This window comes from Schistocerca piceifrons, chromosome 6 (genome assembly GCF_021461385.2).
Source record: "Schistocerca piceifrons isolate TAMUIC-IGC-003096 chromosome 6, iqSchPice1.1, whole genome shotgun sequence".
Lineage (NCBI taxonomy): Eukaryota > Metazoa > Arthropoda > Insecta > Orthoptera > Acrididae > Schistocerca > Schistocerca piceifrons.
The window spans coordinates 238,821,429-238,893,517 of record NC_060143.1 but is presented as its reverse complement, the minus strand read 5'-3'; the positions used below and the strand labels follow the sequence as shown (position 1 = coordinate 238,893,517).

General features: G+C 43.3%; 1 protein-coding gene and 1 non-coding gene across 2 annotated transcripts; one reads left to right on the top strand and one right to left on the bottom strand.

The window, feature by feature from the left end:
• Positions 1–24,571: 24,571 nt before the first annotated feature.
• Positions 24,572–69,182, bottom strand: LOC124803117 (endoglucanase A-like). The gene is made up of 8 exons (XM_047264281.1): positions 69,041–69,182; positions 68,592–68,759; positions 62,366–62,644; positions 50,738–50,915; positions 43,769–43,931; positions 32,794–32,958; positions 27,289–27,428; positions 24,572–24,834 (listed from the first exon to the last, which is right to left on the bottom strand). Exons 1-8 carry the CDS (start codon positions 69,090–69,092, stop codon positions 24,621–24,623), a joined length of 1,359 nt encoding a protein of 452 aa, XP_047120237.1. The 5' UTR covers positions 69,093–69,182; the 3' UTR covers positions 24,572–24,620.
• On the top strand, positions 43,325–43,399 carry Trnas-cga. The gene has a single exon. It is a non-coding gene; the product is annotated as a tRNA-Ser (tRNA).
• Positions 69,183–72,089: the final 2,907 nt, after the last annotated feature.

Below are 72,089 nucleotides of genomic sequence, written 5' to 3'. Positions count from 1 at the left end.
TCCCCTTCCGTCTCTCTCTGCCCATCTCTGCCCCCTCTCTGTGCCCATCTCCTGCACTCCCTCTCTCTGCCTCCATATCATCCACACCTTCCCTCTGCCCATCCTCTACTCACCCCTCTCTCTCTGTCCAAGTCATCTTCTCTACCTTCTCTGTCTGTCCCCTCCTTCTCCTTTCTGTTCATTTCCTCCTCCACCTCTCTCTGTGACCTACTTCCGAATCCTCTGTGAATCTTCTCCTCCTCCTCTCTCTGTCCATATCCTCCCCCATCTTACTCTATCCAACCTCCCCACTATCTATCTCAATGTGCCCCTGCCATGCTCATCAATATGTGTAGCCCCTCCAATACAATTCAATAAAGCAGGTCAATACTACTCCCACAACAAGATTGTCATGCAGGGCAGGCTACATGTCGAGGGGCTTCAAAATCATTAATTTGCCCCTGATTCAGAGGCCAACATGCAAAGCAGATAAGTTAAGTAGACTAATACTACACCAACACATCATACCTGTCATGCAAGTCTGTCCACATGTTGGAGAACTGAAAAAAACCTTTCTTGCCCTGATAGGCAGGCAGTATTGCAAAGCAAGTTGATTTGAGTGGCCAATACTGTTATTTTGCATAGGGCAGCCTATACACCAGAGGCTGGAAGAAACACGTTTACGCCTGTGTCTCCACTCTTATGGGAGCTAGGACGCTATAAATCCTACAGTGCTCATTCACATAAGGCCCGATGTTTCTGTGACAAATGTGTCTGTAATCTGTTGTGGGTTTGGTAAGAGATCTCACACGTATATATATATATATATATATATATATATATATATATATATATATATATATATATATATATAACAGACTAGCCTCTTCCCCATGTCTTCAGTCGTTTGTGTGTTCAACAGATTTACTGCATACATATCCTGCTTCCCCCTTTCTGTTTACATTACTTCCCATCACTCTCTCTCCCACCCTCTCTCTCTCTCTCTGTCTCTCTCTCTCTCTTTCTCACATATCTTGTCCTGCCTTCTCTCTTCCCCGCTTAATCCATTCCCCCCCCCCCTTATCTCTCCAAATCTCCTCTGCCCTATCTCTCAGACAATTTGTTTCTCCCTCTCCCTCTATCACTATAATCCTCCCCCTCTCTCTGTCCATAACCACCTCATCCCTCTCCATGTACATCTCCTCCTCATTCTCTCTCTTTCCATCTGTTCCTTCTCTCTATGTTCAACTCCTCCTATCCTCTCTCCCTGTTCATTTGCTCTACCTCCCCTCTCTTTGTCCATCCTCTCTACTTTCCATACCCATCCCCTCCTTCATATCCCTCTGTCCAGACCATCTTCCTTGCACTGTCTCCTCCTTCCCCACTCCCATTCCTCAACTCTCTGCCTACCCCAGCTCCTCCCTCACTTATCCTATCCCTTCAATACACTCTGTCTATTCCTCTCTTCTGCCATCACTCTCAGTATCTGTCCATCTCCTTCTGCCCCCATTCTCCCTATCTGTCCATAACCTCATGACCTCCCCATACCTATCCTCATCACATGTATGCCCATCTCTTCCAACCCCTGGTTCGCTGTCCATCTGCTGCTTCACCATGTATTTCCATCTGCCCATCTCCGTACATCTATTTCCCATACCTCTTACAATTCCCTTCTCCTCTCGTGATTTTTGCCCATCTCTTCCTCCCCTCTCTGTCCATAATCTCCTTCATCCATTTCAACATTCCCACTACCATGTAGACGTGCATGTGTTGGCATTACATATTAGGCTGTTACTTCAAGTTACAGCCAAGGCAAGGAGGAGGAGATGGATAGAGAGAGAAAGCGAAGAATATTGACTGGGACAGAGGGGAGGAAGAGATGGATCAACAGATGTGGCACGTGGATATGGGCATAGAAGAGAGTGCCTTTGTTTCTTGCTACTTGATGTGTAGCATGCCATACAAAGCAAATTAATTACACAGGGTTATATTACATCCGTATAACATGTCAGTCATGCAGGGAAGCCTATATGGAAGTGGTTGAGGAAACAAACTTTTCCACCACTCCTGTCAGACTATGAGGCCTGCTGTTTCTGTACGAATTATTTTTAAATCAGTGCAGGGATTTGGGAGGAGATCACAGACATACACATACTATCTCCTTTGTATACAAACTGGCCAAATTCTTACATATATACCCATGTACATATATTCACATATGTTGCACATATCGCTTCCCTCCTCTGCCTTCTCACTGTACATCTCCTTCCCCTCTCAGTCCATCTTCTGCACCTCAGACTGTCCATTTCCCCCTTCCTTCTCTGTCCAATTCCTCCTCCACCCTCTCTATGTGCCTATCCTCATCTGCCTCCAGTCTCTGGCTATCTCTCCTTCCCACAACACACTCTTTCCATCTCCTACCATCTCCTTTTTCTCTGACCATCTCCTCCCACCCTCATCTCTCGTTCCATTTCCTCCTGCCCCTCTTTCCTCTCCTTGCTCTGCCTACATCCTAGTCTCCCATCTCTCCCATTCATCCTGCCCCACTCTCAGCCCATCCCCTCGTGCATCCTCTCTCTCTCCATCTCCACCTCCCCTCTTTCTTTGTCCATCTCCTCTTCCCTCCCTTCTTTGACCATCTACTCCTCACCATCTCTCTCTTTCCATATCCTCCTCCCCCTTCTCTTTCTGTCTTATCCTCCCCATGTCCCTGATAATCTCCTCCTCTCCCTCTCTCTTTCTAACTTCGTCCGCCCCATTTCTTCGCCCATGTTAGCTTGCCATCCTCCTCACATCACCCTATTCATCTCTACCTACCCCTCGCCCTGCCCCTGTCACTACCCATCGCCTTCTTCACCACCTACTCCTCCTCCTCACATCAGCATATTCATCTCGTCCTATCCCTCTCCTTGCACCTGTCTCTAACCGTCTCCTCCTGCCCCACTCCCTCTCCCTGTTCACTTCTCCACTCTCTCATTATCCATCTGATACTCCCTATTCCTCTGCTCCTCTCTCTCTCATCGATCTCCTCCTCCATCTTCCTTTACGTGGTCTAAGCAGGTCTGGTCTTTGCTTGTAGTTTATCTCAGATTTTAAAACTCTTTGGGAAGATGTAAACAGATGTTTGTGAAAATGCTAAGTTATGATTTACCCGTTACTTTGCTGTGTGTACCAGAAAATGAAATCGCCAACAGAAATGTAAGTAAACGTATTAATATATTACGTAATCACGCTATTCGCATAACGTACAACTGTAATAGGTTTATCCTTCTACACAGGTTTATTTTTCGATTCTTAACCCCACTGGCACACACAGCTAATATACGTAACCTATCAGCTGAAGTATAAGTAACTGTATAATGTACCTGATGATGGCAGCATGCTGCCGAAATGCATTGTGCTGATAAAATATTAGTAAAAAGTGACTGCAGCAGTATAAATTATTCCACATAACTATAAGTCTATTTCAACTCTATGTCTCTTCGAGTTTCCGAGAGCCTAGCATGTTTTAAAAGAGAAGTTTTGATAGCGACAGGAGGATAGTAGATCGCAAATTATGAGTTTTTAACTGTTTCGGTGTCACATGTTGAATGGGTGGCAAATAACTAAAACTTGGTGTTAAACAGAACTTAATTTTTCTGCAACCAGTATCGACTTAATAGTATCATGTGGCAGGTTTTGCAGTTCCAAGTGATGTAAAGCACGTACCCATGATAGCAAAGTATGATAAATACAGTATCATTCAAAATGTTGCGCAAAAAGGAAAGAACTGATTGAGGTGTTGAAATACAACTTCCGAATAGGAACTTATTCTCTTAGAAGTAACACTGGCACACTCGTGCAGTGCCTGATGCATTTGTTAGACTGCACTTGAAATTTCTAAATGGGATGTTGCCACTTTTACGGTTTTGAACACTTTCTCCAATGTACAACATTTCTGAGTATCTTTGCTGGACTTAAGGAACGTGACCTCTGATTTTCCGTGTTGTTTCTCATATTCCAAACGTTGTACTGGTTCAGGATTACATGTAGTGTCATACGATGATATGTCCAAGGTGTTCGTACTTCAACTCCTCTGCCATTTCCTTCAGTTTTTGAGCAACATATGAATCATCATGAAAATAGTTTGTCAGAAACGATGGCAAGTTGACCTAGTTTTGTAGGTTTACTCGAAAAATTACCTGAAAGGCACGTAGCTCAACATAAGGATTTTGAAGATAATTATTCCCAATGTTAGCAATAATCGCAAATAAGGAACCAATTCGAAAGACTCTTCTCCATAATCTAGATACGAGTTCTGCCTGTTTCAGAGCTATTTTTGCTGTAGCCCTAATTATATCTTCCACTCCATACCGTTCCCTGATCCATTTTTTTCCTATCCTAGTAATTCCCAACATATTCCCCATTACTGGCTGCGTATACCGCAGTTATCGAATAGTTTCTCGTTACATGATCATGTCTCACTGTTATTAAGTCAAAAGTGGCAACAGACCAATTTTTAACCGTACTTTTCACACGACAGTAAAACCTTCGTTTAGGACATCTATTTTTCATTTTCAAAAACACTTCAGGTTATTTTTACTCTCATCCGTTTCTTTTGTTACTCGTGCAGTCATTCTCTTGCCTAAATACAAAAACTCACCTAATGCTTCTAGGAATTAATTGTTCATTTTTACTATTTATGGTCAGTAATTTGATACATATTACTTTTCCCACGTTGCGATGTTGCTCTGTTGCCTTCAGTAGATCCCACCATTACTTACTGTGTCATCAGGGTGACAGATATTCCTTTCTATTTTTCTCAATTTAAGCACAGAAAATTTCCTCTATGGCTGCTGGGAATAGTTTTGTTGGTACGTAATCTCCCTATCTGACTCCTCTTTCAATTCCTCAACTGTCACTCCCCTGCTGAGGTCTAATAGAAGCTCTAGCACTGACACATTCGTTGTTCAATGTACTGACGTGCAAGGTGAATCCTAACTGTACAGACAAAATTTCGAAGTATTTGAAGGGATGTTTTCCGAGAATTTTCATATGAGAGAGTCGTGGTCTCCTGTGGCTGGTTACTGAATAACAGGAAAACAATAGACCGGTCGCTAAGGTCCGGTCTCATGGCCAGCTTGGACAACGGACATCTATTGACTTCTTCTGTGAGCTTGTGAACAGCATAGAATAGTAGGCTTCTACCGACAGTTAAACGGACCTGGTTACCAGGATTATCGCAGCCGCGCCAGCAGTATATAAAACTCGAGGGCTTCTCGAGCGCTTAATACAGTCGATGGTGCGACACTGTACGCTCTTCCGTGCTCTTAGTCGTCGATATTTTCGTCGATACCTGAGTTGAACAGTTCTGCATTTGTCGCGTACAGCACTATACACAGACAGAACACACAGGGCAAAAGTGTGCGTATTTCGTCTGAGATTATTGAATCACTTTATGTTTTGTGACTGTATTGTATCTTTTTCGCTGCTGCGAAGGAATTTGCACAGGAAAAAAGATAACTTAGCTAAGAAATCTTGTAAACCACAATTCTCAGAAAATAGTCCCGAGCAACATTCGAAATTCTGTCGTTGGAGTTCAGGTTTCCCATGTGAACTGAATCGGTTGTACACTACTGGCCATTAAAATTGCTACACCAAGACGAAATGCAGATGATAAACAGTTATTCATTGGACAAATATATTATACTAGAACTGACATGTGGTTACATTTTTAAGCAATTTGGGTGCATAGATCCTGAGGAATCACTACCCAGAACAACCACCTCTGGCCGTAATAACGACCTTGATACGCCTGGGCATTGAGTCAAACAGAGCTTGGATGGCGTGTAAAGGTACAGCCGCCCATGCAGCTTCAACACGATACCACAGTTCATCAAGAATAGTGGCTGGCGTATTGTGACGAGCCAGTTGCTCGGCCACCATTGACCTGACGATTTCAATTGGTGTGAGATCTGGAGAATGTGCTGGCCAGGGCAGCAGTCGAACATTTTCTGTACCCAAAAAGGCCCGTACAGGACCTGCAACATGCGGTCGTGCATTATCCCGCTGAAATGTACGGTTTCGCAGGGTACCGTCAATGCGGACAAGAGGTGACCGAGACGTATAACCAATGGCACCCCATACCATCACGCAGGGCGATACGCCAGTATGGCGATGACGAATACACGCTTCCAATGCGCGTTCACCACGGTGTCGCTAAACACGGATGCGGCCATCATGATGCTGTAAACAAAACTGGGATTCATCCGAAAAAATGACGTTTTGCCGTTCGTTCACCCAGGTTCATCGTTGACTACACCATCGCAGGCGCTCCTATCTGTGATGCAACGCCAAGGGTAACCGCAGCCATGGTATCCGAGCTGATAGTGCTGTTCGTGCAGATGGTTGTTGTCTTGCAATCGTCCCCATCTGTTGACTCAGGGATCGAGACGTGGCTGCACGATCTGCTACAGCCATGCGGATAAGATGCCTGTCATCTCGACTGCTAGTGATACGAGGCCGCTGGGATCCAGCACGGCGTTCCGTATTTCCATCCTGAACCCACCGATTCCATATTCTGCTAACAGTCATTGGATCTCTACCAACGCGAGCAGCAATGTCGCGATACGATAAACCGCAATCGCGATAGGCTACAATCGCGACCTTTATCAAAGTCGGTAACGTGATGGTACGCTTTTCACCTCCTTACATGAGGCATCACAACAACGTTCCACAAGGCAACGCTGGTCAACTGCCGTTTGTGTATGAGAAATGGATTGGAAACTTTCCTCATGTGAGCACGCTGTAGGTGTCGGCACCGGCGCCAGCCTTGTGTGAATGCTCTGAAAAGCTAATCATTTGCATATCACAGCATCTTCTTCCTGTCGGTTAAATTTCGAGTCTGTAGCACGTCATCTTTGTGGTGTAAGAATTTTAATGCCCAGTAGTGTATGTCACAGCTCAGTAGGCAGTTCTGGGAGTTGCAGCTGCGGAGCTCATCTTGTGAGCGGGTACGCTATTAAGCCGTGCGGGGTTGCGGTGACGTGGGTTGTCGTGTGTAGACTGCTTTCAGCGAACTGGCGGCGATAGCTTGCGGTCGAGTGGCCGCACACGCCCCCGCCTCCAGATACGCCTCTGCTGCAATCAACAGCAATCACCATAAATGTTTGCGGAATAATATCGGCCGCGCCGCGTGCCGGCGTTGCAGGCCTGCGAGCTCCTCCTCGCCGTGGCGACGCTGCCGCCTGTCACCGCCGCTGAAATACGGCGCCATTACCTGGCCGCATCCCGCTAATGCCCCCGTTATATATACCTGCGACGTTTCATCACCGCCGCTTGTCCGCGGTCGCGCTTAACACGCCGTAACGATTTGTGCCAGGCACGGTCCTAGACTCTGGGATCTATTAAAATTTTCCAGCTCTCTCGATCACTCAGGAAAATCAGTGGCCACTACTGGAGAAAACTGCCGCAGCCACTAGATAAAATACGATTTACATGTACTCAATGACTAAATAAATACGTCTACATTTAAAATAAATCAAGTTCAAAAGCCTGATAGCTGCTAAGTTGAATCACTTTAGTTTTCTCCAAGTTTCCATGACAAATGTACCACGTTACTCGCACAAATTATATGAGAAAATGATCATAAAGTGCCAAACGACCCTTTTTTGTTGGGTTAATCCTCGGAGTAGTGAAGCAACAAATCTCTTACCAAAAGCAGGTCTCCTGGTCCAGGCCGTATACCAATTAGGTTCCTTTCGGACAATGCTGGTGCATTAGCTTCATACTTAACAATCATATACAACCGTTCGCTCGACGAAAGATCCGTACCCAAAGACTGGAAAGTTGCACAGGTCACACAAATATTCAAGAAAGGTAGCAGGAGTAATCCACTAAATTACAGGCCCATATCGTTAACGTAGATATGCAGCAGGATTTTAGAACAGATATTGTGTCCGAACTTAATGAATTACCTAGACGAAAAAGGCCTGTTGAGACACAGTCAACATGGGCTTAGTGATGACTGGGTGTTTGTGATGTCCTTAGGTTAGTTAGGTTTAAGTAGTTCTAAGTTCTAAGGGACTGATGAGCATAGATGTTAAGTCGCATAGTGCACAGAGCCATTTAACATGGGCTTAGAAAACATCGTTCCTGTGAAACACAGCTAGCTCTTTATTCACGTGAAGTGCTGAGTGCTATTGACAAGGGATTTCAGATCGATTCCGTATTTCTGTATTTCCAGAAGGCTTTTGACACTGTGCCACACAAGCGGCTCGTAGTGAAATTGCGTACTTATTCTCAGTTATGTGACTGGATCTGTGATTTCCTGTCAGAGAGGTCACAGTTCGTTGTAATTGACGGAAAGTCAGCGACTAAAACAGAAGTGATTTCTGGCCTTCTTCATGGTAGTGTTATAGTCCCTTTGCTGTTCCTTATCTATGTAAACGATTGGGAGACAATCTGAGCAGCCCTCTTCGGTTGTTTGCAGACGACGCTGTCGTTTATCGACTAATAAATTCATCAGAAGATCAAAACAAACTGCAAAACGATTTAGAAAAAAATGTCTGAATGGTGCGAGAAGTGGAAGTTGACCCCAAATAACGAAAAGTGTGAGGTCATCCACATGAGTACTAAAACGAACTCGTTAAACTTTGGTTCAAAGAAATGGTTCAAATGCCTCTGAGCACTATGGGACTCAACTGCTGTGCTCATTAGTCCCCTAGAACTTAGAACTACTTAAACCTAACTAACCTAAGGACATCACACACACCCATGCCCGAGGCAGGATTCGAACCTGCGACCGTAGCAGCAGCCGGCTCCGGACTGGAGCGCCTAGAACCGCAGGGCCACCACGGCCGGCAAACTTTGGTTACACGATAAATCAGTCTAATCTAAAAGCCGCAAATTCAACTAAATTACGAACAATTTAAATTGGAAGGAACACACAGAAAATTTTGTGGAGAAGGCTAGCCAAAAACTGCGTTTTATTGGCAGGACACTTCGAAAATGTAACAGACCTACTAAGGAGACTGCCTACACTACGCTTGTCCGTTCTCTTTTAGAATACTGCTGCGCTGTGTGGGATCCTTACCGGGTAGGACTGACGGAGTACATCGAAAAAGTTCAAAGAAAGGCAGCACGTTTTGTATTATCGCGAAATATGGGAGAGAGTGTCATTGAAATGATACGGGATTTGGGCTGGAAATCGTTGAACGAAAGGCGTTTTTCGTTGCGACGGTATCTTCTCACGAAATTCCAATCTCCAACTTTCTCCTCCGAATGCGAAAATATTTTGTTGCACCGACCTACATAGGGCGGAACGATCACAACGATAAAATAAGGGAAATCAGAGCTCGTACGGAAAGATATAGGTGCTCATTCTTTCCGCGCGCTGTACGAGATTGGAATAATAGAGAATTGTGTAGGTGGTTCGATGAACCCTCTGCCAGGCACGTAAATGTGATTTGCAGAGTATCCATGTAGATGTAGATGTAGATGTAGATGTAGATGTAGATAATTACTATAAGATCTAATCTCCTTAAGAGAAACAGCTACAAATTACATTTTTATCATTTTTTAGAAGACTCCAGTTGATAGTGTATTACGGATGCCAGCAGTTTCTGCCATTAACCTGCTTGACAAAATTGGAGAGCATAACACTATGAACACCTAGAGCGAAACTTACCAGACTGATGGTACGGTAGATAGGAGTGAATATAAATAATTTTGAATTTTTTTTAAAAAAAGGCCAAGTGCATTTCAGCTCACAGAGACTGTTGAGTAGAAACAACAGCGTTAATCTTATTATTTCCTTATTTATAGGTCTTTGTGGTGAATGAGAAGTTATCGAACTGTGTTATCGATGTAGGACAATAATAATTTTTTTCCTTCAAAAAATGTTTTATTCAGTACAATAACTAAAAATATTACATGAATTGTGATATTCTACTCTGTTTTCCAAATAAATATTGTTATATCTCCAATTGTTATATCTCTAATTACTTCCTAGTAACAACAGATTGATGAACTAGGTTTGTTTGCCAATACATTAGGTCACATGTGTTAAAAAATGACTCCTCATTTGTTAAAATAAATGTCATTAATCGATCTTGTTTTTTTTGTGAAAACAAATATGATCAAAGTCTTTGCTTTCTTAATAACATGTTTTACATGCGTGCGATCTAAATTACTGTTTACTTTTTTCATATAATTTAATCACAGCATGAACTCCTGTGTTGGGAACAGTGCCCGGTGGTTCTTCATTTCTATCAAACACTTTGTTTGTTCATAGAAACACTGATTATTAGTTTTTCTGTTCATCCCACAAATTCCGAAAACACAACCAAACATTTTCGATTAGAAGAAACACTTTGGATTAATGAATTTGGACTGTAAATTTGCTTACAATAAAACAACACAATTTAGATTTGTTCTTACAAATAAAGTTCTATCATACAGTGAATAAAACATCATCTGACAGTGTGGCCAACTTTGAAATTTATAATTTCTCCGTTACTTTGGTTCACTACCAACCTCGACAATCAGATCTTCGAATTATATTCTCATTTGTACTGTGACACGATAGCACAGAACATTTTTGGGAGTTTCGTTCCTATTCACTCCACTGTCTTTATCACCACATTTTACGCTACTGCAGTACTTTCGTGCCTGTGGGGATTGTTAACTGAAATGTCACCCCTGTACGAGCATATTTTGAGTAGTTTCATCACAGAGTATAATTTTTCCGCCGGCCGAAGTGGCCGTGCGGTTAAAGGCGCTGCAGTCTGGAACCGCAAGACCGCTACGGTCGCAGGTTCGAATCCTGCCTCGGGCATGGATGTTTGTGATGTCTTTAGGTTAGTTAGGTTTAACTAGTTCTAAGTTCTAGGGGACTAATGACCTCAGCAGTTGAGTCCCATAGTTCTCAGAGCCATTTTGAACCATTTTTTTTTATAATTTTTCCTACAAATGGGAAATGGTGTGAGTATATGATGGGCAACGGGGTTACATAATGATACTGAGAGGTTTACATGAAGGTAGCAACATAGTCAGTTAATTGTATCCATATCGGGTCTCCAGCCGGAACACCTCGTCATCTGGACACAAATTTTCGGCTGTCCATCTTCAGGTGCGTAGGCCGTCGCACTGTCTCGCCAGAACCGAAGTCAAACACGCCGCGGCGGCTCCTTTATACACCGACCGTGTGTCCACCACGCGTGCGCGAAAATAACTGCCCTCTAGGAACAGGCACAACGGCGCACCGGTGGTGAAAGCTCGTGAAAACGATAAATCGATATGAAACTCTATTGCCAGTTTTTGAAAACCGAGTCAAGGACCGTTGTTTCTTAATGTCAAACAGAACAGGGTTACAACTCTGACTTAAAGGATGCCCCTTATCTCTCTTTATAATATTGTCAGATAGCCGGATTTCAATGGCTTCTTTCACTACTCAATCCCAATACCGCGTCGCAGGGGCAACCACCTGTGTCTCATCGTACAACATTTTATGTCCTTCCCTAAGACAATGTTTGCCCCCGCAGACTTTTCTGGCTGAAATAAACCTGTGTGGCGATGATGCTCCACGCAACGATCTTGGACCGTACGAACTGTTTGCCCAATATAGACCTTCCCGCAGTGGCAGGGAATGTTGTAGACTCCGGGCTTTCTCAAACCTAAATCACCCTCCACCGAACCTAACAGCGCTCTGGTCTTAGTTGGCGTTCGGAATACACTTTTAATATTAAATGTCTTTAAAATTCTACTTATTTTTCAAGATATGCTCCCCGCAAAAGGTAGGAATGCCACCGACTTGCTTGTATCTCCGTTGGTTCCCGCGAAGGTCCAAACTACAGAGCACGACGGATCTGATTGTCGGTATAACCGTTCTGCTTGAACATAGCTTTTAGATGGTCCGACTCTTCTGTCAAGCTATCTGCATCTGAGATGACGTAAGCTCTTTTTACCAATGTACGTAGGATCCTGTTGCGTTAGTGCGATGGATGACAACTTGATACATGAAGATATCGGTCCGTATGCATGGGCTTGCGATAAACACTGTGTCCTAATGTCTCATATCCCTCCTGCAGACCAATAAATCTAACAACGGAAGTTTTCCATCCTTTTCAACCTCCATCGTGAACTTAATATTGGGATTCAGGCAATTAAAATGATCTAGAAAACGATCTAGATCATCCCTCCCATGTGGCCATACCATAAAGGTATCGTCACGTATCACCAGAAGCAAGTTGGTTTTCAGAACACCTTCTTCATCGCCATGTCCTCATCTTCCATAAACAAACTGGCGACTGTGGGGGATAATGGACTCCCCATAGCCGTTCCGTCCGTTTGTTCAACGTATTTGTCTTTAAATAAAAAATACATCGACGTCAACACATGGCGACAAAGCTCAATTGTATCTTCGTCCAATTTTTCACCAAGCAATAGCATAGAGTCTTCAACTCTGCTGAACAGAGACACAACATCAAAACTAACAAGAAAATCCGTGGGACTGAGACACAAAGACTTCAAACGCTGAATAAAATCCTGAGAATTGGAGATATGGTGTTCGCATTTTCCGACATGGGGCCTGAGAATGGACGCTAAATACTTGCCTAAGTTGTAAGTAGGAGCGTTGCGTGGAGCATCATCGCCACACACGTTTATTTCAGCCAGAAAAGTCTGCGGTGGGGAACATTGTCTTACGGAAGGACATAAAATGCTCTACTATGAGACACTAGTGGTTGCCCCTGCGTCGCGGAATTGAGACTGTGTAGTGAAAGAAGCCACTGAAATTCGGCTATATGACGATACTATAAACAGAGATACGGAGTATCTTTTAAGTAAGAGTTGGAACCCTGTTCTGTTTGACATTAAGAGACAACGGTCCCTGTCTCTGTCTTCAAAAACTGTAAGTAGAGTTTGATATCGATTTATCGTTTTCACGAGCTTTCACCATCGGTGCGGCTTTGTGCCTGTTGCTAGAGTGCAGTTATTTTCGCGCACGCGTGGTGAACCCACGGTCAGTGTATAAAGGAGCCGCAGCGGCGTGTTTGACTTCAGTTCCGGCGAGATAGTGCGACGGCCTGCTCACCTGAAGATGGACCGCCAAAATATTGTGTCCAGATGACGAGATGTTCCGGCTGGAGACCCGATATGAATACAATGAATTATTAGGCCGGGAAAGTTTACGGAGCTAGTCAGTTAGTTATTCAAATGTTCGTCAGTTCGTGTCAATGATTCTCTTATATAAATGTATAACAACTAAGTTTACAGGATATGTACACATGATTAGTGTTAACATTAATGAACACATTATTATTTTTAGTTCTGCTCATCTACAACTACATCTACGTGGATACTCCGCTCATCACACTTAAGTGCCTGCAAGAGGGTTCATCGAACCATCTTCACAATAATTCTTTATTATTCCACTATCGAACAGCGCGGAGAAAACGAATACCTACATCTCACCGTGCGGTCTCTGATTTCTCTTATTTTATTGTGACGATCGTTTGTCTCCGTCTAGGTCAGCGTCAACAAAATATTTTTGCAATTGGAGGAGAAAGTTGGTGATCGAAGTTTCGTGAGAAGATTCTCCAGCAACGAAAAACACCATCTTTTGAATGATTTCCGTCATAAATCCGGTATCGTGTCCGTGACACTCTCTCCCCTATTTCTCGATAACGCAAAACGAGCTGCCCTCCTTTGGACTTTTTCGATGTCCTACTTAAAATCCTATGTGGCAATGATCCCATATAGAACAGCAATACTGTAGCAGAGGACGAACAAGCATAGCATAGGCAGCCTCTTTAGCAGATCTGTTGCATCTTTTTGCGTTCTGCCAATATAACATAGTCTTTGGTTTGCCTTCCCCACAACTTTATCTATGTAATCATTCCAGCTCATTCTTGTGAATGCTCCAGCTCATTCATTCATGATTATAATTTCTAAGAATGTAATCGAATTGATAGCCCATAAATTTGTGTCTTTTATCGTGTAATCAACATTTAACGGATTCCTTTTCTGTATTTATGTGGATGACCTTACACTTTTCCTACTGAGAGATAACTGCCACTTTTCGCACCATTTAGATATCGTGTCTAAGTCATTTTGCAATTGGATTTCATCTTCTAATGACTTTACTAAACGGTAACTGACACCATCATCAACAAACAATCTAAGAGGACTGCTCAGATTATCTCCTAAATCTTTTATGTTGATTATAGAAAGCAGAGGACCTATGATAATTCCTTGAGGAACACTAGATATCACTTCCGTTTTACTCAGTGATTTTTCTTCTGTTACTACGAGAGGAAATCACGGATTCAGTAGCACAACTGAAGCGCTGATTTACAGGCACACAGCTTAATTAGGAAGTCTCCTGTGAGGAACGACATCAAAAGCCTTCACGAAATTTAATGGCGCGCGGGATTAGCCAAGCGGTCTTAGGCGCTGCAGTCATGGACTGTGCGGCTGGTCCCGGCGGAGGTTCAAGTCCTCCCTCGGGCATGGGTGTGTGTGTTTGTCCTTAAGATAATTTAGGTTAAGTAGTGTGTAAGCTTAGGGACTGATGACCTTAGAGTTAAGTCCCATAAGATTTCACACACATTTGAACATTTTGAAATTTAGAAATATGGAATCAATCTGAGATCCCCTATTGATAGTACTCAATATTTCGTGCGAATAAAGAGCTGGTTGTATATCACAAGAACATATTTTATGAATTCGTGCAAACTGTTTGTCAGTATACTGTTACCTTCGAGGTAATTCACAACGTTCGAACACAGCGTACGTTCCAAAATCCTAATGCAAATACGACGTTAGTGATATGGGTTTGTAGTACAAGGGGTTACTCCTATTTTCTTTCTTGAATATTCGAGTGACCTGGGTAACTTTACATTCTTTTACTATGGATCTTTCGTCGAGCGAGCGGTTGTATAGGATTGCTAAGTATGGGACTATTCTATCAGCAAATTGTGAAATGAATCTTATCGATGCTTTTTTGACAGGAAGACTTCCTTTTCGGACAAAATCATGACGAACGTTTTGTGGGATGCCATCGCTGGGAGCTAACAACTGACGCTCGTAATGGCCAAACCGCCACATGAGTATATTATCAAAGTTTCCTGACGCTGTCAAGAGGAAAGGCCCGGAGAAACTGTCCACAGTGGCAATTTTTGCTCCTTGATCGAGACTCAGCTGAAACTTCACACGATCCAGTAACAGATGCTACATTTTTGGGCTACCAAATTTTGCCTCACGCTCCTCATTGTCCTGATACCCAATGACGTCTTCCTCTCTCTTTGAACGAAGAAACCATTGCGTAGCAGGCATTTCCAGAAACACGACGAAATTATTTCACAAGCAGAGTATTTCCTCAACAGCTAAAATGCAAATTTCTCCAACCAACGTCTCCGTCTACTCATCCAACTTTGAGAGAAATGTTAGCAGTGAAGGGTGCATATGTGAAAGACTAATAATTTCAGCTGGTTTATCAGTCCGATCTTGACATTTTGAGAGGTGTGAAGTGAAGAAATACACTAAGAAGAAATATGCTGCTTTGTGAGTAATGGTATATCGTCGTTATTTCGTAATAGATTGATTGAGAAGTGCACATTATACTTCCCCTCTTCTGGTGGACATATTATAATAATTTTTTTCAATATAACCATCTTGATCACTTAATATATTTGTTTATTATAATATAGTTATAAAATAGAAATCGTAAAACAACGCTAATTGTCGCTATTAATACTAGCCATAGTTTTATTTGCCTTCGCGTTCAATACGCGAGATGAACGTCGTCTTCCCTCCAGGGATTCCCATTTTAAAAAATGGTTCAAATGGCTCTGAGCACTATGGGACTTAACATCTGAGGTCATCAGTCCCCTAGAACATAGAACTTCTTATACCTAACTAACCTAAGGACATCACACACATCCATGCCCGAGTCAGGATTCGAACCAACGACCGTAACGGTCGCGCGCTTCCAGACTGAAGCGCCTAGAACCGCTCGGCCACACGGGCCGGCGTCCCATTTCAACTCACGAAGTATCTCCATAATATCTGTGTGCTCACCGAACTTACCGGTAACAAATATAATAACCCGCCTATGAACTGCTTCGATGTCTTCCTTTAATCTCACCTGGTGCGGATCCCAAACGTTCGAGTAATGCTCAAGAATGGGTGGCGCTAGTTTCTGTTTACAGTATCCTTTACAGATAAGCTACATTTACCTCGAATTCTCCTAGTAAACCGAGTCAACCACTCGCGTTCCCCACTATTGACCTAACTTGCTCGAGCCATTTCCTATCGCTTTGCAGCGCACAACTAGATATTTAGTCTATGTTACTGTGACAAGATGCATAACACTAACACTGTATTCCAAGATTACGCTCCTCATCCGTATTAACTTACATTTTCTGCATTTGCAGCAAGTACCCATCATCACACATTATAGAAATTTTGTGTAAGTTATCCTGTATCCTCTCACATTCACTGTATGACTACACTTTCTCATAGATTAAGCGTCGTCAGCAAACAGTTGCAGATTGCTGTTCATGCTATCCGCAGGGTCATTTATGTTTGCGCTCCGTCTGAAAAGCTGAGTCATTGCAATAAAAAAATTATGACCAGGTTTTAAGATAATTACTCGTCTTCCAGCGGCCAATACGTCATTAGTTATCGTCTCACAAAATAAATGAAAGCAGCAGCAGCGTAATTTCAGCGCTGAGGCCGCATCTATACGCTCCGTACTCGCTACTTCCAACGAACTTCGCGTGACGTCGCTTACCACCTTGGACAGTAGCGTGCTCTATAGCTGACGCGCGACTGCCGGAGCCCGTCTACTCGGCGGCATCGCCCACCTGTGCCACACCCATTGCTACGTCACAGACTAATTCACCGTCGTGATTTCAGTATCTGGTGCTTTATGATTGCTCCTACTATGTATCGGTTTGCGCCAATCCCATATGATTTCTGAAATGTTGTTCTGGGCCATTTCTGTAAGCTCTTATTGTAGACTTCAGTGCGACGACTGATTTTGATGCACCTCTCCACACTGCTCTTCCTGTGCTAGCCTCTTCGTCTCCTAAAATCTACTGCAATCCACATCCATTTAACATTTTAATCTGCTGACTATATTCATCTCTTGATCTCCCTCTACAATTTCTATCCCCCCCCCTCCACCCCGCACAGACGTATACACTTCCACCAAGTGCTCAATTGGTGGTCTATTGATTTGCCAAAACGTGTCCTATGAATCCATCCCTTCTTTTAGTCAGGGTATCCCCAAATTTCTTTCCTCCTCAATTCTGCTGACTATATTCATCTCTTGATCTCCCTCTACAATTTCTATCCCCCCCCCCCCCCTCCACCCCGCACAGACGTATACACTTCCACCAAGTGCTCAATTGGTGGTCTATTGATTTGCCAAAACGTGTCCTATGAATCCATCCCTTCTTTTAGTCAGGGTATCCCCAAATTTCTTTCCTCCTCAATTCTGTTAGGTACTTCATTATTTATGCCACCTGCCACCTACTCTCCAACATTCTTCTATAGAACCTTTTTTAAAAGCTATTTTTCTGTTCTCCGATTTGCTTATCGTCCATGTTTCACTTCCATGAAACTCTAACTCCAGACAAATACTTTCAGAATAGACTTGATAGCGCTTAAATTTATATTCCATGTCAACAAATATCTCTTCTTCTCAAACGCCCTTCTTGTGATTTAGAGAGGACATTTTCTATCCTATCTCAGCCCTCGTCATCCCAAATAGTAAAATTCATCTACTACTTTTAGTTCCTTATTTCCTTCTCCAACACCGTCAGCATCATCTGATTTAATTCGACTACAATCCATTACCCTTATTTTGATTTTGTTGATATTCTTCTTATATCCTTCTTTGAGGACAGTGTCAAATCAGTTCGTCTACACTTGCAAGTCCTTTGCTGCCTTTGACAGCAACACAGTGTCATCGGCTAACTCCAGTGTTTTTATTTCTTCTCCCTGAACTCCAATTCCTTTTCCAAATTTTTCTTCTGTTCCTTTCCTGTTTGGGGAACATGCAGATGAATATAATCGAGGGTAGGATAGAACCATGTCTCACACTTTCCCTATTCACTCCTTGCCATTCATGCCCTTCGACTCTTATAACAACAGTCTGGTTTCTGTGCAATATGTATATAACCTTCTCCTCCCTGTATTTTACCCTTTCCGCCTTCAGCTATGCTAAAAATGTACTCCACTTGATATTGTTATAAGCTTTCTCTAAGTCTACCAATGCTAAAAACGTAGATTTGTCTTAATTTATCCTATCTTCTAAGATAAGTCGTAGTGTTAGTATTGCCTCACGTGTTCCTACATTCCACCAGAACTCAAGCTGAATTTTACCTGCGAGATAATGAAGTACATTGTCGAAACTAGTAGTGGAACAGTAAAGTTTTATAGTATCTTTTTTGGTGGTGTATCTTCTTCTTTTGTTTCACTCTCTTTGGAATAGGATGTATCAGTAATTTCTTGCCTCCAGTATTTGTTCATTCTTTCTGATCTTTTTGGATTCACTGCTACATATCATTTGCTGTGATGTTGCTGCGTTGTGAATAAGTCGGCATTTTGGATCCTAGTGTTTTACAAAGTTTGTTGTTACGTGTCTTCTCTCTTTCTCTTCTCAGCGGTCACAGGCCCTGTAGACCACGCTCTGCATCAACGATCTGCTTCCACCGCCTTCTGTCTCTCGCAGCCTCTCTCCACCTTGCGGAAATTCCTAATGCTGCGATGTCCTTCTCTGTGTCATCTTTCCACCTTCTATGGGGTCGGCCCAATGGTCTTGTTGCCTGGAGAGTTCCTTCAAATGCTTTCTTGGTGATTCCGTTGTTTTCTGTTCGAGCCACATGTCCAGCCCATTGCAGTTTCCTACTTTTTGATTTCTGGATGATAGTGGGTTGCTTCATTAACTGATAAATTTCATTTTTCTTTCGAATCATCCATACACCATTCTCCAACACAGGTCCCCATATTTTTCTCATTACTTTTCTTTCGAAAACATTCAGTTTTTCTCTTTCATTCTTTATAAGCGTCCAGCTTTCTGAACCGTACAGTACTATGCGATAGATGATAGTGTTGTATATCTTCATCTTTGTGGTGATCGACAAGCTTTACTTTTGAGTGGGTTGCTTAGTGACCCTGAGGCTATTCTTTCATTTATATCCATTGTTATGATATTTTTACTGCTGAAACGTGATCCAAGGTATTTAAACTATAGAACTTATCTGAATTTAGAAAACTGGTCAGTTTCAAAGTAAGGATTTGGGTTTATGACTCATTTCCATATATTCGGTTTTCTCTTGGTTAATCAAAATCCCCATTTTGCTGGCACTGTGCCTGAGAGATCTGTACATTTCTTTCAGTTCTTCTTCAGTTTCACTCAGCAACGCTATATCATTTGCATAAGCTAGGAGTTTTACTTCACTGTGTTCGAATCGGAGACCATTGTATGGATGTAAATTACTCTCCCTAACAACTTTTTCTAATGCAAGGTTGAAGAGGACACATGAAAGAGCATCTCCCAATTGTAAGCCTGTTTTAATTGGTTAGGTGGGGATATGGATCCTCTGAACTTCACTGCTGCCTGGGAGCCATCCATGCACAGTTGTATCATCCTAATGATTTTACTGGGTACACTACATTCTCGTAATGTGTTGTAGAGGCTACTTCTGTGGATGCTGTAGTAGGCTCGCTGGAAGTCAATGGAGAGACAGTGGATGTTATTGTTAAATTCCCAGTATTTCTCAAAGATCTGCCGTATAGTATACAAATTATCAGTTATGGGACGGTTTGTTCGAAATCCAGCCTGGTAATCTTGAATAATGTTTTCTACGTAAGGTTCAAGTTTTTCCAGAACGATAATTGAGAGGATTTTGTATGTTACGTTCAGCAAACTGATTCCTCTGTAATTTATACATTCCATTCTGTTTCCTTTCTCGTGTATCGGACAAATTATTGCTGCTTTCCAATCTTCCGGCAGTGTTTCAGTTTCCCACATCATTGTGATGCTATAAATGTCTTTGTGTAGTTTGCTTCAGCCATTTTTAAAATCTCTGCTGATATCTGGTCCTCGCCTGCTGCCTTGTTGTTTTTGAGCTTTTGAATGGTGTGGATCAATTCCTGTTCTGTGATTCTAAATTCGGTATTATTAATGCTGTCACTCTCAGACATTGCGTAATTGAGGGTTATGTGCGGATAAGTGAAATTTAACATTTCTGAGAAATACTCTTTCCATCTTTCTAGGATATCTTCCAGCTGCGTTAGCATATTTTGATTTTTATCTTTTATGAATAGATTTTCATTTTGATAACCTCTCTTACTTTTCTTTGTATACTGAAACAACTTCTTTGAGTTTCCATTTCTGCTTTCCACTTCTATAGATTCTAGTTGTCCAGTCTCTCTGACACTTTTCGTTGAACCATTTCTGTTTCTTCGTTTTCTTTTTCTTGCCCAGTGTTTTTTCTGATGCATCTGTTACTACAGTCTTTATTCTTTCCCAAGACTTCTCGACACTATTTTCCTCCTCAGCTTCCTGCAATGCTGTCTGTGCAGGGACATTTATGAATGTTATATCGTACCACTGGTGTTTGATTGTAATGTAAGACATTCTTTCGTTAATGGGATGGAATTCCTTAACCCGATTAACAATCCTGTTCTTAGAAGCAAAACCAGTACCAAATTCATGATGTTTTTCATCCCTCCCATAAAAAATGACACAATTATCCTCCGTGTGTATCCCTTCTCCAAGTCACCTAACTTCCTGCAGAGCTACAATGTCTGTCTTGTATGTTTTTAGATCAGATATCAAAGTCGCTGCCGCATCTGGTTTGTTAAGACTACTGGCGTTCCATGTCCCAAATGTGAAGCAGTGTGTCTTGTTTCCATTTCGCGAATTCCTGTTCCATAGCCTTTGTCCGTTTCCTTTGAATCCATTATCCGAGGCAAATCGTTGATGTGAACCAGTAGGTATAGAATCCCCTGGCCGCTGTACGAGTGCTTCGTAGGTTAAGCTTGTTGATGGGATTGCCACCTCACAGCTTACAAGGTCGCTGTGTAATATTTTGGATTACCATTTCCTAGGCAGATTGCCTTTCCCAGGCTCTAAGCTCTGCCTGCCCCGTAGAGATGCCTTCTGCCTCTTCTACAATCGGAGTGGTATAAAAACATTATCTTTCGGCATCCGAGACGTTGACTTCCTCTTCACTGGTTTTGGACCACCCCGGGTATTCTATTTCCCCGGTACCCACCATATCTGGAGAGCATTCCCCTATCTGCCACCTGGGGAGGCGCCCGATGGGGGACCAGTAACCCCTCACGTGTCTTATGGTGCAATATTTTGAATGGGGTGGTATTATACTACTTTTGTTCTATTGTATGACTACGTAAGAGTGGTAAGTCACAACGGCAACCAATCGACACATTAGTCTGTTTGCATTCCATATTTAAGCTTTCGCTGAGAAACTGAATCAAGCGTATGTCACTATACGGCAATAATTGTAAATTTCGAGTCCACCCCGTAGCTGACTGGTCAGCGCGGCGGACTGTCACGCCAAGGTTAAAAAAAATGGCTCTGAGCACTATGGGACTTAACTTCTGAGGTCATCAGTCCCCTACAACTTATAACTACTTAAACCTAACTAACCTAAGCACATCGTACACATCCATGCCCGAAGCAGGATTCGAACCTGCGACCGTAGCAGTCGCGCGGTTCCAGACTGTAACGCCTAGAACCGCTCGGGCACTTCGGCCGGCGTCACGCCAAGGGGCCCGGATTTGATTTTCGGCTGGGGCAGGAGAGTTTCTCCGCTCAGGGTCTGGGTGTTGTGTTGTCATCATCATCATTTAATCCCCATCTCCGACGCGCAGGTCGCCCAATATGGCGTCGAATGCAATAAGTACTTGCCCTCGGCGGCCGAACTTCCACGAATTGGGGACTCCCGGCCCACAATGCCGTACGCTCATTTCCATTTCCATGTAAATTTCGACACACTAGTAATGACTACAGCTCATAATATGTAATTTTTGTACCAGGTTATTATTACCTTAATGTGGTCATTATCCCGTTACGCAAATTGTACTTCGCAATAGAGATGTCAGAATTAAATCGTATAGTGTTTTACACGTTGTTTGAGAACTTGATTGCTATCTTAAAGAATCTGACACGTGTGATTCCCTATCGCAGTCCGGGCTACTCCTTTTGTACACTGTGCAAGCCACACCTGGTTTCCGACACCTGTGGAAGAGGTTTTGTCTAATCTGGGGCTATAGAACAATATTTCCATAATTCTTGTAAATGAAGCTTTCTTCAAATTATCTACAGCTATAGATACTTGGAAAAAATCTTTCCTTGTGCTAACAGCTGTGGAGTTTTATTTAGTCTCTACCACTTTCAGTATTGGCAATGATCTTCGCAGGAGGTACTGCAAGATACAAGACAACATAACACAAGTATTCTTACAACATGACAGTAGAAACAAAAACATAACGTAAGTCAACTGGTCTAAAATATGCCTCTGCTAAATAAGGAAGCGTCAAGTACAGAATGTGACTAATTATGACAATAAATGTTTCCGTGAATTTCCACTAATTATTTGGTTAGCAAATAATTGGAAAGCTCTGTCTTATATGCATCTAATGAATATGTCAGTTCAGACTAATAATTTCAGGGTGCACCACAATTATTTGTATTACACAAGACTGCCCTTCACGTAGCTATTTTCCTTTTCTTGTGAAATAATAGCTCATCTAGTAGTATTGTCGCAGGTTGTCCGAGATCTGAGTTTGTAGGTAGGTATAAATACCATATGGCTAATGTAGATAAATAACTGACATTCGTAAGTAAGTAACTTCTTGAATTACCAAGTCACAGAATGACAATGATGAGATAGTAGAAAAAAAGGGGCTGTTGTTGGCGGAAAAATGTTTGAATATAAAATTTCGAAGCTGAAATAATTTTTGTGTGTAGCAGTTATTGTTATGTATGGCCTACATAGATTTCGTTGAAAAATATGACACTCGCTAATACTTACGCTGCTACTTAGATTACAAGTAAAATTTGATACTATCACGATGTACTCCAGCACACTAGAAGATAACTGTATACTATTTTTAAGTAAGGTTAAGTATCCTCGTGTAGTATAATCTTCCACACAACTTTTTTATTTTAATTTAATGACACTTTTCTTAGTAAATATTCTTCCAAACTGAAAAAAATATTTTTAGTGCACGATGCTGCGTAACATAGTAAACACCCAATACATTTGGAGAATTTGAGTACTAAAGATTCCTTCAGTTAGTGAAAGAAAAACACGTGAATTGAGGGCTTATTTAGTTTTGCATGCAACTGTGACATATATTTGGGACAGTACTCTTCTCACCATTACTATCAGGCGCCATCTTAACTTGAATGTTTATTCCATGTGTGGTCAAACAATAATATCTGAAACACGAAGCTGTAGTCTGATATTCTTTGACGTACACGTAATGTCTACTTCTTTCGGTATTGCAATTTTATCTTTGAACTTTACTGCGCACTGTATACTACGCATCGATGGACTACTTTTTCCTGTTAAGATTAAGTGTGTGCATGCTACCCAAGCTTCGATAGTGTAAATCTACTACAGTGTGAAGTCTCTGACACAAAAGTGGTGATAATTAGTCACATTTTATAGTTTATGTTGCCGTATTTGGTAGAGATGTATTTTTGAGCGGTTGATGTACATTATATAAGCACGAGTATAACGTTGCTTCAAATCTTTTTATCTGCTTTCATGTTAGTGTCTGTTGCTTTTCTGTAGTAAATTGTAGATATGTTTTGCTAAAACCGGCTGGAGGTGGTGTAGCGAACGTTTTCAGTGTATCTTTTTCAAAATAGTACTCGGAACTAGCAGCGCGGGATTAGGCGAGCGGTCTCAGGCGCTGCAGTCATGGTCTGTGCGGTTGGTCCTGGTGGAGGTTCGAGTCCTCCCTCGGGCATGGATGTGGGTGTTTGTCCTTAGGATAATTTAGGTTAAGTAGTGTGTAAGCTTAGGGACTGGTGACCTTAGTAGTTAAGTCCCATAAGATTTCACACACACACACACACACACACACACACACTCGAAACTAGAAGTCTCTCTGAATAGCGTTCGCTTGATACAGGACATTCGTTAACAGTATAGTAGTGACAATTTTAATAGTGCATTTGGTGTCATATCAGAGCCGGCCACCCTTATTTAGACTGATTTAGCGGTGTGGCACTTCCGATGATTGATCTGGATCCGGCAACAAATGTTTCCCAGTAAATCTGGCGGAGCTGCACGTCGCGTAATTTCTCACGCGCCGCAAAGCGCTAAAAATGTGTGGGTCAGTTTGAGGCCACTGGAGGTGTGATGACGAGGCGAAAGGAGCAGTCCGAATACTTTACCTGAACTGTTGCAAACTGCACCTTTATCAGCGTAAAGGAACTTCATATACAACGGAGTTCCTCCTTGTCTCAGCCGCATTGCAAATTGCTCGATGCTGGAACTGGAATTCTCAGGAGGTACGACGAATTTGGTAATACTGACAGAAGTAACAAACACAGCCGTGCACTTTGCGTTTTAGTTTATTGTGGGACACCTGTGGAAGGGAATGGTTCAGAGTCCAAGTTGTACGAGAGCCGCCACGACCCCCTGGAATCCGGCGTTGAAGTCGAGCGCGACCTCGTTGTGCTGGTAGTCGGTGCGGTTGTCGTAGTAGGCGTCATAGGCATCCGGCCCACCAACCAGACCGCCATAGAGCACTTGCGGGTTGGGATCCGGCGTGCTGAACTGCGTCCAGTCGCACGTCGCCGGCGCGTCGGGGCACGACCTGTCGAAACAGAACAGCAGGAAACTGTACCTAGAGTACAGTAGGCGGTTTCGGAGACTTGGTCAGAGATGTACATTTAAGACACGTGTGGTGTTCGAACTGTAATATCTTCAGTACACACACCATCAGATTATTTGACTTGTCGCTCTAACGAAGTAGGCGAGTGTCAGCAATATGTCTCGTGGTCTCATCGTGGCGCGTTTATCTTCTGCCGTTAGGTCAGACGATAGGAATGCCACTTGCACACGTAGAGTAGCAGATTGGCGGTGACCAACTTTAAACAGAACTTGATTAAGTTTCACACACATTTATTAAAAATAGTAACAAGCATAAAAATTACTTAACTTGGATCTGGATGCTATTTACAATTGACAATCTAAAGTTCCTTTGGTATTGGTACGTTAATCTTATTCCCGCATATATCTCTGATACTTGAGAAAAGTGTCTATACATTTATCTTCATGGCTATGTACAGGAGTATGGTAATCTTATTAGGCGCAGACTGAAACTTGCCTATAGACTGGTACAGACAAATGTAAACTCACTAATCGGAGGTCTGTACACTCGTTATAATACCTCGCGCGTTCATGTATCACTGCGCGAGTGTGATCTGCGAAGAGAAAAGGTTCTACGTTAGCAGCAATCTCATTGGCTGCGTTACATATTAATACGTGGATCAGCAGAAGCAGAATTTGGTCCGTCTCTATGGTAGCGCCATCTCATAGTGCGGAGATGGATGAGCGCTGCGCCTGCGCTGTTGTGTTTATCGGAGTGCGCTCTACTGGGACGGTCGTGCACGCTCTGACTACGTGGAACTATGTGCACAACAACACGAAGCCCCAATATTTTAATGCAGTGCAACACATTTTCACCACTTTTTTTTGACTAAATGCCACAGAAAGGGACAGGAAAATGAGGGTGAGAAACATTACCCATTCACGCATCAAGATGCCTTGTAACTTGCCATGCGAACATACGAGGGTCACTCCAAAAGAAATGCACACTATTTTTGTAAAAATACAGTTTTCATTCTGCATGGGTGAAAGTTTTACAGTGTGTAGATACCTCCTTCCTGCTTGTTTTCAAACTTAGATCAACCTGTTCCCGTGTGTGGTGCCGTCACAGCAAGTCTTCAAGATGGCTGCTACACTTGACGTTCGTCAAAGCAACGTGCTGTCATAGAATTACTGTGCTGTGAAAACGAGACAGTGGGGAACATCCACAAGAGGTTGAAAAAGCTGTATGAAGATGCTGCTGTCGATCGCAGTACAGTTGGTTGGTGGGCAAGCAGGTTACGTGATGAAAGCGGGCACGGCAGTATTGAAGATTGTCCTCGCAGCGGCAGGCCTCGTACTGCATACACCCCAGACAATGTGCCTAGAGTTAACGGATTGGTGACTGCTGACAGACGCATCACAGTGAACGAATTGTCACGCTGCGTTGGGATAGGGGAGGGAAGCGTTTGCAGAATACAGAAAGTGTTGGCGTTAAAAAAGGTTTGTGCCAGGTGGGTTCCCAGGATGCTGACAGTGGCTCACAAAGAAACAAGAAAAACGGTATGCAGCGAACTTTTGGAACAGTACGAGAATGGTGGAGATGAATTTCTTGGAAGAATTGTGACAAGTGATGAAACATGGCTCCATCACTTTTCACCAGAGGCGACCAATGGAGTGGCATCATGCAAATTCACCCAAGGAAAAAAATTCAAAACCATACCTTCTGCTGGAAAAGTTATGGCTACGGTGTTTTTCGATTCCGAAGGACTCTTGCTTGTGGACATCATGCCAAGTGGAACCACCATGAATTCTGATGCAAATGTGACGACACTGGAGATACTTCAAGCTCTACTGAGTCGTGTTCGACTATATTGGCAAAAGCAGGATGTTTTACTGTAGCACGACAATGCACGGCCACATGTCAGTCAAAAAACCATGCAAGCGATCACTAAACTCGGATGGACAACATTGAAACACGCGCCTTACTGTTCTGACCTGGCTCCATGTGACTATCATCTCTTTGGGGAACAGAAAGACTTTCTTCGTGGAACAAGGTTTGAACATGATGACTCCCTTGTGCACGCTGCCAAACAGTGGCTCCAACAGGTTGGTCCAGAATTTTACCGTGCAGGTATTCAGGCGCTGGTTCCAAGATGGCGTAAGGCAGTTGAAAGGGATGGAAATTATGTGGAGAAATGAAAATATTGTTCCTGAAAGATGTATCTACACACTGTAAAACTTTCAAACATGTAGAATAAAAGATGGATTTAAACAAAATAGTGTGCATTTCTTTTGGAGTGACCCTTGTAAGTAGATCACTGGCTATGCATCTTTACATTTGCAACGGAAAACTGAAAGTGCTGGTAATGTGGCAGCAGTAAGGCGGCAAAGACTGAGCGCATCCCCTGCATTACCCGCCTTCCTACTTGCACACCACTATAGCTGGCCGACTACTCACGCGGCACGGTGGTGTGCCCTGAGCGGCGGGTTCTCGCCGAAGCCGACCAGATAGCTGCGACCGGTGTCCCCCAGGATGTAGCCGATCTGCTCCTTGGCCAGCGCCTGGTTCTCCTCCGTGTTGATGCCCAGTGCCGCTGCCTGCGAAGAACAAAAATGTTCAAATGTGTGTGAAAGCTTATAGGACTTAACTTCCAAGGTCGTCAGTCCCTAAGCTTACACACTACTTAACCTAAATTATCCTAAGGACAAACACACACACCCATGCCCGAGGGAGGACTCGAACCTCCACCGGGACCAGCCGCACAGTCCATGACCGCAGCGCCTGAGACCGCTCGGCTAATTCCGCGCGGCCTGCGAAGATGCAGAGGAGAATCGTCTCTGTGGTCAGTCCTGCATTAGTAATCTAATTCGTGTAGTTCTGTTTCCGTTACGCACACTTTGCAAACTTCTTTATGAGATGACGCATTTATTACATTAGGGAACATTACAAACTAATACATTTATTACTTAAAGAAATGCATCTAAGAGCAGCAATATCAGATAGATAGATATTCAGCGATCGCAGGCCCTGCAGACCACGCGCTGCTTCCACAAACTGCCTCCATTCCTTCCTGTTTTGTGCCCGGTTCCACCAGGGCTCTTCTATTCCCAGGGTTGCTAGGTCCTTCGCCAGGTCGTCCATCCAGCGCTGAGTTGGTCGTCCAATGCGGCGTGTGGTGTTTGGTTTCCCTGCTAGTGCCATCTTCGCCTGTCTTCCATCTGGCGTACGGGCTACATGGCCCACCCATTGTATTCTTTTGCTCTTTATCTTCAGTGGAATAGTTGGTTGTCGCATCAGAAGGTACATTTCCTCGATTTTTCTCCTCCTCCATTCTCCATTATCTAAAACTGGTCCCCATATCTTCCTCATTACTCTTCTTTCAAATATTAATAGTTTTTCCCTTTCTCGCTTAGTCACGCTCCATGTTTCTGAAACTGCTGGGCGGACCACTGTGCTGTAGATTTTCGTCTTAGTGTTCACTGAGATCGATTTAGAGCCAAGGGTCTCATTGAGGGTACGCATATATTTCGTTCCCACTGCTGTTCTTTCCTTGATGTCGATTGTTATGTTATTGTCCGTGGTAAACCACGATCCCAAGTATTTGAACTGGTCTGCTCTCTTGAACCTCTTGCCATCTATCTCAACAAATTCTATCTACTCTTGTCTTCTTCCCAATTGCGTCAACTCTGTTTTGTCATGATTCACTTTGGGCGTATTATAGCGAATTTCCATTCTTCTGGCAGTGTCTCCTTCTCCCATATCAGTCGATGGTTATTTCACTTGCAGGAAAGGAACTAATTTACATCACAACTTCTTCAACTCCCAAACATTTACCTAATTTTCACTATGGTTATTTTTTTAAATAATGTATTCCTAAAAAATTAATATCTTCGCATCATACGCTACGATTAAATGGAAGGGAATAATATGCCCTGTGTATCAATACTTATTTCATGGTGACTGTCCTACGTGTTACTTTACTTGAGTGAAATGGAATACTGACTGATTGAAAGCCTCTTACTTCCTTATTTGGAGTAAGCTGAGTAAACAACTAGAATTACGGAAGAGAAAATGAGCACAAAATATTACCTCTTTTATACAACTTTTTTTTCCATGAAAGAAAAGTTAAAGTGGTCTGACTTATTTGATTAATGAAGTAGGAAAGACCATAGCGCAACGAGTAATTTAATGAAAAAGGGATTAGAACATGTATTTACATGACTGCAACATTACGATGAGCACATTCCAGTCTCCTATTACGACCTGCAAGTACATTTGTTACCTTTGCAACAGAGGATGTAAAACGTCACTTTGTGTGGTCTAACACCTATTCACAATTAACATCAAGTACAATTATCAGTCTGAACATATTCAAGATCAGCAGGAATACTCGAACTTCTCTGCAACATACCTGCTGTAAAATGCATGCAAAGGATTTGAAAATACTTCTCCGGATAGCTTACCCGAAAAACGATTCTGCTGAAAGCAGAAAGGCTCTAGCTTCAACCAATTCATTTAACCTTGATCACATAGACAGTACATTTATAAATCTGAAAACGCTGCGAATGAAATATTACGTCAGGGAGTGCATACAAGCCACAATCACCGTAATCGTCTCTCGGTTGCAACGTGGAAAATGGTCATCGAATTGAAACATCAAAGTCATCGAAATAAGGCAGACAGAGTCCCCGTAATGAATCTGATACCAACGCTCCAGGAAACACAAGTATTCTCTGTCTGGCCGTTTACTCGAGTATGCTGCTGAAACTGCCATAGTGACACCGGCTTGGCCAGCTTCTGCTCCAAGGTATAGTGTACAGATGTACCTCTGCTGTGCAGCCAAAAACTGTAACATTCGTGACAGTCTAAAACCATGCATAGTGCATCTTTGCGCCTCGCCAGCAGCTAATACCTCGCAGTAAAGATGAATTATTGCAATGTGGTTTTTTAATGGACGTCTTTCAAGGTGAACGATTGCTAAGTTGCATTACTATGCTTCTCTCCCAGGTGGATCAGGCCAGTACGTGATACTAAGGACTCGTGGCATCCATTGAAACGTCATGCAGTGCCTTTTGCATGTCCACAACTTCACAGAATTGCTGGAAGCAATAGCATCAATGATGCGGTGTTTGGCCATCACTTATGCACATGCCCCAAGACTTGAGCCACCTCCCAGCAGGAGCTAGAGAGTGTCACATCAGCTCTCTTAGCAAAAGTTGATCATCTCTCTCTGTCGCTTCTCTAACATTCTCAAATATTGGCCCTGAGCTAGTTCTTCATTTTATTGGCCACTTTAGGTTCCTTGCTTCACTGAAAAAACATCGTAAAATCATTTGTTGATCCTTCATGACATCCCAAGCTAAAAGAAAACGTACTTGATGAAATTATTCGGCCTGAATGACTTCTAAAATAGTTTCCCGATGCCCGAGATTCCTAGAAGGTATCGTGCACTCTTATATTCACTGTGCATTTTTACTGCAGACGTAGTGACCAAGCAAACAGAGTCTTTTCTGCCTGTACAGTGGAATGGGTCTCGACTGGACTGTCGTTGTCTGTTTACATGAGTTATCTCCATATGTTTCCAGATCGCTCTTGTGCAGTCGCAAGACAATACACGGTATAGATCACGGTGTGCACCAATAAGAGAACAATAAATCTTCTAATGGCATTTGTTGCGGTTATTTATTTATTCAAATAATACAATGTGTCTGGATGGTATAGGTAAAAACTATAGGGGCAAGTCAGTGGTAATGAAACAATAACATAACCTTTAAAAGAAAGTCTGGAATCCAATGTTCACACCAACATGACGCATGCACAACTACAGTCATACCAGTGTCACAACGCTGTTAATGTCCAAGGCTTCGTTTATTTTGAAACACAGCACGCATTTGCAAAGCGATAAACTCTCGATGGATTTATCGTCCTTCTGGATGTTGAGGTGTTTCCGATCCACGTGGCCGAAGCGTAGCCTTCATCATATTGGCAGTGTGAGGGCAGGTGTTATCGCGCAACTGGATGATCCTGTCCAACAGCACTCCGACAGCCCGAAAGCAAACGGAACAGCCAACAGTGGTAGCATCCCACACCTTCCAGCCAAATAAATCCCAAATTCTTCACACAAGTTCCGGTAAGGTCGCGATGACCCCCTTCTTCGACTGCAGAGCCACTCTGTTTGGTTAGTTGCTCGAGCGAGGAATCAGAATCAATGTGCAACACTTATAAGACACTTTGCAGAAACTGCAACGCGCCATAAAATCAAAACGCCCACGAGTGGTGTCAGACGTATGATACCGTTGCGCAACAATGCCCACCTGCATATTGCTAATCAGACGAAGGCTGCGCTTCAGCGATTTGGTTGAGAAACACTGCACTATCCTTTTGTTCAATACACATCTTTCTTTGTGTGATTTGGCGCCCTGAAGAAAGACACTCGTGGACGTCGGTTCCAGTCGGACGAGTAAGTGCGAGAGTGGTTGCGGTTGTGGATCCTTTAATGGCCGGCCACTTTTTATAAAACTGGAATTGATCGTCTCGGCTCCCAGCGGGACAAATGTCTTAACACGCGCGGTGATTATTTTGAAAGGCGGATTTCGGTTTTCATTTGACTGCCCTTATATGTTTATCAGGATTATCTACTTGTTTCATTGTCCACCACTCACCGTCTTAGTTTTTACCTGCAATAGTGAAATTATCTTTATATTACAGGAAGCAGACATGCCTTGCTGATATTATTGCAAATAGGGACTACTGACTGTAGATTCACCAGCTGCAACATATTCGTGTATACGAAGAGTGATCCAATAGTGTCAAATGTTTTTTATGCCAGTCTTTGATCAGAATATCAGTTCTTTTGACGATGACTGGTTTCAGTCCGTAATGACCATCCTCAGATCTACAACATCCAATTATATACACCTAGTGAGCAGTGGGTCGTTCAACACAATACAGTAATACGTATCACAATATACCATATACAACTAGGGAAATGTACAGATAAAATACGGTAAAATGTCGCTATACAGTAGCGACATCTAGGTAGGATGTAGGGAGATTTCTGGCAGCTACTGTACTTCAGTAGCTAGTTGCAATAATGACTGTGTGGACGATGTGGTCTATTCTACACCTTATTTTAGATCTGTGTGACGATGCTGTGCTGATTAATGGTTCAAATGGCTCTGAGCACTATGGGACTTAACTTCTGAGGTCATTAATCCCCTAGAACTTACAACTACTTAATCCTAACTAACCTAAGGACATCACACACATCCATGCCCGAGGCAGGATTCGAACCAGCGACCGTAGCGGTCACGCGGTTCCAGACTGTAGCACCTAGAACCGCTCGGCCACCCCGGCCGGCGTGCTGATTATATTTATATATTTTGACGATGCCATTATGGCCTTATCACTTTAGGACATGGTGTAGAAAAGGTACGTTTTACCGTATATAATCTGTACATTTCCCTACCTGTCTATAGTATATTGTGATATGTATTGCTGTATTGTGTTGAAAGACACACGCTCACTTGGTGTATGTACTTGTATATTGTAGATCTGAGGATGATCATTACGGACTGAAACCGGTCATTGTCAGAAGAATTGATATTGTGATCAAAGACTAGACTAAAAACATTTGACTGACTGTAGAGTATAGTGCAGGAACTGTCTTCGCGGACTGTTGGCTCAGTCCTTCTTTTGTTGCCTAAAGACTTACAGTAGAGTTAAACAAGAACACACACCTTAGTTTATGTTAGTTCTGACATTAATGCCAAATGGAGAGAAAATAGAAGTGTACCAGTTTGCTAGTTCACTAACAGCTGCTCATGCAGATGACATTATCAACGGGTAACCAAAGAGAATGATAACGTATTGCTTAAGTATTCATGAATTCTTATCCCATGAAACGATAGTCATGTTAGTTCTGGACGAAGCTGTTCTACAGATTATTTCCAACAGACTTACCTTGAGACAGGTCAAAGCGACGTTGGCTGCTAGCCGGAGATTCCCCCAGTCGGAGAGGTAGAGCAGTCTCAGGGGAGTCCGCTGCTGCTGGTGCACCATGTACGTGCAGTGGTTAGTCAGCAGAGTGATGAACTGCTCGTCACCGGTTATGTCCGCCAGGAGCGCCTGCAGCCCAGGAAATTATGTTACCCACAAACCCATCGAAAAGCCTCCCAAATCTCCTGCTTCAATTTGACCGAAGAACATTAATCCTTCTGTTAACCCTTTCATTAACGATAAGCTCTTTTAAGTCTGTTGTGAAATTCTGATTCCCCTTCAGTTCTGTAAAATGTTTCTTAGAGTACCAAAACATTGTTCGACTTAGTGAAATCTTGAGACAATTATTATAATTCCTTTTTTAAGAAAAGAGTTATTCAGTCTTTCAACCCTGTCTTGATATTTTAGCCGTAAGATGATAATTTGCCATCCGTACTTGTTACTCGTATATACACAACTTGTTACGCAATTTGAGAATGGAGGTATGGTACTGTAATGAATGCTACTTGCAAATGTTCATTAGAGAAGAAACAGAGGAAATGGTCATCAAATACAGCTCAAGAGAACAACTTCCCAAAGCAGTCGAGGTCTAATTGTAAAGGGGCCTAATTGCAAAGGTGATTTTCAAGCATTTTGAGAGATCCCTTCGTGGACCCTCTCATAGAAATAAACTCAGTTTGAGTAGAAAATGTAATGACAAACATAAAAGTAAACTGAGCTAGAACAGAAAACGTACAGATAGCATTCGACTGTGCTGCATTACTTGTTACTTGTTGCAGCATGATAATCGTGATGCATGAAATAAAATCCGGTGTGCAGTAAATGTATGACTCAAGCACACAAGTACTCGTATGAATCTGAATACATCCAGTCCTCATCCATTACTTGAGTAAATTATCCGTTGGCTTATAATTGTAAAGGCACCCTGGAGATTGACATTATTATCGAGATTTTATGTATTGCAATCAGTAAAATAAATTAATGTTTTATTCATTGGTTTGCTATTATTCCAAACAACTAAAGTAGAATCCCGTATTTATAATGAGAATCAAAATCAGAGAATTAATTATCAGAGAAAGAGAGAATGATAAATAAGGTAGAATCATTAGAAGGAGAAACCTTTTATGTACCCTCCACATGACCAGGAATCTTTCTACCTGTTCCATTAACAAAAATATTTTCACAAAACGAACCTTCCTCATAACAGGGCCTTTCAAATATGTACAGGAACCACTCAAGGTTTTCTACTGTTACTGAAATATTATCCCAAATCTATTTTTTTTTTCAACACTATCACCAATGACAATTTCGTCAAGTGAACTACTTTATTATCTGCGAATATTTCTAGGAATAGGCCCGCCTCCAGACGACGGCACACTATCTTGTCTAATTTCACATGATTCTCAGGGAATAGAGCTGCATATTTGCAAGAATTTCATGTTATATCTTACGGTACCAGTACATGATGCATTACGGGGGAAATATTGTCGTAAGGCATTACTGTGATGAATATTTACTGCATTTATAGAGGCTGGACAAAAATATGGAAACATCGACGAAAATGCCTGCTTCAACTTGAATGCAGATGCTGGCCAAACCTGAGGTTACCCTGTCGTATTTGACCAGGTACGGCAGCCGTGCAGTCTCCTCAGTACATTGTAAGTATCAGTTGTGGTCAGAATAGTGTCCTGTTCAGTCGTGATTGTATTATGCCGGAGGTAAGTGAATTCTAACGTGGGCAAATTATTGGTGTTCGTATGGTGCGTACTTTCGTAAAGAAGGTAGTCGAAGTGTTTTGTGTTTCAAGAGGCACCGTATCGCAGATCAAACCGCATACAGGAAGCGTGTCAACATCCTCGGCTACGTTACAACTCGGACGAAAATATGCGTTGAGTGACCGTGGCGCACGTTTGCTAAAGACGATTGTGACGAAAAATAAGATGACGACATAACTTCACAGTAGAACTGAATGCCACTCTTGCAGAAATTTTCAGCACCAAGAGAGCTCCATAAGCTTGAAATTGCAGGAAAACGGTGGTGCCGAAGCCATAAAACCTGTACTGTGGACCAATGGAAAGAAGTCATTTGGCGACGTGAGTCTTGTTTCGTACTGTTCCCAACTTCTGGTCCAGGTCATGTCTCAAGAGTGAAACACGACTGGGATTCTGCGATGATTTGAGCAGCCATATCTTGACATTCCATGGGTCTCATGGTTATTCTGCAAGACTGCATTACTGTCGAGGATAATTTGGCTGTTTTGGCTGTACCTCCCATGGTACAATGTTTGTTTCCTAATGATAGTGCTATGCTCCGACGACCGGGCCGCTGTTCACACAGATCACTTGGTCCGGGACTGGTTTTGTGAGCGCCAGGATGAAATGTCACGCCTCCCCTGGCCACCAGTCACCAGACCGCAGTGTTACTGAGTCTTTGTCATCTACTTTGGAGAGAAAGTTGCGTAATCGCTACCTCCACAGTTACTTTAAATTGCCACTATTTTGCAGAAAGAATAGTATAAGATCCCCTTGAAAACCATAAAGAACCTGTATTTACCCATTCCGAGACGATTGGAATATGTCTCAAATGCCAGGTTTTCCCACAAGATATTACGCGTGGGAATGTGTTATGTTTGTGATGTTTCCATATTTTTGCTCCCCCCATTATGTACCGTATCTGACATTCCGTTCAATTGGAGATGGTTAACACCAGGTTTTCATGTAAGGTAATCCGATATAGCATTATCTTGAATATTAGCTTTACAATGTTCTTTAAAAAGATGGATTTTTATCCTCAGTATCATTAGTTTTAATATGACAATATGTTTTCCATGTACAGGTTAGCATCAGTAGGACGAATAAATGAGCTATGCATGTTCTTATTGAATGTTCACTGTAGGGGACTGAGGGGTTCTTTTATAGTGCTTTTAGGTGACAGAAGAGGTGAGTTAAGTATCCCGAAATCGTTTGCTTGTGAGTTAGTAAATTTTCAATAAACACAACTGTATGCTCGGGCAAACTGAATAAACAGAATGGTACGACATTTAGTGTATTCCATAAACATTGGGCAATACTCGATTTTCCCCTTTTATATATTGTCACCGGTCAACTCTGCTGATGGATATCTTAAAGACGGGATGTTATCAAATTGAGACATTTCTTCCATTTAGTAAAAACAACTACTGTATTTTACCTTCATCTTGAATGGCTTCCTAGCAGATCTTAGGATGCCTATTGGATGCTGCGACATTTCTAAGATATAACTTCGGTTTACTGTTCCAAATGGTTCAAAAAAAATGGTTCAAATGGCTCTGAGCACTATGGGACTCAACTGCTGTGGTCATAAGTCCCCTAGAACTTAGAACTACTTAAACCTAACTAACCTAAGGACATCACACACATCCATGCCCGAGGCAGGATTCGAACCTGCGACCGTAGCGGTCGTGCGGTTCCAGACTGTAGCGCCTTTAACCGCTCGTCCACTTCGGCCGGCTGTTCCAAATGGTTCAAATGGCTCTAAGCACTATGGGACTTAACATCAGAGGTCATCAGTCCCCTAGACTTAGAACTACTTAAACCTAAGGACATCACACACATCCATGTCCGAGGCAGGATTCGAAACTGCGACCGTAGCATCAGCGCGGTTCCGAGCTGAAGCGCCTAGAACTGCTCGGTCACAGGGCCGACTACTGTTCCATGTTCGATCGCATCAGTCTTTCACAAACTTACCTTCACGGCATACATTAACCTACATCTTGCACTGATACTGGAAGAGATTGGCACACACGGCAAAGTAATGATTCAGTTACCGATCTGAGACCCCGATAACAGCTACGTATCTGAGACCATTCATATAAGATTGCCTCTTCGCTCTGAAACTTTGTTTTCTTTTCATGTCGTCATATAAGCTATATCTTTTATCCTTAAATTCCCAGAGAGCGCAGAGGAGAAGACTAACATCAAAGAGTTTTGTTATCTGTTCCAGGTGTTCTCTGTTAAAAATACAAAAAGCCTTGCATTAATGGTCTCTTTAAATTTCGCAGTACACTCGGGAGGTGTTCCTTACATACCTGAATTGGTCTTGACGCTGCTTTTCAGAGCGCGCTCAAAAGTATGGCTCCAATGTAACCTCTTATTATTTCATTACGTTACGGAAGAAAACGTCTTCCTTAAAGAAGATATAAGGTGAATGTTTCTCTCTCCTTTCTCTTTTCTTCTCTCACTTAACTGTAGTCCCCACTTTAAAGATATTTTGTTCCAATATATATCTCTGTATAACTGTTCCTCACAATTTCGTCGATTATCGCTTCCCTATTCTGTGTAATACGTCTTCTTTTGATGAGTTCTTCGTTTTACTTTCTGTCTGTTATTGCTACGTTTCCAGTTCTTCATTAGCATTCACCGTTTTTTATAAGTGCTGCAGATGTACAGTTTCGAAACGTCCACTCAGTTCAGCACAACGCTGAGACATCAGTTCGCCTTACAATGGCGATAAAAATTTCCATGTATGGTAATTTCTTGAATGAGCAAGCTTTTTCCCCGTCCCAGTCGTTCAACTTAAATCATTGTTACAGACATTGATTTCCTTGGAAAGGAAAACTGAATGCACTTTTCTTCCAAACCAACATTCACCTTCGATTTTCTTTTCAAATTGAATTCATCGATTCATTGCCTCTGCATTACGAGTAAGTTCAGAGGTTTTGGACGTTTCGTTTCTCGATTTTCCAACTACAGAGTTTTAATGTAGTAATAACTGTCTTAACAGAAGAACACTCGAGATTGCATTACTTTTTTTATTTTTAATTTCGATAAACGCTTTCGGTTTATATGACCATCTTCAGACCGAAGGCTCTGATGAGTGAGGAACCGATACTCACAACAGTTCCGTGTTCCAACTCCTCACGTCACCTGAGCCTCTGCTCTGAAAACGGTGATATAGACCGAAACGGTTTACCGAAATTAAAAATAAATAATTTATTGAGATTTGGACTTTTTTGTTAAATCTGTAATTTACAATCGCTCAGGTTTCTAAATAACTTCAAAATTTACAGTGATAACTGTCTAGAAGTTTTACCGATTTTCATTGAACTTTTTGTACATTTTTGTGACAGAAATCACTAGGAACTTTATGTCTTCCGCCGTTAGAGTATGTTCCTCGGGTGTCGATGCTTCTTTAAAGTCCAACAATGATCCATATTGCTGTCAAAAGTAATGGTGACTCAGGAGATTGCCGTCTGCCACGTACAAATGCTTTATAGGGAACAGTAGGTGCGTCTTACATGTGATCAGAAGTAGGTCATGCCACAAATCTCATCCGACAGTAAAAAGAACTCTGGCAACTATTAAAAATTAAGAATTCATGGTTATCAATCATTTCTAGAAGAAAGGAAAATTTGGTAAAGGTGCACAGCGAAAATGGACACATGAGAAAGTACACGATAGCAAAAGCACTAACGTTCTGACAAACACAGGTCCGCAAATGAGCTATTTCTAGGCATATTTGCTGGAACATCGTTAACAGCCACCTCTGAGGACGAAACATGTATTTGAAATATAACTCTTCGATTAAGTCCGCATCTAATGGTGATAAAACTGAATCCAATGTCTACCTTAATAAGGAATGCCTTATTAACTGATGACTAAACATGGTACAGTCAAGGGGGTTGGCGGAAGAAAGTGTTAACCCACAAGAGCGAATTTTGAGTACATTCGTGTTATATGTTTGTATAAATTCAAAGAAAAGTACATATATACAATAAGACAAAACAACTTGTATAGGAAACAGTGCCATTGGCACTCGTTATAATGAACTAGCCTCCTCGGAACTTTTCTTCAAGAAGTCGTCCTCCTGAATACGAGTCCAGGGTGCTAACCGCTGCGCGACGTCGCTCGGATCGGGCCTTGGGAACGAATCTTGCGTGGAAATCGGTATTCAGGGAAAATATCGGTGTGGAACTTAGAATTTTCTTTATAAATATTTGTTATTAAGGTCCACTTTTGGCATAGTAAATTCTAGGAGGAACCTAAGGGCCATCAGGGCTTCATTGTAATATTATAACTACGCAGTAAACCAGTTAATTCGGTACACAAATGAATATTGTTAAATTATCGTCGATGCAAGAAGGGCTAAGAAGTTTTACGATGCATTTAAGTTTTGATGGCTGTATGCCACTCTCGCCATTCAGCGATAGGATATACTTGGAGCCTGCTCTTATATGGTACTTGGTCTAACCACACTCTCGAATTTCGTTAACTTTTTAGATGAATCATTTCAGATTATTTAATTTTAACTGTTTTACAGTATCCACTAATGAATAAACAGCTATCTGTACATCCACCTATAATCACAGGTTGCCTGCTTCCTTCTCCTAACGAATCCAGTCAGCTACGAGAACTTCTTGTGCACAACATGAACGCCAGTTTCTCAGGAAACAGGTGGAAGGAAATCCTACGCCCGGTTCGTTCAGATAGGGCAGGAATGTGTTATCTTAAGTAGCGCAGTCTCGGTTAGGAAGAGACAACTAGTTACACTATACGTCATTTTTATCAGTTGCTACAGACTCGTGGCCAAACTGAGAAACTCGCACTGAGGTTTGCTAGCGTGAGGGACCTTGCAAGAAACACATCTATTTTAAGATATCTGCAGAGGAAGAAATCGTATACACAAAGATCACGGAATCTCACAGTCCATGGAATGTCATCGTTACATAAAATGACGTGCCTGCAAACAACTAGCGAACGGCTGCCATCAATTGTCTAGTATTATGGGACATGGCTTCGTCCTGTTGAAACAGCACATTTTTCATGTTCTCGACGTAAAGAATGTTCCAAGCATATCAGTATACCGAGCGGATGTTAGGATGTTATATCGCTGCAATGCCACACCTGCGTTTAAAGAAATAAGGGCAAAAGACACTATGACATGATACAGCGCACCATACTTTATCCTTGATGGTATGTAAAGGACATTCGAGAAACTCACAAGGATTTTTCTCCACACAGTGACGAAAATTGTGATTGTTAACACATCCGTTTAGATCGAAGTTGGCTTCGTCTGACATCTGTATTATGTTAAAGACGCTGGTGTCCTAAATTCTCTATGACACAATGTCGTGGATTTAATTGCTGCGCGATGTGTATCTTACAGTGGCCGAACTTCAGTTCGTGTGGTATTATTTGTACGCTTTGTCGCCCACTCTCTGGTGTGCAGATGCATATTGCCGAACGAAGCGATGAAGGCTCCTTTCGATGGAAACTCTAGCAGCTGCAAAGTTCTCTGGTGAACGTACCGTTCGAACGCCACCTTGCGGTTCCTTTTCAATCCTGGAACAGTTCCCTCAAACGATCCTGTTGGCAGAACATCCGCAAGTGAGCATTATAGCATAGTTTGAAAATACCGCTTCAGTTGTAAATTATTTTATTTTCACACGACCGGTTTCAATCTGTTATAAGCCCATCCTCAGGTGTCGTATCTGTGCTGTGGTCCCCGACCGCCGCGTGTACAACGCGCGGTGCGCTGCCTATGAACGCAGAACAGGGGGGCCACAGCACAGCTACGACACCTGAGAATGCGCTTATAACAGTCCGCAACCGGTCGTGTGAAAATAAAGTAATTTACAACCGAAGCGGTATTTTCAACCTCTCCTATAATGCTCAGCTGCGGATGTGCTGCCAACAGGATTGTTTCAGGTAACTGTTCCAGTGGTGGTGGTAGTGGTGGTGGTGGTGGTTAGTGTTTAACGTCCCGTCGACAACGAGGCCATTAGAGACGGAGCGCAAGCTCGGATTAGGGAAGGATTGGGAAGGAAATCGGCCGTGCCCTTTCAAAGTAACCATCATGGCATTTGCCTAAAACGATTTAGGGAAATCACGGAAAACCTAAATCAGGATGGCCGGAGACGGGATTGAACCGTCGCCCTCCCGAACTGATCCAGGATTGAAAAGGAACCTCAAGGTTCATCGATTGGATGACATACAGCTATGACGTCCTAGCTGTTAATGCTGTGTAAATACTATTTACGCCGCAGTCACACTGCCATCCTGCTTGTGGAACGCTCACACAGCGATAGCACGTTCCGCAACACACCGACGCTGCATGATTATTAAATGGCGTAGGGTTCACAATAACCATCCTTTGCTTCGTAACAATGTCGGGTCTATACTGTTGACAACAGTAACGTTCAGAATTTCCCATTTCCCTTCGCCACGCTGTATATTTGTGTTAACTAGAACAAAATTTCATACTGAAGTCCGTGGCACAATTTTCTCCCCACCCTTGCTTACTAGAACGTTTTTGCTTCTGTTATTTCATACTTTCACGCATATCAATTTTCGTTGTTAATTATGATAGCCTCTATACGAGGAAACATTACACACAGAATGTAATGGGCATAAATGCAGATTTTTTATGTGCTACCTTAATATGCACACAGGCAACGGCCATGCCGCAGTGGATACACCGGTTCCCGTGAGATCACCGAAACTAAGCGCTGTCGGGCGTGGTCGGCACTTGGATGGGTGACCATCCTGGCCGCCTTGCGCTGCTGCTATTTTTCGGGGTGCACTCAGCCTCGTGATGCCAATTGAGGAACTACTCCACCGAATAGTGGCGGCTTCGGTCAAGAATACCATCATAACGACCAGGAGAGCGGTGTGCTGGCTCCACGCCCCACCTATCCGCATCCTCCACTGAGGATGACACGGCGGTTCGATGGTCCCGATAGGCCACTCGTGGCCTGCAGACGAAATGTTTTTAATATGAACACAGGTCAGTCGGTTGGCTTGTTTTTTCTCTGCATCGAACAGCCTTTCCATAAACTCATCACATATTTAGTACCCGAAGTTTTCTGCATGGTCATAACTGCTCCACAAATTCGAGTACACTTCTCAGTATAGGCTAACCGCTTGACATCCACGTGTCCACACTCCAACGCCTGACTTCCTGTCCAGGGGAAATAAGCATCAACAGCTTGCTCTTGCCGTATGTACGAGGGCTATTCGGAAAGTAAGGTCCGATAGGTCGGGAAATGGAAACCACGGTAAAAATCTAAAATGTTTTATTTGCAACAGTTAGATACACCTTGCAGCTACTTATCTCCATAGTCGCCGATCCGACTTAGACGTGTATCGTAGCGTTGTACCAACTTTCCAATACCCTCGCTATAGAAGGCAGCCGCCAGTGCTTTCCGCCACTTCTCTACGCTGGCCTACGGCTCGTTGTCTTGTGCCAAAATGTTGTCTTCATAGCCAGCGGTTCATGTGAGCAGAGATGAAACTCAGAGGAAGACAATTACGGGCTGTATTGTGGGTAGTCAAACATTTCCAATTGACAACGATGCAGGAGCATCTTCATTGCCCCTGCAGAATGCGGCGGAGAATGGTCTTGAAGAAGAAACAGCACGACAGTTATGTAATGTTAGCTGCATAGCTTCAGGCGAAATTTCTCACCAGGCCTTCGTACTTGGCGGCAGACACTATTTTCTAGACATCTTTACGCACTCACTGCGAGCTCAGAAATGGGAAGAGCGACGTGATGGTTACTGGGGCTATACTAGAGACACTACCCAACACATCTGTGCAAAGCTTTATCGGATTGTCATAGTCGTTTCCATTTCGCGACCGATCGGACCTTACTTTCCGAATAGCCCTCGTACTTGGAGGTACTGTACAACCTAAAGCATACGATTTGTAATAGCTGTAATCATTAATCTGCAAATGACGCTTAAACTGATGTAACGCTTTTCAGTACACCGTCCTCAGTCCCCAACAGAAATATCTGCTCTTACACCTGATTCGCACAGAATACAATAAAGAGATCTGCAATAGCTTGGCACAGGCGAGAAAATATTCCTCAACTGGTATCAGGTACTGATGCGGAAACGAGGATGAAGTTCATGAAACTGAGCAATTGGTCGTCCGCAGCTCGTGGTCGTGCGGTAGCGTTCTCGCTTCCCACACACGGGTTTACGGGTTCGATTCCCGGCGGTGTCAGGGATTTTCGCTGCTTCGTGAAGACTGGGTGTTGTGTGATGTCCTTCGGTTAGTTAGGTTTAAGTAGTTCTAAGTTCTAGGGGACTCATGACCATAGATGTTAAGTCCCATAGTGCTCAGAGCCATTTGAACCTTTTTTTTTTTTTTTTTTTTTTTTTTTGAGCAATTGGAGCATTGTGTTAAAGTGGAATGAGGACAATCTGAAAACAGGAATTATCGAAGAATGTTAAGAATTAACAGATAAGGTACTACACGGAGAAATACTGAAAAGTAGAGGTGAGGAGAGAAGCATACGGAAGATTCTTACCAGTAGAAGGGACAAATGATAGGATCTAGAATGAAATTTTCACTCTACAGCGGAGTGTGCGCTGATATGAAACTTCCTGGCAGATATCCTTTCTTCGAGGAGTGCTAGTTCTGCAAGGTTCGCAGGAGAGCTTCTGTGAAGTTTGGAAGGTAGGAGACGAGGTACTGGCGGAATTAAAGTTGTGAGGAGGGGGCGTGAGTCGTGCTTGGGTAGCTCAGTTGGTAGAGCGCTTGCCCGCGAAAGGCAAAGGTCCCGAGTTCGAGTCTCGGCCCGGCACATAGGTTTAATCTGCCAGGAAGTTTCAAATGATAGGATAGTTGTTATTGCACCCAAGAAGGGTTTGAAGGAGCTGGAAGGGGCAGCAGAGGAGAAAGAGTAGTAGTATCAAACAAAGACCATAGCACGTTAAACTAATGATAAAGGTTTTTTGATTATAGTAGGCACGTGGGAAGAAAAATTTTGGTACAACAGAAAAAAAATAGAGCTCAAAATTGAACCTGCCACATATACACGTTTAAATAAGGTATAACGACTACACGTTGAAAGACTACGTACTGTTCTCATTTGTGCCTGAGATGAAAAACAGTCATCTGAAATTGTCCTGTTGGTTGTAAGAGATTAGCATTTAGGAATTCTCTAACATTACCACAATGCCCATCGTCTTCTGGTCGTAGCTGAGGTTGCTGGAGATGTATTGCAACTGGAACTCTTCGAAGAGCTCTAGGGCCCTTTGCAGGTACGATTCGTCCCCAGTTGCTTTGTACACCCAAACGTAGCCCCACACCAGCTCATCTGTGTAGCCGGACGACCTGAAATGAGCACAACGGCTATAATGTAGCGCTTATGGTTTGGGAGAATCGATCCACTCAGTTTCCAGATAGCATAGTACCGGTGAGATAATGAGAAGTTAATAACGAACACACCATGGTATACACTTTAACCTTTGTGCCACTTGTCTTCAAGACCAGCAAGACCACAGCCAACTATCGACCACAGAATTGCTGTCACGCACTGCCTAGCTTCATCAGAAAATATGTGATATTGTCTTTAATACACCGAATTCTTATTCATAGGAGCACAAATTCCAGTCATATCATTCACACGTTAGCCCTGGTTTATTTTAATTACTTGTGGCGATTGCTAATGCGGATTTTTCAATTAGGCCCAACCTTTTTAACACTGAGTTCGTACTTCTGGAAGTTAAATAAAATCCCTTTGGAGCTCTTCAAAACATGAAGCAGTCATGAGGAGTTTTCTGAAAATAATCTACCCTCCTCTGTCGTGTTACGTAATGGTTATATATGCCATTTTGAATGGAAGGAAGCACGTAAGTTACAGAACAAGTAAGTTATATCTGTTCCATTCAGCCGATTGTACACATGCTAGTTGTGGCCATAGTAATACGTCAAAATCAAACTCAAAAAATTTTATCTTAGAAAAAGCCAAGAAATGTCGTCGATGAAGACTTATATCGAAAAGTTTCCAGCCTGAGCTTCGTGAACAGATCTATAACCGTATGTCAAATCTATCTGATACTATATCCATGAAATTTATTGTGTAAGATTTTCTAACAGTCTTACAAGAGCTACGTATGCATGTATTTAACAGGGGACCTAGAAACGACGGAAACACTTCGTCCCGCCGTAGCCCTCAGTGATCCACAGCCCCACAAACAGGCCACAGCAGTCCACCCACCCCACCGCCGCCCCACACTGAACCCAGGGCTACTGTGCGATTCGGCCCCCAGTGGAACCTCCCCCCACCCCAACCCCCCCACCCCCGCCCCTGGGAACGTCTCATACCAGACGTGTGTAACCCCAGATGATTGTGTGGTACAATAATTATGGTGTACGTCTACGTGTAAACTTTGTTTGCGCAGCAGTTGTGGACACTGTTTAACTGAGGCAGAATAAGGGCAACCAGCCCGCATACGCCGAGGTAGATGGAAAACCGCCTTAAAAACCATCCACAGGCTGGCCGACACGGGACCTCGACACTAATTCGCGAGTGGATTCGTGCCGGGGAGCGGCAGGCCTTCCCGCTCAGGAAGCAGAGGGTTAGATCGCGCGGCTAACCAGGCGGGTAAAAGAGCTACTTACCAACACTTTTTGTTCACTTTATCTTTACCCACATGGCTATACATATTCCACACACTCGTCGTTCGCATCTCGGATTGTTTCTGCTGGTTATGTTGCTCTGCTATTACTACAGCTCGTTGGTCACTAATCACCTACAGGAATTGCCAGTCTATATGTATGTTTCACTGATAACACAACTTTGGTTGAACCATATTTTACAAAATGCATAACACTGTGCTGTCTGTGAAAACGTTATTTATTCTGCAATCGATTTCCATTTTAAACCATCATCAGTGGTAAAAAAATTATCGCAGATGTGTCACATGTCATACGTGATTTGACGTATGTTCCCACTATAAATGACGGCCTGAACGTTGTGATCGCACTGATTCTCGAATGGGTTTATATCAGTGGAATTTGGAGGCCAGGAGAGTACGGTAAACTTCACCTGGTGCTCTCTGAAACACGGACGTACAGTGCAAACTGTGTGGCGTGTTGCATTGTCCTGTTGACAGGTGCCATGGTGCTGAGGAAAATCAGACTGAATGGAGGGGTGAACGTGGCCCCAAGGATAGGTAAATACTCTTGTTGATCCATTTTGCCTTTCAGAATGACGAGATCACGCAGGAAGTGCGACTAAAACAGTCCCCAGACCATAAGGCTCCCTCCTGGCTGGACCCTTCCGACGATTGTTGCAGTGTATTTTCTTTCAGACGTTTCAAGCAGATGGAGCACAAAACGTGATTCATCTGATAAGGCTACCTGCCGCCTCTCGGGACGCCCAGCTGCGGGATTGACGTGCAAATTCAAGCCTTCGTCGCCAATGAATAGCAGTCAGCGCAGCCGCATAGACCAGGCGCCTGCTTCAGAAACCCACGCGGAGCAACGTTGCCGAACAGGGACTGAGGTGACATTGTTGGTAGCCTCTTGGTTCATCTGAGTGATCGTTGTTCATCAGTTGCACGTCTGTTCCCCCGTACACGTCTCCGCAGCCGTCGTTCACACCGGCCATCCCTCGCCCGTGCTGCACCAAACTTCCCTCGGTGGCTGTTTTGGATAAGACCATTTAGCAATCACGGAATACTTTAACCACAGAGACTCGTGAACAGTTTACAAAATTTAACCGTTTCGGATACGCTTCCAACCTTGGCCCGAAAGCCAATGATCATGCCCTTTCCAGTGTCAGCTAAATCGACCCGTTTCAGTATTACGACAATGACTGCACTGTTTTCCGTGTCCCCTGGACACACTTTATGTACCCTGCATCGTTAGTGCTGACACATGCCGTATTTGAGCGTTTGTTGCTATTTAACTTCGAAGACAATCGCTGGTCACATTAATATGCAGGGAATTTGGCTTTCGACAATCGTATTTGAACACTGTTTGCACGATAGAACATGATGTTATGAACCTTGTAAAATTGATATACGTTCGGCGGCAATTATTGGTATTCGACATCGTCAGGCTAGTTGCCCATCGGAACCGCCTTTCTTATCATTCAGCGTTGGTCTGGATCCCACGATATGAGAGTACGGACTCGCTTGAACCAGGCGGTTCACTCTCAACGCAATGCAGGGTCTCAACAGCGTTCGTTCCACTGTGCAGGATCGTAAAGGCGTGTAGCGCACGGGGTTTGTTCACAGCAAGAGAAGTGTCTACAAGAACAGTACGACGAGGTCTGGAGCTTACACAGTGTCAGCACGGTGACCATTGTTGCGTTTCTCTTGGCTCGTCACCAGGAGGAGACGCGGTGACGGTGGTGCGTTCAAAGACAGCAACAGACACAGAAGGGCCATCACGCCGTCTTACGGAACGAGTTTTGAGAACATCATCATGGTGAAAATATCATTGGGTGGAGGCTCCGAGGAGAACGATGCCAGATTGTATTGGTCGTCGACATACTGGTCCACCGTCAGACAGTAATGAGGTACCTTTGCGTACACAGCACGATAAACTTGGGTTCCGCTTCGGACAGTAACCACCATTTTATGATGCCTTAATGACGGTTGCTTCGGGGTTGTACTGGTGTTATCTTCCAACAAGATGACGCAAAACCTTATGTTTCCCATGTTGTTCTGAGGTACCTCAATACACTGAGCGTCCGCCTGTTCCCATGGCGAAGCACGTTCACCAGATTTCTCACTTACTGGAAACATATGCTCATGCGCTGCTGAACGACAAGCACGCCACCTGTTATCGGGCACTACTGTTGAACTTCGGCCTAGAGTTGGAGCATCACGGAGTTGCGTACCGGTATCTGTTACGGTGACAGGGATGTAATCTTTCACCCCTACTGTTCAACCTATACATCGAAAAAGATATGGCGGAATGAAACGGAGGTTCAGTGGTGAGATTAATATTGAAGACGACAAGACGAAAGGTTCGATGATGACATTGCTACCCTCAGTGAAAGTGAAGAAGAATTACAAGATATGTTGAAGAGAATAACATTCTAATGAGCGCTGAATCTGGACTGAAAGTAAATCTAAGAAAGCTGAAAGTTATGAGAAGTAGCAGAAATGAGAACAATGAGAAACTTATCATGATTGGTGATCACGAAGTAGTTAAAGTTAAGGAATTCTGCTACCGAGGCATCAAAATAGCATATGATGGATGGAGCAAGGAGGACAAAAATGGCTCTAAGCACTGTGGGACTTAACAGCTGAGGTCATAAGTCACTTAAATTTAGAACTACCTAAACCTAACTAACCTAAGGACATCACACACATCCATTCCCGAGGCAGGATTCGAACCTGCGACCGTAGCAGCCGCGCGGTTCCGGAATGAAGCGTCTAGAACCGCTCGGACACGGCAAGGAGGACATAAAAAGCAGATACACAGAGCTAAGAAGGGCATTCTTAGGCAAAAGAAGTCTATTAGTATTAAACATAGGTCTTAATTGGAGGATAAATGTTTGACATTGTACGTTAGGAGCAGAGTACTTTATGGTAGCGAAACGTTGTCTGTATGAAAACCGGAAGAGAAGAGAGCCGAAGCCTTCGAGATGTGATGTTCCAGAAAAATGTTGAAAATTAGGTAGACTGGTTAGGTAAGGAACGAGGAGGTTAACCGCACAATCGGCGAGGAAAAGAACACATAGAAAAGGGGACAGGATGATAGAACATGTGTTAACACGTAAGGGAATAGCGTCTATGGCACTAGAGGGAACTGTAGGTGGTAAAAACTGTAGTGGAAGACAGAGATTGGAATGCATCCGGAAACTAACTGAGGACGTAAATTGCAATTTCTCCTTTGAGATGAAAAGGTTCGCACAGGAGGAAAAGAAAAAAAATCTCTTATTGGAGTGCGGCTGAACTGGAGTCATTGTTTCTGCAGCATCGGCAGTTCTGCATGTTCCACTTGTGTTTTGTTGACACACAACGTCTGTTAAACTCCAATACCCGATCTATGCGCATTCCCCAAAAGGCAGTACGATTTCCCTTATGTAAGTAGGGAAACGGTACCACAACTATACCCTTACCAAAATGTTATAGGGATTCCCTCAATCATCGATGATAACGTTCCTTGCGAAGACATGTCTTCTCTCTCATGACTTCCAGCGGGCTATGGTACTGACCGCACACTGTCCATAGGGACAAATTCTGTCCAATTGAGGCGTTAGATCGTCAAATTCTCGAGCTGGTTGGAAGGCCCTGCCCACAAAACTCCAAATGTTTTCAATTGGAGACAAATCCGGCGACCTTCCTGGCCAGGGGATGGCAGTAGAAGCACGAAGACCAGCATCAGAAGCTCTCGCTGAGTGTGGAGGGCTATTATCTTGCAGAAAATGAAGACCAAGGTGTCTTACCATCAAGGGCAACAAAACAGGGCGAAGATATCTTCAACGTACTGCTGTGCTGTAAGGGTGCTCCGGATGACAACCAAAGGCGTCCTTCTATGAAACGAATTGGTATCCCAAACCATCACTCACGGCTGTCGGGCCTTATGGGTTGATACCTCATTGCTGTCTGGGGTATCTGCAGACTCCTCTTATGCCTGGATTCTCACTGACTGGCACAGAATTGTCTTCATTGATGAGTCCCACTTTGAATTAGGTCCCAGAAGTCAGTGAAGACGTGTCTATAGATGCATGAATAGCAGTGGGATACCAAACTTACTGTCGCTGCCGTACTGCCTGAGAAACTGAAGTGATGATCTGGAGTGACAATTCTTTTCACAGTAGGACACCTTTAGTCATCATCCGCGGCACCTTTACAGAACAGCGGTATGTTAACGAAATGCAAAGCCCCGTTTTGTTCCCCTTCATGGTAAACCATCCTAGGCTTACGTTTGAGCAAGGTAATGCCCGCTTACACACGGTGATAGATTCTACTGTTTGTCTTTGTGCTTGCCCAACACTACCTTGGTCAGCAAGGACGCCGGAGCGGGATTTTGGCGATCTAACGCCTCAATTGGACAGCATTTGACACGATGTTCCCCAGGATGAAATCTAACGACTCTCTCAAACAATGCCAAGGCTAATAACTACTTATACAATGGCGAGAGATGGAGCCACGAATTATTGATTTGCTCAGTCTGTGACACTCTTTCTCTTGAATAAATCATCCAATTTTTCTGAAATTGTAATGGTTTGTTTGCGGGTAGATGTGAATGATATTTACCAGTTATCGTCTCAACCGTATAATTCCTTGGTGATGCGTGTTTTTTCTTACTGTGTATGTGACATTCAAGTCCGTGGGCAAGATATGGGTAAAAGAATTGTTATTTCATAACAAATATCAAAAACAATTACCTCAATCTTTTACTGAACATTTTGAAAGATCTGTGCAACAGAAATAAGTCAGTGCCAGTGACTCAGCGCACGCTCAGAGAATAAAAAGGAACGTTGAAATTATATTGTTTTAATGTTACAGGACGAAGCGTGTAGTGCACTTGGTTTCAGTCGAAGAAAATTATCGGGGAACCGATGTTTTCCCATCAACTCTTTAAAAAAACGTTCTAACGATATGACAACGGAGTTTGGTGCAGCTAACGATACAATTTAAAGATTTGCGATTTGCTGCAGAAATGGACTGTATATGCAGCCGCCCAACCCGTCCTCCTCCTTCCCCCCTCCCCCCTTTCACACAGCGGTGAGCGATCTCGGTGTCTTTCTGACCACTTCCCTCACTGCCCCCAAGGAAGTAACGCCTTATCTTGCGACCAGGTTCTCCTATTACGATGTTCACGTTGGGAATTGTAAGTACAAATCCACTACTCAGCCTTTATGGCACATATTGCCTAATCTCTGCAACTTCATGGATTCGGCGGTGAGTAGCTACTACAGAAGACTATTTACTGGATAAATTTCAACATGGTGGCTGTTTGCATCCTGTTCAGCTTCATGAACAGTCATTATCACTCACGCAGGTCAAGGTGATTGCAAATTCCTTATGTTCCTGTCCAAAATTCCTATTTTTAAATTATAACGTAAGCAAATTGGTAGCTACTTGCAGGTTGAGCCGTTGACGTCCAGTGATACAGCAAATATTACACGAGTTAATGATGCCGAGGAAGAAAGTACTGGTAGGACTCACGTGTAAAACTCAGCCATATCTGGGATGGAGTCGGTACAGAGCGCCCTGTAGGTGTCGGCGAAGTTGAGCAGCTCGATGGCGGCGTTGAGCAGAGTGGCTGAGTACTCGTCGTCCACCGACTGGAACACGATGGAAGCCGACGCCAGCGCCGCGGCCGCCTCCCCGGCGGCGTCCGTCCCTGCAGCAACCCGCCGACTGTGCTCCACGTTACAGGAAGACTACATCCACAGTGAACGTGAGGCTAGACGGGAGTTATTCATACAACCAAGAAACGGAAGAAAGCCACGAGGACGAGCCAAGTCTTTACGACTACATGCTTAATAGTTTTATGGTCCAGCTTTGGAGCGTAATGCAGCAACACTTCTGTGTGGTATGAACTCGACAAGTCCTTGGTACATTTACGGAGGTATGTGGCAGGAAAACATTTACGCACAGCTTAAGCAGTTCCCTTAAATTACGGGCCAGTGGTTTGTGGAAACGGAACTGGCGACCGACAGCGGCTCACATGTGGACCACTGGGTTCAGATTTGGCGCATTTGGTGACCAAGATATCAAGTCATTGCAGTATCATGTTTCTCGAACCACTGTAGCAAGATATCCTGCTGGATGCTGCTATAACCTACCAGGAAGACATAAAAAATAAAGCGAGGCAATTGTTTCGCGATAATTTCCAGGCAGTCCGCAGCAGCTGTGGTGTCTTCAGTTACTACCGTAAAGCCAGGTGAGTGCCCCTCCTTTCCATAGCACAACACTGACCCCATCGCCAAACTTATGTGGCGTGGTGGATGTTCCGGTCAGCTATTTGTCAGCATGACAGCGTATTTGATCATAGCTATTAACCTGGTGTAACTACACTACTGGCCATTAAAATTGCTACACCAAGAAGTAATGCAGATGATAAATAGGTATTCATTGGATAAGTATATTATACTAGAACTGACATGTGATTACATTTTCACGCAATTTGGGTGCATAGATCCTGAGAAATCAGTACCCAGAACAACCACCTCTGGCCGTAATAATGGCCTTGATACGCTTGGGCATTGAGTCAAACAGTGCTTGGATGGTGTGTACACGTACAGCGACCTGTGCAGCTTCAACACGATACCACAGTTCATCAAGAGTAGTGACTGGCGCATTGTGACGACCCGGTTGCTCGGCCTCCATTGACCAGATGTTTTCAATTGGTGAGTGATCTGGTGAATAGGCTGGCCAGGGCAGCAGTCGAACATTTTCTACATCCAGAAAGGCCCGTACGTAACCTGCAACATGTGGTCGAATATTATCCTGCTAAAATGTAGGGTTTCGCAGTTATCGAAGGAAGGGAAGAGCCACGGGTCGTAACACATCTGAAATGTAGCGCCCACTGTTCAAAGTGCCGTCAATGCGAACAAGAGGTGACCGAGACGTGGCACCCCATACCATCACGCCGGGTGATACGCCAGTATGCCGATGACGAATACACGCTTCTAATGTGTGTTCTCCGCGATGTCGCCAAACACGGATGCGACCATCATGATGCTGTAAACAGAACCTGTATTCATCCGAATAATTGACGCTTTGCCATTCGTGCATCCAGGTTCGTCGTTGAGTACACTATCGCTTGCGCTCCTGTCTGTGATGCAGCGTCAAGGGCAACCGCAGCCATGGACTCCGGGCTGATAGCCCATGCTGCTGCAAACGTCGTCGAACTGTTCATGCAGATGGTTGTTGTCTTGCAAACGTCCCCATCTGTTGCCTCAGGGATCGAGACGTGGCTGCACGATCCGTTACAGCCATTCGGATAAGTTGCCTGTCATCTCGACTGCTAGTGATACGAGACCGTTGGCATCCAGCACGGCGTTCCGTATTACCCTCCTGAACCCAGCGATTCCATTTTCTGCTAACAGTCATTGTATCTCGACTAACGCGAGCAGCAATGTCGCAATGCGATAAACCGCAATCGAGATAGGCTACAATCCGACCTTTATCAAAGTCGGAAACGTGATGGTACGCATTTCTCCTTCTTACACGAGGCATCACAACAACGTTTCACCAGGCAACGCCGGTCAATTGCCGTTTGTGTATGAGAAATCGGTTGGAAACTTTCCTCATGTCAGCACGTTGTAGGTGTCGCCACCGGCGCCAACCTTGTGTGAATGCTCTGAAAAGCTAATCATTTGCATATCACAGCCTCTTCTTCCCGTTGGTTAAATTTCGCGTCTGTAGCACGTCATCTTCGTGGTGTAGCAATTTTAATGGCCAGTAGTGTAGAAATGTCGTTCATACGGCCAGCTGATATATTTCCACTGATGCTGTGTCAGGTGTCGATGATCCCGTGCCCACTATTGTAGTGAGTGACGAGGCGTTAGGTCAGCATGAGAACACGTGGCGGTCGTCTGCTGTGGAGCCTCATATTCAGCAATGTACGCTGAACGGTGTTCTCCAAAACACTTGTGCCTGCGCCAACATTGCACTACGTCGTCAGATCTGCCACAGATTGCTGCTTACCTTGCTTACCAGAGACAGTAGCCCTCCAATTTCCACAGTCTCTGATGAGGCGTTGACATCAACACCTTTTCACCTACTTGTCGTTTAACCGTCCTTCAACCACTTTCTGAAGATGCTCGCGACAGTAGCATGTGAACGGCTGACCGGTTTCTCCGTTTCCGAGGTGCTCGTTCCCAGGCGGAGGGCCATAACAATCTGTCTTTTCCCAAAGTCACTTTCATCAATGAAATTCTCTATCTTCTGCCCGTATTAGCACTGAAATGATTCCCCATTCATCTCTGCCACACATGTATAGGGTGTTCCACAAATCTTGAGAAACACTTAAAGGGATTGTTAAGGGTATCTTAAGGAGCACACCGAGGACAGGAATGTCCGGAAACGTCATCCAACGACGTTACAGAGAATTGAAGTTATAGGTGCTGGCACGCATCGCTAACCCAACCCTTCGGCAGCAAACGTGGCTCTGTACACTGACGAACTGCAGGCATTATCCAGTTATCGCGACTACCTGCAACGATCGCCAGTGCAGAAGGTGGAGCTAGCTGCTGCATAGACAGGCCACGTCTACTATGAATGCAATGCTTTGTTGCCTTGTTAGATGACAGTTTCGGACGTAGGTCCCCAGCTGAAGTTTATTTCTCTTCTGTATACCGAAAACAATAGAGGTTCTAGAGGGTTCAAGGAGAAAAATAAGCTGTCGATGGAGACCCGTGTGCCGGCCTCTGAGGTCGAGTGGTTCTAGGCACTTCAGTCCGCAACCACGCGGCTGCTACGGTCGCAGGTTCGAATCCCGCTTCGGGAATGGGTGTGTGTGCTGTCCTTAGGTTAGTTAGGTTTAAGTAGCTCTAATTCTAGGGGCTGATGAGCTCAGATGTTAAGTCACATAGTGCTCAGAGCCATTTGAAACATTTTTTGAAACCCGCATCCAAAACAGTCATCACCTGAGGCAATTGAGCATCGCATTCATAGGAGACAACGCCTTTCAACGCAGCAGCCAGCTCCATCTTCTCCATTGGCGATGGTGACGATCAGCTGCGATCACTGAATAGGAAACAACATTCCGAGACTTCCCCTCTATGATCCGTCAGCGAACCAAGTCATGTTTGCTGCCGGAAGGATGGCCTAGTGGCAGGTACCGGCGCCTGTAAAATCAATGTTTTGTAGCGTCGTTGGGTGACGTTTCCGGACATGGGTTCCTACCTTTGATTTGTTCCTCAGGATACCCTTCACAATCCCTCGAAGTTAGTCGCAGCATTAGTGGAACAGTCTGTATACTGTCCTTATTGCGTCATGTGGCCGCAGTGCCACCAGGCCCCATTCAGCCCTGCGGTGGACAAAGGTCACATTATGTTATGGTTCATCAGCGTAATATCATACGACGGCAATATCAATTCGGCCGACACTGCTCTAATCTCTGACCGAGTGAGACGACGCAGTGGTAAGACACCGGACTCTGTTATAAGACGATGGTCGTTGAAATCGCCGACAGGATGGTTTCTTTGAAGAAACACACAAAAATTCCCTTTTCCGTTCTTCCCAATCCGAGTTTATGCTTCATCTCTAATGACCCTTTCGTCGACGATGTATGAAATATCTGTGCGGTCGTATGTGCGAGCGAAGCCGTTGTTGGTTCAAATGGCTCTGAGCGCTATGGGACTTAACATCTGAGGTCATCAGTCCCCTAGAACTTAGAACTACTTAAACCTAACTAACCTAAGGACATCACACACATCCATACCCGAGCAGGATTCGAACCTGCGACCGTAGCGGTCTCGTGGTTCCAGACTGAAGCGCCTAGAACCGCTCGGCCACACCAGCCGGCGAAGCCACTGTTAAAAATCTATATACACAGCAAAGGGTGGTGAACGCCCAAGAAAAGAAATTACCCTGCATGAGGGTTAACGAAATAGCAAGGAGGTGATATGAATTTTAAATGTCTATATCTGATGCTGTTATTGGCAAAACTCATACGTGGGTTGGATAATACACGGAGTAGTCGTATTTTACCTGAATCTTGACTAATAGACAATATGCTTCTTAGCTTTCCACACAGTCGACTTAGATATTTTCTTGTCAAACGTAACAGCTTAAATTTCTCGCGAAGTGCAATGCAATGGTTCCCCTCACACCTCTCGACTCGCCAACACTGCGTCGTAACCGGCTCCATAGAGTCACACTGGAGGCAGGCAGTATCAGGCGCCCACATGGCTCGGTATTAGACCCTATACTCTTATTGTATGTCGCTGTAAATGTAACCTGGCTGAATTCCCGTAAGTTGTTTGAAAAATATGTCATCAGTTTAGTCCTACTGCAAATATCACATAAATGCTGATATGCTGATGACCTCCAGTTTTATCTGTGTGCAAAACCAAAAAACCTAAAGACAGAGATCGAGATGGAGAATTTGAGCACTATCAGAATGGGCGCAGAATATAGAGTTAAAGTTCAGCCCATAGAAAACCTAGGCGGTACTGGCTGGTCATTCTATGCTCATTAGCCCTAAATGGTTGGGATTCCCTAACATTTTTAATCCTAAATGGGGAAAAATTAACTTTTCTCCCTCACCAAAGTGTCTAAAAGTAATAATATATGAAAATCTAAATTAAACTGAGTTTCTAACAACAATGTGCAGGAAGTCACAGTAGTTCTCCATGTACTATGAAAAAAAAAAAACTTTTCCCTCTAGTCCTGAAAAAGAAACTTGTAGGAACACTTGCCCTTCCAATTATTTATTAGAGTGATGTTACCTTGCAAGGACTTTCTTAAGAATGTTCGCGGCCCCTGGAAATGGTTATGAACGCCTGTGTTCAATATATCTCCAACGTTCGACTCTTTGATCATATTTTACCATCATGTGCACAGTTACCCTGTCTACAGGCAGTGAAGCGCAGAGCTTTCCAAGCCCTCTGTCTTCTCTATTGTCTTACCAACGTACACTGCCCCTCAGATCTCTCCTTGGCCTTAAAGCTCTTGCGTGAAGTACATGTCGTGAACACCCGTTTCCTTCAGATCAAAATCCTTTCTGTACCACTTCATCACTCAGTCACTTGCTCTAAGTCCTTTTCAGTAGCAGTAACTTGACTTCGGAATAATCTCCATCATTGTATTAGAAGACTGAACAACATCTCCAGTTTCAAAAGAAATTTTATGACATATATGCTGAAGGAGCAATAGTGACTACTGTTGTCCCAGTACGGACTCGTTGCCACTTTACATCCTTCTTTCCAACCAGATCTTCCTCATTTCCTAATATTTCCCTTCTCTTCCCCAGAACTCGCTATATCATAAGATAGCTATTTTGTAGACCTATAAATTCACTTTCTATCAGCCACTATCTTTATTATTACTATCATCATCATCAGTGTTCTGCCTAAAGGCAGGTTTTCACATGGTAGTTATCCAGGCTCTCCGGTCTTCTGCCGTCCTCTTCAGGTCTGCATAATTTCCTCTTCCCTTTATGTCGTCTATCATCTTGTATCTCCTTCTTCCTCTCAGTCTTCTCCCACAAACCAATCCTTCCAAAGCATCTACTAGCAAGTACTCCCTTCTCAATGAATGTCCCAACCAGTTCTTTTTCCTTTCTCTTACAACCTTCAGCAGACATCTTCTCTCACCAACCCTTTCCAATACTCTTTCATTGCCTACACTTTCCATCCAGCATATTCTTTCTGTTCTCCTCCACATCCACATCTCAAATGCTTCCGTCCTCTCGTCTCAGCGTCCATGTTTCTGCCCCATATAGTGCCACACTCCAGACAAAACATTTGACAATCCTATTCCTTAGTTCTGTATCTAATTTGCCACATAAGAGTCTCCTCTTTCTGTTGAATGACTCCTTCGCTATGGCAATTCGAGTTTCCACCTCCTGGTGACATCTCAAGTCTTCAGTTATTGTGCTTCCGAGATATTTAAATTTACTTACTTGACTAACGGTAGATTGTCTTATTTTAATATTGGACAGTCTGCGTCTTGTACTGATGACCATACTCTTTGTTCCCATATTCCACCCAAGCTTCATTCAGATCTTTGAGCACGTTATTCACTGTCCGCTCACTTTCTACCACTAATACCATGTCATCAGCAAATCTTATACATTCTACTCTCTTTCCACCAATACATATTTCTCTTTTCCCATCTAAGCTTTTCGCAATCACCTCTTCAAGGTCTACGTTAAACAACCGTGGGGAAAGGCAACAACCTTGTCTAGCACCTCGTGCAATGCTGCTTCCTTCTGACATTTCATTTCCAACCCTTATCCTTACTTTCTGGTGTAAATATAGATTCTGTATCAGTCGTCTCTCTTTCCAATCTACTCCTTTCCTCTTCAAAATATCCATCAGCTTGTTCCACTGAACTCTGTCAAAAGCCTTTTCTAAATCTACAAAAACAGCAAAGGTTTCTCTATCTTTTTCCATATATCTTTCCCCTATAGTTCTTAGCAGGCTAATAGCATCTCTTGTTCCTTTTCCTCTTCTAAAGCTGAACTGCTCCTCTGCAATCCCTATGACAATTACTATTGTCATTATTATTATCATTATTATTGCAAGCAGCAATAGTATAAGTACTGACTGTATTAACTTTATTAACCCTTAGTCAGTATTATTGATTCATAAGCTCTGTACAGACATTCAAATCATTTTATTACTACTTCTCATATTAAAAGTAATAGGCAAGGAAAAACGTAAATAAGTTTCTGGAATCATCCCTTCTTTTCTTTCATTACACGGATGACGTACTTTGCGTTTATACAGCAAGGCCTTCGAATTATGGCATGGAATGGAGGAGTATAATGGCAGAGAAGTTTTAGTGTACTTCAGAGAACAAACAGATTACGGAAACGAACTGTAGTTTTATTACTCAACAAGGGTGATGCGCTAACATACAGTTCACCTCAAGACGTTCTTGTGGTTCATAAAACACATTAAACTTCTCGTGAATACTTCGTCAACAATCGTATTACTACAGTGGCCAAGGCAAGCGTAAATACGAAAACAGTCATTCTTCCTCTTAGTATTACGGGGGAACTACAACAGAGAGAGGCAAGAAAACACTCAAAATCATTTATTTACTGTTTCACACAGAAAAACTACACCATCTACTCCCTGAGCTCATCCTAATTCTGAATTCAGAGAGTAATTCATACCAACAGGGATGTGCCATGGACTTTTGTACTCAGATCAACAGTAAGTGTCGAAATTGGTATGAAAATCATAAAATCAGATATCAGAATCGGCCTCCCGTACGCATAGGTAAACACGTTCACTCAGAATGTATCACCTACCAACCAGTGACTTAGATCCGGTATATTAGGGCCCAGAAGCTCAGAAACACAGTGGGGGTGGCGATCAAGAAATCGACTTACGGAGAAAAGTTCAGAATTAAGACAATTCCGCATAATTCAGTATACATGCAAATTGTTGTACAAATCAGTAGTTCGTGATCGAGCCCCAAGAAAGTGTGGTTTTAAGCTAGCCACATATAGTGTAGAACGTGAAAAGAGCGAACCCCAAATCTGTAGCACGTCTGAAAAGATACATAAAATCGTAATTAATGGCAATTATACACCCTGAAGTACTCGTTAAATTCTGCACACTGCGACCAATCTTCTAATCACCACAGACAAACTCTGTCTGTACATCTGAGGGCACGTGAGTGGCTGAGGACCGATTTAGGTAACTTCAAGATATACGGAAAAATGATGACATAATGGATAATTTATAAAACACACAAATATTCTCTTGAATTAATGCAATGTGAGCTATTCTTTAAGCGGTAAGATATTACAATCCCATGGACATTATGGACACGTGATAAAGATGCCGAGTCGAACAAAGATTAATGCAAGGGCAGGTACTAGGCAGTGACCGAAAATTACTATATAATAATCACTGACATGGAATTTAAGGAGAGGAACAAGTAAGCGAGCGAAAATGCTACGTTCTATAGTAAAACGAACACTTCCGTAGGGTCTATGACCGAAATAATGAAACCAATTTCACATTCATCGTACACGGAGAAGAAAGCACGTATTTGGCTTAAATTTTCAGATGAAAAGAGCCCGTGACTTAGCTAGTCATCATAGGTGAAAGAAAAGGATTAATTACCCACTAGGACCTTTATCCTTTCGACTAGTTGACTAAGAATCATAATCATCCACCCCTACTTCCAGAAGGCCAGTGTCAAGTTCCATTTAGTGGAGATCCCTAACCATCCACTTGGTTGTCAAGAATGGGGATTACTTTTCGTTAGCATGGGAAGAAGAGTACCAACATTCCCCAGGGAATGCTTTGTCCCTGCTCTCGCCTTGGTTCTGTTCACCAAGCTCTCTGTATTATCCACTACAACAACCCAGTTACGCTGGCGACGCAAAGCCATTACCCTACACTATCTGACATGTGGAAACAAGTATAATACATCATCATTCACATGTTGATTCACACATGAACACATATAGAGAAAATTAGAAAAAGAATGGGTTGTGAGCAAGTAAATTGACATACAACGGTCGCTCTTCCTATCTGCCAAGCCTCTGTAATTGTGGCAAAGTAAAAAAATAAGTAAATAAAATGACAGGACACTAGACAAGTGCCCTTAAAACACATGCGATGGCTGCAACATTGATGTTCCTGTACGTATATATGACTGCTATTTTTTTAACCTTTGATCGATCGCGAAATGGAAACCACTGTCAAAACTCAAGAATATTTTACCTGCAAAATTTTGCTACACCTTCCATCTACTTCTCCACACAGTCGGCACTCCGACTTACGCATTTGTCGTAGCATGCTACCAACTTTACTGTACCCTCACCATACAAGGCAGCGACCTGTGATTTCTGCCAACTCCGTCCACTTGTATGCAGTTTTCTGTTCGTGTCAAAATTCTCCTCACAGGCAGAGGTACATCTGAGTGAAGAGACGAAAACCAAAGATGATGAGAGCCAGTTCTATGCTGTGTGATGGGTCGTCAAACACTTCCCACTGCCCGATAATTGGCATGAAGGAGGAAACACATGACAGTTACACTGTGCTGGCTGCATGAAATCAAGCGAAACCCCTCAACGGGAATTTCACACGTGGCGGGAGAGACCGTTGTAGGCATCCTTAACATGTTCACTGTGCGCTCGAACTCAGAAGTGCGGCGGTGCGGCGTGAAGCGATAGATCGGCAAGATAGAGAGTGGAGACTGGTGCATCATATCTCCGCAAAGATTCCCCAGATTTACACTGTGGTTTTAATTCTGATAACAATCGGAGGTTGAAAATAATAGCCATTATATATACTGGCCATTAAAATTGCTACACCACGAAGATGACGTGCTACAGACGCGTTTGCATATCACAGCATCTTCTTCCTATGAAGAAGATGCTGTGATATGCAAACGATTTGTTTTTCAGAGCATTCACACAAGGTTGGCGCCGGTAGCGACACCTACAACGTGCTGACATGAGGAAAGTTTCCAACCGATTTCTCATACACAAACAGCAGTTGACCGGCGTTGCCTGGTAAAACGTCGTTGTGATGCCTCGTTTAAGGAGGAGAAATCTGTACTATCACATTTCCGACTATGATAACGGTCGGATTGTGGCCTATTGCGATTGCGGTTTATCGTATCGCGACATTGCTGCTCGCGTTGATAGAGATCAAATGACTGTTAGCAGAATTTGGAATCGGTGGGTACAGGAGGGTAATATGGAACGCCATGCTGGATCCCTACGGCCTCGTATCACTAGCAGTCGCGATGACAGGCATCTTAACCGCATGGTTGTAACAGATCGTACAGCCGCCGGTCGGAGTGGTCGTGCGGTTCTAGGCGCTACAGTCTGGAACGACGTGACCGCTACGGTCGCAGGTTCGAATCCTGCCTCGTGCATGGATGTGTGTGATGTCCTTAGGATAGTTAGGTTTAAGTAGTTCTAAGTTCTAGGGGACTGATGACCACATCAGTTAAGTCCCATAGTGCTCAGAGTCAATTGAACCATTTGAGATCGTACAGCCACTTCTCGATCCCTGAGTAAACAGATGGGGCATTCGCAACACAACAATAATTTGCACGAACAGTTAGACGACGTTTGCAGCAACATGGACTACCTGCTCGGAGACCATGGCTGCGGTTATCCTTGACGCTGCATCACAGACAGAAGCGCCTGCGGTGGTGTACTCAACGACGAACCTGTGTGCACGAATGGCAAAACGTCATTTTATCGGATGAATCCAGGTTCTGTTTACAGCATCATGATGGTCGCATCCGTGTTTGGCGACATCGTGGTGAACGCACATTGGAAGCGTGTATTCATCATCGCCATACTGGCGTATCACCCGGCGTGATAGTACGGGGTGGCATTGGTTACACGTCTCGGTCACCTCTTGTTCGCATTGACGGCACTTTGAACAGTGGACGTTACATTTCAGATGTGTTACGACCCGTGGCTCTACCCTTGATTCGATCCCTGCGAAACCCTGCATTTCACCAGGATAATGAACGACCGAATGTTGTAGGTTCTGTACGGGCCTTTCTGGATACAGAAAATGTTCGACTGCTGTCCTTGCCAGCACGTTCTCCAGATCTCTCTCCGATTGAAAACGTCTGGTCAATGGTGGGCGAGCAACTGGCTCGTCACAATACGCCAGTCACTACTCTTCATGAACTGTGGTATCGTGCTGAAGGTGCATAGGCAGCTGTACCTGTTCACACCATGCAAGCTCTGTTTGACTCAATGCCCAGGCCTATCAAGGCCGTTATTAGTGCCAGAGGTGGTTGTTCTGGGTACTGATTTCTCAGGATCTATGCTCCCAAATTGCGTAAAAATGTAATCACATGTGATTTCTAGTATAATATATTTGTCCAATGAATACCCGTTTATCATCTGCATTTCTTCCTGGTGTAGCAATTTTAATGGCCAGTAGTGTATATGCTGTGCGCGCGCAAGAGCGAGTGCGCGAGCGTACGTGTGTGTGTGTGTGTGTGTGTGTGTGTGTGTCGTCTTCTGGTACTTTCCAATTGCTGTCAGTACCAGAGTCGTTGCTGTACACTATTTGATGGGATCGTACAAGGAAAGAATTGCAAGTGCCCTTTTGGTACATATGGCCATAGGCTGGAATGGAGAACTACATCTTAAAGACCTGAAGAGAAACTCACCTGGGAAGGACTCGTTGAGCAGGTAGGCTGGCCTGGGGAAGTCGATGTCCTCGGGCCGGCCCCAGTAGTTGTGGTCGGTGGTGCCGTTGCCCACCTGCAGGTACAGCTGGTTGGGCTGGGGGTGCGCCTTGAGCAGCCAGTCGGTGCCCCACTTGATGGCGTCGCGCACTCCGTCCAGGGCGCCTGCCTGCTGGTAGCCCTGTTCGAACTCGATCGCACCCCACGACAGCACAGTGAACGCTGACGCCGCGGGGAACGTGAACTTGACATAGTCTCCCGCTGCAAAGATAGCACACTCTTCGATACCTGCCAGGCGCTTGCGTAAGATTTTTAGTCTATGGTGTAATAATTGTATACAGTATCTCAATATGAATTACCACTTTTGCCTAGAGTTCATATGTTTTAACTCAGTTTTCGACTCATTTTCAACAAAAACTATACTGGCAGCACTTGTTTCAAAGTATGTTAATATTCTGAAGAATACTGCGTACAGAAAAGTATTTATACAAATTTTGTGTTTAGAGAAGATATAAACGAAGACTTCAAGTGGCAAAAATGTCACATGTACACCATTTCCTCGCGATGGGTCCATGAATATTGGGCACTACTGATATACAGAGATGGTGTTAAGACTACTGTGTGATGAATATTGCTTCAGAGATGTTGCTTAATACTTCGTCCCTTTATATTAAAGCGCACCTGTCACCTGCATGTTAAACGAATAATGGATGCGGCTTCAGTTAAACAGGCGAGCATCTGTTTGTGTCATTGTCTCGTACACCAAACGCTTTGTTCTCCTCAAGAAAAGATATCAATGAGAGTGAGGTTGGGTGAACGTAGTGGCCACGTACTAGCACATCCCTCCCATTTCACCACAGTTGTTGTCCGCCCCTGGTAGCTGAGTGCTCAGAGCGTCGATATGTCATACCTAACAGCCCTGGTTCGATTCCCGGCTTGGTGGGAGATTTTCTCCGAACAGAGACTGGCTGTTGTGTTGTCCTTATCATCATTTCATCCCCATCGACACTCAAGTCATCGAAGTGGCGTCAACTCGAAAGACTGGACCAGGTGGACAGTCTATCCGACGGGAGACCCTAGCCACACGGCATTTCCGTTTACCACAGTTGTTGAGCACATTGTCTAACCGTTCTCTGACATCAGCAGAAAAGTGTGGTGGGACCTCATCATACTGGAACTATATCACTGCCGGACTGCTGGTGGGACAGTATCAAACCTTTCTGGTAGTTCTTCGTGCGACATTTTCCTGGTCTTCCAGTTCTCTGTCCATCTCCTCCTCATCCCCTTCTGCCCTTTACCCTTCCCCCGCTCTATGTGCTTCTCCTTCTCCCCAATATCTGTGTCCACCTCCCCCTCCCCTCCTTCTCTCTCCACGTCATCACCCGTACTCCAACAGGAGGTTGCTCATTCTTACCCCCACAGAATTTCTTTTCAGAGAGTAAGTAGTATGAGTATCGAATTTGCTTGAAATCGATCCACAAGTTTAGGAGGACCTTCTTACCTTTGGATTTACCCACATAAGTACATGCCACATACTTCACATGTATTTCACATGCTTCACACATATTTGTACACGTAATTCTCCCGTCTCTCTACCGAACTTTGCTCTGCAGTTTCGTTTTCATGTAGCTCAATGTTTATGAAGTCACATCTTCTGAACTATGTGTCATGCAGTGATATAATTTTATCTTTACATTAGTTAGGCTGAATAACCAATGAAAGAGTACGTTCTACGAGACGGGGCGTGGAATGTCAGAAGTTTTAACCTGAAAAGAGAAATTCAAAGGCACAGTCCAGATATGGTGGGGGTCACTTGTGAGGACTGGAAAGAGACAATGATTTCTAATCATCAGATAAATATAGGGTAATATCGAAAGCAGTAAATAATGATATAACGGGAGTAAGATTCGTTATTAATAGGCAGGTAGGGCCGAGAACGTGTTACTGCGAACAGTTCAATGGTAGCGTTGTTCTTATCAGAATCGACAGCAAATCAACACCGACAACGATAGTTCAGGTATATATGCCGACGTCGCAAGCTGAAGATGGAAAGATACAGAAAGTATATGAGGATATTAAACGAGTGTTTCAATACTTGAACGGAAACGAAAATGTAATAGCCATGGGAGACTGGAATGCGGTTGTAGGGGCAGAAGCAGCAGAAGAAAGAATATGGGCTTGGTGTCAGTAATGAGAGAGGAAAAAGACTAACTGAGTCCTGCAATAAATATCAGCTGGCAAGGCAGGGATTTCGAAATCAGGTACTGCACTGTAAGGCGTACTCAGGAGCAGATACAGTCTCAAATCATAATTTAGTAGTGATTAAGAAAGTCTGAAGTTTAAGAGAAGTCTCAGAGTGAATCAATACGCAAAGATTTGGGATTCGGAAGTACTGAAGAATGAAGAAGTTCGCTATAGACACTTCCATAAGGAACAGCTCGGTAGGCAATTCAGCTGAAATCGAACGGACATCTCTCAAAAGCGTATTAACACAAATTGCGAAGAAAACGATAGTAGAAAGAAAGTTACTACGAGGAAACCATGGGAAACAGAAGAAATACTTCTTTGGTCGATGGAAGAAGAAAGTACAAAACCGTTCAGGGAAATTCAGCAACACACAAATAGGAATGAAATAAATAGGAAGTACAGGGAAGCCAAGGCGGAAATGTGAAGGAATCGGACAATAATTACTGTAAGAAAGACTAACTGATCATAAACAAAAGTTAAAACAACCTTCGGTGAGATTAAAAGCAAGAGTGATAACATTAAGACTGCAATGACTGTTAAATGTAGAGGCTAGAACGGATAAGTGGAAAGAGAACACTGAAACCGTCTGTGAGTTTAAAGATTTGTCCGATGCGATTGTAAAAGAAGCATGAGTTAATGGGGAACAGGTAGGGGATCCAGTATTACAATTACAATTTAAAGGAGCTTAAGATCCGATAACGCAGAAGGGATAGATAACATCCCATCTGAATTTCTAAAAACATTGCGGGAAATTGTAACAAAACGATTATTCACGTTGATGTGTGGAATGTATGAGATTGGAGATATACCCTCAAACTTTTGGAGAAGGATCATCCATACAATTCTGAAGATAGAAAGAAGCAACAAGTGCGAGTATTATCACACAATCAGCTAAACAGCTCATGCATTCAATTTTCTGGCAAGAATAATACACAAAAGAATGGAAAAGAAAATTGAAAATGTGTTAGATGACGGTGTTTCGTTTTAGAGAAAGTAAAGGCAGCCGAGAGGCATTTCTGACGTTGTGGTTGATAATGGAAGCAAGACTAAAGAAAAATCAAGACACGTTCATGGGATTTGTTGACTCGGTAAAAGCTGTCGACAATGCTAAATGGAGGAAGATGTTCGACATTCAGAGAAAAATAGGAGTAAGCTATAGGAAGAGATGGATAATATACAAATGTACAAGAGACACGAAGGGATAATAAGAGGGGAAGAGCAAGAGCGAAGTGCTCAGACTATAAAAGGAGTAAGACGGGGATGTAGTGTTTCACCCCAACTGATCAATCTATACATCGAAGTAACTACGATGGAAATGACAGGAAGGTTCAAGAGTCTGTGAAAGGATAACAATGATAAGATTCTCTGATGACGTTTCTATCCTCAGTGAGAGTGAAGAAGAATTACAAGATCTGCTGAATGGAAGAAACAGTGTATTGAGTTCAGAATATGTACTCAGAGTAAATCGAAGAAAGACGAAAGTAGTGAGAAGTAGGTCAGAAACGAGAGTAGCAAGAAACTTATGTTAGGATTGATAATCACGAAGTAGATGAAGTTAAGAAATTCTGGTACTTCGATAGGAAAATATCCAATGGTGGACGGAGCAATGAGTACATCAACAGCAGACCTGCACAGGAAAAAAGTGCATTCCTGGCCAAGAGAAGGCTACAAATATCAATTTGAGGGAGTAATTGCTAAGAATGTACGTTTGGACCACTGCATTGTATGGTAGTGAAATATGGACCGTGTGATAACCGTAAGAGAAGAAAATCGATGAGTTTGAGTTGTGGTGCTGCAGACGAATGTTGGAAATAATGTGGAATGATAGGGTAAGGAGTGAGGATGTTCTGCGCATAAACGGAAATGAAAGGACTGTATGGAGAACATTGACAATAAGAAGGAACAGCATGGTAAGACATATGTTAAGACATCAAGGGCTATCTTCCATGGTACTAGAAGAAACTGTAGGGGATAACAACTGCAAAGAAAGACAGAGATTTGAATACAGTCAGCAAATAATTGAGGATGTATGTTGCAAGTGCTACTCTTAGATGAAGAGGTTGGCATAGGAAAGGAGTTCGTAGCGGGCCGCATCAAAACAGTCACAACACTGATGACTCGAAATTATGCGGCATATTTGGATACTGAATGTATATTTGTTGGGAATAGTCAGTAGCAAAGAAGTAATAAATTTCAACGTCTTGCATGACGCGGTAGTTTAGCCCTCTTTCCATCTATGTATAGGAAACGGCCTTGGCGCAGTGGATACATCGGTTCCCGTCAGATCACCGAAGTTAAGCGCTGTCGAGCGTGGCCGGCACTTGGATGGGTGACCAACCGAGTCGCCATGCACTGTTGCCATTTTTCAGGGTGCACTCAGCCTCGTGATGCCTACTGAGGAACTACTCGACCCAATAGTACCGGCTCCGGTCACAGAAACCATCATACCGACTGGGAGAGCGGTGTGCTGACCCCACGCCCTTCGTATCCGCATCCTCAGCTGAGAATGACACGGCGGTCGGATGGTCCCGATGGGCCATTTGTGGCCTGAAGGCGGAGCACTTGTACATCTACGAGTGTTATGTATTTGTGGTTATTGTTCGGGCAATGTACCGCAAAGGCTGGAGATTGAAGAAGCCTGATACAGGCTTTGCAGAACATCGCCTGAACAATAACCACAAGCACATAATAGACGTTGAACTCTTACACACAGAGGAAAAGGGAGCTAAACCAATTCGAAATTTTAGGAATTAAAAGACAGATGTGTTACTATTAAAAGAGCAACCCAATTCAGCTGTTGACCTCTTTTGGATCAAATTACAACTCCAGGATAGAAGCAAAGCTTTGGGCCTCAGAACATCAATAGATAAAAAGTTCTTGGCTGATGCACAACTTTAGTCCTGTTATGTTAGTGTAATTGCTGAATTATGTAAGTCCACATGTAATTTGTTAAAAAATGATCAATGAAGTAATTTTCGATTAAGCTATGGATCGATATCTTAAGAAGTTTAGACTACTATCTTTGCTTTATCATCATGTTTATCTGTGCATTATCATCTTTGGGAATCAGTAATGTACTTGAAAACGGGCTTATAACCAGAAACCTAGGTTCAGCAGTAACATTAATAACAAAATCTGTGAAACAAAGCAAAAACAGTGTTTGTTTGGTTAATTTCCAATGATTCTGAGAATGTACGTTTGGAAGACAGCGTTGTATGATAGCGAGGCATAGACTGTGGGATAACCGAAACTTGAGATGTGGTGCTACAGAAAAAGGTTGAAAATTAGGTGGACTGATAGAGCAAGGAATTAGGATTGCTGTAGGTTATTTCTTTGAGTGTGCTATAATTTAGTGCACGTGCGCAATTTCTGCAGTTAACTATTTGTGAAAACTCAAGAGTAATATATTTTCTGGGTTTCTAATCCATATTCATTTAGAGGAAATAACTGTACTCGTCAAGAAATGTTATTGTAGTTACATGTTAAATAACCCATGAATCTGGACCTAGTTGGCTGTCTATGTACTAGAACGACAAGCTGTGACGATAGTAATTTTTATACCGGCTCCAGCAAGCTTTGTAGACCGCAATAAATTGCTTAAAAATTTGTAACTGTCCATTCGGAACTACACTGACTGAAATTAACATAAAGAACAGTGTGCTTCAGCAGTTGGTGAAACATTTTAATGGTATTGGGCGTTCTGATTCTGTCACATGTGGTGTTTTACAGATGATTGAGATTCAAAATAGGGCGGTCCTAGAGTACTTGCAGATCGTGAAATATAAGAACACTTCTTTTTTACACGTTGTGCAAAGTCAATGAATATTCACAAAAAGTATGCCTCACTGCAGTAAGATTTAGAAAAAAGTCAGTGCTTCAGTAAAGTGTGAAAGCACCGCATTTGTCAACAAAAGCTAACACTACTGCTTGCGTGTTAGTTTTCCATACTTTTAATACGTACCATCGAAGTAGCCTTGCGTGAGGTCTTCGCCGAAGATTCCTTTGTCGTCGAGACAAGAGTCCTTGCGCCAAGAAACTAGAGGATCCATGTCGGTCAGTTTGCCAGAGCGCTGGGCCTGATAGAACAGCAGCGACTTGTAGATCACCTCAGTGTAGTTGTATGTCGCGCCTGTGAAACACGTCACAGAAAAAAAATAGAGGGAAACGTCTCATAAAACTGGCCAACATGTATGTTTACGGTAAGTTAAAGTTGACTGCTTTTGTATATGAACTGACACTGTCGGAGTCATGCGAGAATATCACATTAGAATTCTGTAAACACGATATTAAATTCACTCTATAAAAAATTAAAATTAAGCTTCAGAACCGTACGAGATATTTTTACACGACGTTTGTTTATTAAACGTTTGTCATTGCGCGATTAACGTGATAAGCATAAAGTTATCTAACCGAATGCGACGCCGACGATCGTCAGCAACGACAGGGCAGCCAGACGAGCCATGGTTGTAGCCTATCTCCGAAATGCCCTCAACAGACTCATATATATAGAGACATATGCACTCCTTCTCATTGCTGGATTCTTTTTTATCGAAGGGGATTGTGTTAGTAAACACATCTGTTTACCATCTGCAACGCCCATTGCCATTGCCACATACGTGAGCATAACGCTATATTTGTCTGAGCGTTGTCTTGCTAATGCGGGCAGGCTAGAGGTGACTGTTTCTTTATGAGTTTGTTTTGAATGTCTAGAACAAACAAGGCGGTTCCAGAGAACCACGCCCTACATGGTAAACTGTATTTTTTTAATGCAGCTTTTGTTCCCGACTCTTCAGTTTGATACTTCTTGTCAAGCTGAAATGTAACAGCAGACGCTTTTGCGTGACTATGAGAGAGTCCCCTTTGAGCAAACGTGTGACGTCATGCGGACACAGTAGTGGGTGGAGCTAGCAACAGCTGCACCGGCTGGTGTCTGCAGACGCAACTAAAGCGAGGAGGCAGGCAGACGTCGGCAGCGCACGCTGAAACTCGTAGAATACTGGTGTGCCCCCAAGTCCATGAATATACATTATAAATAATCTACCGACTTCCAGCAACGGCTTATTTTATGCTTCCTATATACTATTCCATGTGTTGCATTTTTTATGTGCTTGAGAGCTAATCAGTACCTTGGTATTGATCGAACATCTTCCTGTCATCTTTCTTTTGATGACAATTTTTATGACAAGTAACGTCTGCAGGGTCAAATAAAGCTCAGGTTAGAGAACTTTAATCAGAACGTTCTAAAATAACGCATTGATAGTTGTCTTTTTCCAAAGCTGTTTCACAGAGGAAGACTGCACTGTAGTTCCTTCTCTAGATTGTCGCACAGATGACAAAATGGTAGATATCGAAACAGATGACAGAGTGATAGAAAAACAATTAAAATCGCTTAAAAGAGGAAAGGTCGCTGGACCTGATGGGATACCAGTTCGATTTTACACAGAGTACGCGAAGGAACTCGCCCTCCTTCTTGCAGCGGTGTACCGTAGGTCTCTAGAGGAGCGTAGCGTTCCAAAGGATTGCGAAAGGGCACAGGTCATCCCCGTTTTCAAGAAGGGACGTCCAACAGATGTGCAGAACTATAAACCTATATCACTAACGTCGATCAGTTGTAGAATTTTGGAATACGTGTTATGTTCGAGTATCATTTTTCTGGAGACTAGAAACATACTCTGTAGGAATCAGCACGGATTTCGAAAAAGACGATCGTGTGAAACCCAGCTCGCGCTATTCGTCCACGAGACTCAGAGGGCCATAAACACGGGTTCCCAGGTAGATGCCGTGTTTCTTGACTTCCGCAAGGCGTTGGATGCAGTTCGCCACAGTCGTTTAGTGAACAAAGTAAGAGCATATGGACTATCAGACCAATTGTGTGATGGATTGAAGAGTTCCTAGATAACAGAACGCAGCATGTCATTCTCAATGGAGGGAAGTCTTCCGAAGTAAGAGTGATTTCAGGTGTGCCGCAGGGGAGTGTTGTAGGACCGTTGCTATTCACAATACACATAAATGACCCTGTGGATAACATCGGAAGTTCACTGAGGCTTTTTGCGGATGATGCTGTAGTATATAGAGAGGTGGTAACAATGGAAAATTGTACTGAAATGCAGGAGTATCTGCAACGAATTGACTCTTGGTGCAGGGAACGGCAATTGAATCTCAATGTAGCCACATGTAATGTGCTGGGAATACATAGGAAGAAAGATCCTTTATCATTTAGCTACAATATAGCAGGTCAACAACTGGAAGCAGTTAATTCCATAAATTATCTGGGAGTAGGTATTAGCAGTGATTTAAAATGGAATGGTCATATAAAGTTGATCGTCGGTAAAGCAGATGCTAGACTGAGGTTCACTGGAAGAATTCTAAGGAAATGCAGTCAGAATACAAAGGAAGTAGGTTACAGTACACCTGTTCGTCCACTGCTTGAATATTGCTCACCTGTGTGGCATCCGTACCAGATAGGGTTGATAGAAGAGACAGAAGATCCCACGGAGAGCAGCACGCTTCGTTACAGGATCATTTAGTAATCGCGAAAGTGTTCCGGAGATGATAGATAAACTCCAGTGGAAGACTCTGCAGGAGAGACGCCCAGTGGCTCGGTACTGGCTTTTGTCAAAGTTTCGAGAACATACCTTCACCGAGGAGTCAAGCAGTATATTGCTCCTTCCTACGTATATGTCGCAAAGAGACCGTGAGGATAAAATCAGAGAGACTGGAGCCCACACACAGGCATACCGACAATCTTTCTTTCCACGAACAATACGAGACTGGAATAGAAGGGAGAACCGATAGAGGTACTCGAAGTACCCTCCGCCACACACCGTCAGGTGGCTTGCGGATGTAGATGTAGAAATGAGACACTTCGTACGACTTCTTCAATAACTGATTCGAGTGAGTCACGTGTGTGTAAACTGCCTGTGTTACGTGACAAATAAGTGCCTGCCGCATCAATGTTAGTGAACCCACCACAACAAATAATACCCAGTTGTCTATAACATCTCTAATGCGCAGTTTACAGTAGAAGACTGGTTGTCGATACCTGAGAATGACTCATTACAAACTCTTTTATAATGCATAATGCACGTTCATATGGCGTAGTATTACTCGTCTACCTTGCATCGATCTGCTCGTATACACTAACGTCCACAGTACTATCGTCATAGACAGAGTGGTGTGTCAGACACGGTTTGAAACGTCGCGGATTGAGTCGACCCTGTCTTCAAAATCACGGACGGAAGGAGTTAGCACAACTCTACTTCAATAAGAGCCGATACAGACTCCAATATATACATTTTCATGAAGATTCACAAACATTGTAAGGTTCGTGCTAGGTAGGGATCTAGGAGCTAGAGTCCGACAGAAGTAAGCTGCTGAGCGAAGAAGAAACAATGCCTGAAAGAAAATTATTTATTTATGTACCAAAGAGGCCGTGTTTAGTTGGCAAAAGCAAGTAACA

Bases quoted from the DNA above. Each gene is read 5' to 3' on its own strand.
- LOC124803117 (XM_047264281.1), bottom strand. From the start codon at position 69,092: ATGGCTCGTCTGGCTGCCCTGTCGTTGCTGACGATCGTCGGCGTCGCA. The intron at 68,760-69,040 runs GTTAGATAACTT...CGTGTTTCACAG, and splicing joins GATCGTCGGCGTCGCATTCG to GCGCGACATACAACTACACT. The intron at 27,429-32,793 runs GTAAGTCTGTTG...TGTTCTTCGCAG, and splicing joins TCGCTTTGACCTGTCTCAAG to GCAGCGGCACTGGGCATCAA.